A 57500-nucleotide genomic window follows, 5' to 3' on the forward strand; every position below is an offset into this window, starting at 1 on the left:
CTTGCACCAGCTACAGATAGATTTTTGCTTCCTGTTTCATCGTTATGTGTGCTTGCAAATAACGCACTTGCGTGCACCCTTGGCTTTAGTACTTGTAGGTGGTATGTAGCCAAGCTTGTAAAGCATAAAGTAGTATTGAAACGATTATAGGAAAAGCTCAATTTGTAAGGTAGTCTTGAAAAGATCGCTTTGTAAGGTCCCACACAGGAAGAGATTCAGCTAGCCTCAAAGAGTGTCCATCAGTCAGGAAGAGATTCAGCTAGCCTCAAAGAGTGTCCATCAGTCAGGAAGAGATTCAGCTAGCCTCAAAGAGTGTCCATCAGTCAGGAAGAGATTCAGCTAGCCTCAAAGAGTGTCCATCAGTCAGGAAGAGATTCAGCTAGCCTCAAAGAGTGTCCATCAGTCAGGAAAAGATTCAGGTATTCTTGAAAATATCAATGAACACCACCACCATGGAAGCCGCTAACACTGTTAATCTATGCTACTTGTATCAGATGCATCATCACTGAACGCAGAAAACGATTCATCTATGTATCATCTATATACATTAGAGATGGCAAGGGTGGGGCTCAGAGCTACACCTGGATACGCTTGCTGTATCATCCTCATAGGTGCTGTATCACTGGCATCCGACCGTTGTGTTAAGCCCTTATTGCGCCTAGCTTCACCAATGTTATGACCCTTATGTTCTTCAAACAAAAGGGTCTGAATTGCACCGACTGAGCACAGTCTTTCAACACCGTGTGGGACAGGTGTTTGAGAGCCAGAGGCACGTGTGCCACAAATGGTTGCTCACGCAGTACTAACCCAGCCAGCAGCCCTTGTCTTTCATATTCGTTATGGCAAAAGGTTCGTTCAGTTTTTGTTGGGTAGGCTGCTCCATTATGACAATCATTCTTTGTTTCAAATGTGTTCCATTTGTTTTGTATTTGTCACTTACGTCTCAATAATGGAGCAGCCTACCCGACAAACACTGAACGAACCTTTATGACATTTGTCCATTTTTCAAATTGTTTCAACAGTTCTTTTATTTTTTTTTTTTTTTTTTTTTAAGAAACATGGAGCAGCCGACCTGTAGACCACCGAACGAACCTTTTTGACATTTGTACTGGTTTTCAAAATTCTTCATTCTTTTTATTATTTACGTTTTTTGTATGTAAGAAACATGGAGCAGCCTACCTGCCGACCACCGAACGAACCTTTTGCTATAAGGCAAATGAAAAATAAATATTGAACACATTTGAAGAAAGGAAAATGTCATAATGGTTTATTCAGTGTATGTAAGGTAGGCTTCTCCATTATTGAGACGCAAATGACAAATAAAAAACAAATGGAACACATTTGAAACAAAGAAAGATTGTTATAATGGAGCAGCCTACCTGCCGAACACCGAACGAACCTTTTTGACATTTGTTGTATATCAGACATTTCATTTCTTTTTTCCTACAAAAACGTCAATGCTTTGCAACATCTCAGTATCCCTTTTATATCCCAGCATCATTAGCATCTTTAAACAAGAACAACATAATTTATGTGCATCGTCGGAGGCGTCTAAGAATGTGCAAGAAGCAGCGCGACCCCACCATGTGGTGTTGACGTTACTCAAACCAGCGTTCGTCATAAGGGACGATTTGACGCCGATCGGGCCGTTCGTTACCCAAAATATTCGTCTTTTGGGGCAATCGTTATGCGAGGTACCACTGTACACTAATGTCTTGATGCACCTTGCAATACTGTACAGAAGTAAATTTTGCAATTTTCTTATGAGGATTGGTTGATCTTGACTGATCACTACCACACAAGGGGTAATGGTGTCTACCCTTGTGGCACTTGTTGCACACATGTAAGGAGACAGTACAGTTATTGGGATCATGAGGACCCGTGCATCTGTGTAATTCTTGCAAACGATGAATTCTGGTGTTATGGTCTGGATAAGTACTACACTTATAAGATGTTCATTATTGCAAAACAAACACTTTTTCACTGTAGAAGTCGTAGGAGTGGTGCTCACTACAGGGTTTATAGGGTTCACTGTGTATGTACCGACATTTCCAGATTTCCATTTCGGAGATGATTTATTGAAATCTGGTTTTACTACAGTAGTTGCAGTACGTTGGGGTTTATGATGAGAGTTAGTAGAGAAGTTTGAAACACTCTTCCCATCTTGGTTGGCTCTTTGTCTTTCGACTAGGGTATGTAAACCTTCTGTAATTTCATTCATGGTCAGAGAGGTTTTATTGTACATAGTACACAATTTATCTAAAGTTTCTCTTGGTAATTTGCACCTTACAACTACTTTTGTCATCCATTCAGCAGTCTGAATTTGGACTTTAAGGCCTTAAGTAAAGATTATAGTTCTAGTCTGAAAGTTTGGAGAGAATCTGTTGAATTATTAGCAGATCGTAAATCCAGCAATTTTTGGACTAAGATAGTAATTGTCCTTTCCTTGTTATCGTAGTTGCTCTTATGCAATTGAACAGCTAGGTCGTAACCATCAGTGGTCAGTATTATGTTAGAGATTACCTTCAAGGCTTCATTTCGTAACAAGCCTTGTAAATAAGTGAACTTGGTTGTTTTAGGGATGTTAGTTTTAGAGTCTACTGCATCCACGAATTTACTCCAGAAATCATCCCAACTCTCATTCTCGTTACCAGAGAATGTGGGTATATTGATATGAGGTAATTTGACATCAGGATCTGGATGTGCAGTAGAGGCTGTTGTTAATTTGTTTTTAGCAATTTGCTTTTTAAAGGGTTGAAGTTTAGCTTGTACATCATTTCGTACTGGGCTAAATTATTGACAATATCCTCAAGTTCAGTTTCACCTATTGAAGTTTTGTAAAGTTCTGTCAAGTACAGATTCATATGTTACTTAATATGCTCGAATTTACCTTTTAGCAACTTGAAGCAAGTCCTCTAATTCAATGTAGTCAACAGGTGACTGTTATGACAGATTTTGACACTTGGTAATCTGTCGGGTCAAATGACCTTTCAGACCGATAAGGGTCCTTTTTATTTTGTCAGCCGCTTCCATCTTGCTGGGTAAGGGCTGGTCTGATAGTAAATAGTTGTTACTGATGTAACTGGGATACTGACTCATTCAATGGAGTTCAATATCAATATAATAGCCTAATGTATTTGAATAGACTATAGTACCTCGTTTAGAGGTTAATTTACCTACCTAACAATGAATAGCTAATACTTTGAGTAGTACTCGAATGCCACTATTGGATTTTCGTCCGGCTAGCTCATCAATTATCACCATTCGATCCAACAGTGAACATTCGGCAGTACTCAAAAAAATAATACACGAAATAATATGTTAAAAGCACAAAAAGGGTTTTGATGATCCCACCCTAAATCAGGGTCAGCACAATCTAAATAATATGTATGTACACCAGTACTGTCTAGTACAGTACTCGGTAAATAATTCCTGCCTAGGAATGACTAAATGGTTCAGGCTGCATTTGTACAAACATTAGTACAATTACAGTCTAAATATCCATCCTCATCAAAGGTTGGCATATATGCAATGATGCAGTAATATAGATATATGGTGCTATGTTTTTGGAATTTTTTGTTTTGATATATATATTTGTGCTTAGAAATACAAGTGAAAATTTATAAATATATGACACTAAGGCTACTTTATACATAAAGTATTATTAACAATGTTGATAATAATTAATGAGTTTTAGGCTGCAATATGCATCTGGGCTGTCTGCTGACAGCCGTAAATAATAAATATATTGGTAAATAGCCTAATAATGTTAACACACTAGTTGGTGTTTGTAAATAAGCAATTATGTGGGGCCAGTAATTTGGGTGAATACACTGGACCTTAAATGATTAATGGTACATGTATCCAGGTTCGAAGGACCAAAATCTTGTTTTGGGCTCTGAGAACCGGTATAGAATTTAATATTAGTTGTGACTGATCCGGTTCATTAAGGACCAAAATTTTGTGGGGGAAAGCCTGACTCCAATAACTAATAATTAAATATATACTTCTATAGCTATGAAAGACCACCACTTTTTGAGAAAAAGTGGAAAACAAATTAAGGCAATGGAAAAACTGATCCCTAGAACTTGTGTCCTATGGATCTTAGTGAAACTGTATTTCTGATATAAATGGAGTCAAATTAACTTACACAAAATTCGAGGGTTACATGCTAAAAGATTAATACATCCCTAGCATTATTCTGGTGCTGGTTCTTCACCAGAGTAAATAAAATATGAAAATAAATAAGGTTGATTATATAATATTAATTGGAGGTAAATGCTCCTCAATATACTACTGAAATGTTGAACAGTATCAGTAAATCAATGGGTTAGTATAATTGATCTCTTTTAGAAATCACTACTGTAACTACAGAGTTATTGCTACAGATAAAAAGGCACAGCTTAGCTGTAAATCTAGTGAGGTGTAATCAGTTGCTACGCTCCACCGATGACGTGCTGCATAGGGCAAATTGTTGCACAGAACAGTGGGAAGCGTAGCACCTTGGTTGGCATCGCCTGGTACTGAAAGTAAGTAAGTAATTATCAAAAGAAGGCACCAAACCGGGAAGGCTATGTAGCACCATCAAATGTGCAGAATAATCAGAGGTCACTAAATATCACCAAGGATGCCAATACGAGAACAAAAACGCATAGGGCGAACAATATTCAAAGTATCCGAGTCACCAAGAATTCTATTGAGGGACAGGTGACCGCGAGGGGCGGTCGGAAAGCAAGACACACGCTCGTCCTGGAAGTCAGGACATTCAAGAAGGACATGCACGACCGTAAGAGGGACAATGCAACTAGGACAATAAGGAGCAGGGCGGCGCTCCATCAAGTGACCATGGGTTAAGCGAGTATGGCCAATACGCAACCTCGCCAGAGCTGTTTCCCATCGCAGGTTATGGTGTTAGGAGGACGGCCATGAGGAAACACAACATTTAAGAGTACGTAGTTTGTTACCAGTAACAGACGACCAAGAAGGCTGCCAACGGGTAAGGACGGAGGAATGGATAACCGGGTAAAAGTCGGAATATGGAATACCTTTACGAGAGATGGAACAAGAGCGGACAGCTTCCTTGGCGGCAGCATCCGCACGCTCATTTAAAGACACACCAATATGGCTGGGAACCCAACAAAACTCAACCGACTTAAATTTACTGTGAACAAGAAACAGCCAATGCTGGATCTCGACAACTACTGGATGAACCGGATTAAAGGACCTGAGAGCCATGAGGACACTACGAGAGTCAACAACAACTACAAAGGAAGACTGACAACGAGAAAGCAGGAGACGAAGAGCATAGAGAATAGCATAAAGCTCCGCTGTAAAGATGCTAGTCTCCGGAGGTAAGCGACACATATAAGTGCGATCAGGAAAAACAACAGAGTAGCCAACATCGTCCGCAGACTTAGACCCAAGGGTGAAGACAGAAACGGAGCGGGAGTGAGAAGAAAAGTGCTCAAGGAAAAGGCATTTTAAAACCGTAGGAGGGGCTTTAGTGATACGGGTCAAGGAAGTACAAAACCGCGGAAGAGGGACTCTCCACGGGGGCAAAGAAGGAACAACACGAGGAGAAACATTAGAAATATGAACGGAAAGAGAATCCTGTAGGCGTGATAACCGGACAGAAAGAGGGAGGTGGTGAAGAGGAATAGGAACCGCAGGAGGGGTAAAAGTTAAAGCACGAAAGAGGCGAGAGGAAGGATGTTGTAAGGACCGCGCAAGATAGCGAAGACAGTAGCGATCACGGCGGTCTTGGAGAGACAGGAAGCCAGTGTCAACATACAAGCTAAGGACGGGAGTCGAAGGAAAGGCACCAGAACTGAGGCGCAACCCAGTATGGTGCAAAGCATCAAGACGGCGAAGAGTAGAAGGAGAAGCAGACGAGTAAGCAGGGCAACCATAATCGAGCTTAGACAGGACGAGAGAGGAATGTAAAGCAAGGAGAGTGCGCCTATCTGCCCAAGAAGTATGGGACAAGACCCGCAGGAGGGTAAGGGCCTTAGAGCACTCAACACGGAGGTAAGAGATATGGGGAAGACCAAGACAAACGAGTGTCAAGGAATAACCCCAAAAGCTTTGCGGAATCTTTGTACTCAAGGGGATGACCATAAAGTGACAAAGAGGGACGAAGAACGACCCGTTTCCGCGTAAAAGTCATGGCACAAGTCTTAGAAGTAGAGAACTTGAAGCCATGATCGGTGGCCCAAGAGGACATGACATCAATTGCAAGTTGAAGCCGGCGCTGAAGGAGAGGCGAATCATCACCCTGACAGCAAAGGGTAAGATCATCGACATAGAGAGCGGAGAAGACACCTGAAGGAAGAGAGGAAAGAAGATCATTGAGGGCAACCAGAAAAAGAGTAGTGCTCAGAACACTACCCTGGGGCACACCTTCGTATTGCTGAAAAGAGGCAGAGAGAGCGGTACCAAGGCGCACCCAAAAGGAACGACGAGAGAGGAAGCTGCGGAGAAAGAGGAGATGACCACGAAGGCCAAAAGAATGAAGTTGAGATAGAATATGACATCGCCAAGTGGTGTCGTAAGCCTTTTCCAGGTCAAAAAGGACGGCAACAACGGAGGTCTTCGCAGCAAAAGCAGTACGAATATAGACCTCCAAGTTCACCAGGACATCTGTCGTGCTGCGGCATTTGCGGAAACCAAACTTGTGAGGGCAATAGGGCAAAAGACCTTAGGGGGAAGTACCCAGAGACCCCGGTTTGCGAACAGGGAGGACAACAGCATCGAGCCAGTCCTCAGGGACTGACGACGACTCCCAGATCCGATTATACAGACTCAGTAAATACTGAGACGTGCACGGAGGGAGCGAAGCATCTCATAATGAATACCATCGGAGCCCGCCGCCATAGAACCGCAGAGGGCCAGGGCAGAACGAAGTTCAGAGAGAGAGAAGGGATCATTATAGGGAAGCTGAAGATGAGTGCAGAAATCTAAAGGACGAGACTCAAGGACAGGTTTACGAAGAAGGAAAGATTGGGGAAGATGGAGACCAGAGCTAACAGAAGAAAAGTGGGATCCCAGTTCGGAAGCGACCTGCAACGGGTCCGCCTCAAGAGTATCATGGAGGTGAAGGACCGGTGAAACATCGGGAACGAACTTACCCGCTATCTTGCAGATACGCTTTCAGATCTGGGGCAGAGGAGTTTCGGACGTAATTGTTGAGACATAAGATGCCCAACATTCACGTTTAGCCATATGGATGGCCCTACGGGCCACCGCACTCGCTTTCCGAAGAAAAGAAAAGAATCGGCCGTCTGCCGATGGCGGTGCCTCTTCCAGGCTGCACGCTTACAGCGGACAGCCCGAGCACAATCCGCATTCCACCAGGGAACGCACTTCCGCGGACCCCGAGAGGAAGAGCAAGGAAAAGAGCGGAGGGCAGCGTTGAAGACAGTGTCATGAAAAAGGAAGAGAGCGCGAGGGAGAGGCAGGAGGGAGAGGTCAGAGAGAGCAGCACTTAGGGTAAATAGGTTCCAGTCCACTTTAGCAAACTGCCACCTAGGAAAAGAGAGGGAAGGGCAAAACGAGAAAAAGGAAACAAGGATAGGGAAATGATCACTGCCATGGAGGTCATCAAGAACCTGCCACGTGAAATCTAAGTAAAGAGAAGAAGAGCAGAGAGAAAGATCAAGACAGGAAAGGGTGCGAGTCCGAGAGTCCAAATGAGTGGGCTCACCAGAATTCAGAAGCTCAAGAAGGCGACCCCGGGTATTCGTCAGAACGTCACCCCAAAGAGAATGACGACAATTGAAGTCTCCCAGGAGGAGCACAGGCTCTGGCAAGGAGTCCAAGAGGTGTTTCAAATCAGGAAGAGAAAGCGGGACACTCGGGGGGAGATAAATGGAACAAACTGTGTACCATTTCCCCACAAAGATACGAGCAGCAGAACAATGGAGAGGCGAAGGAAAAAGTAAAGGAACAAAGGGAACATCAGCTCGAATCAAGAGAGCAGACGAATTAGAAGCCCCAGCAACGGCTGGGGGGGGGGAGAGAAAGGAATAGCCACGAAAACGACCAGGACGAGCACCAAGCATCGGCTCCTGAAGACAGACACAAAGGGGCGAAAACTGCGAAATCAGAAGTTGGAGTTCAAAGAAATTGGCGTAATAACCTCGAACGTTCCATTGAAGAATAGACATCGACGAGAAGGGAAAGAACAACAACAGAGCTCAAGGAAGAAACAAAGGCGAAAGAGCAACACAGCACGTTAAAGAAAATCAGCGTCAGGATCAGGGTCAGCAAAGTCAGGGTTAGGGGGCATGGGTAAACTGAGCAAAGACGGAGGGAAGGAAGCGGGAGAACAGACGAGAGGTGGGCGGGCGGGGTCCGGAGGAGGAGGAGGAGGAGGAGGAAGAGGAGACAACGGAGAGGAGCAGTCAAGGACAGCAGCAGGAAGAGGGGGAGTAGAAAGAGTACCTCAGCAAAGCGTACCTCAGCAAGAGCAGCAACCGAAAGTGAAGCAGGGGCCAAAGAAACCTCCATAGCAGGAACAGGGGGCACAATCACTGAAATGGGAGGGGAAGGAGCAACAGAGCCAGAAGTAGGGGCTGAGGAAGAAAGTGAAGCCTTCTTACCCGCCGGGGAGGAGGAAGGAGAGGAGCCAGGCTTACGCTTCTGACTCAAAGAGACCGGTGTCCCAGCAACTACGTACTGGGCAACGGATTCCAGCGTCTCAACAGGAGAAGCTGAACGAGAGCACACACGACGGCCGTTAGGAGAGCGATAGACATCCGCCTGCACCGACAGGCGGCGGGGAGAGCCGATAGATGGAGGAAGAGGATGGGAAGGAGGATCGGAGGGAGACGAGGAAGAAGACACAGGGGACATGACAGACCGGGTAGAAAGAAGGGGAACTCCAGACAGAGGACCAGGAGGGGGACCCCTCGGGACAGAATGCAAAGGAACAGAGGGGGGGCAGTGGGTGTATCAGGGTCCAAGGCCCGGAAATGGGTGTGAGTCTGAGGAAAGAGGGAAGGACGAGGAGAGGAAGAGCGCAACACGCGAGCATAAGAGACGTTAGCATAAGACGGGAGCCTGCGAACCTGGCGCCTCGCCTCAGGAAAAGATAAACGTTCCCGTTGCTTCAAGTTGAGGACGGCTGCCTCAAGCTTGTAATGGATACAGGCACGGCAGAAGGTAGGATGGGCCTCACCGCAGTTGAGGCAGCGACCTTGGGGGAGAAGTGCACTCCGACTTAGAGTGACCCTCACCCCCACACAAAGGACAGAGAGAGATGCACCCCCACACAAAGGACAGAGAGAGACAGTCCCAGAGCAGCGGAGGGCACCATGCCCAAACCTCCAGCACTTGTTACAAAGTCGAGGAGAAGGAATATACTCCTGGACAGAGCACCTAGCACCAGCAAGAATGACAGAGGATGGAAGGGTCCTACCATCAAAGGTGATCTTCACAACACGAAGGAGTTGACGGCGACGACCACGAGGGGGACGAGTAAACGAGCCAACCTGGAGGACAGAATGGCCTAGGGCATCAAGGATATGCCAAATATCATCGTGGCAATCCTGCAGATTCCGAACACCGGTTGCAACGTGGGGTGGGAGAATAGTGCCAACATTGGCATTCATCCGAACGTTCTTGGAGATCCGAACAGGGATCTTGCCAAGGCAAGATAAGGCAGCCAAGCGGGAAGCTGCATCCTGAGGAGCAGCAACGACACGTGTACCGAGACGAGTGGGGTTGAATGTAACAGACGCATCCACGGAATCTACAAGATGCCGATGGAGGGAGAAATCGTCAGGAGGCGCAAAATCAAGAGGGAGGAGATCAAAGTATTTGGCCCATGAAGCGGGATCAAACAAGGCCTGATACGCGTCAGTACGGGAAGGAATCGAGCAAGTGCGGCCGGGACGTGAACGGCGTTGAGAACCCCCAGAGAGAGAGGGGTCAAAAGGCGCAGTAGTCACAACGAGAGACTTAGCCGCACCAGGGGACGAAGCGGTCACCACTGGGGGCTGGAGGCTCAACCCAACGACAGAGGAGGGAGGGGAGCTGGGGAAAGAAGGCAGGATGGTCAAAGGAGGAGCAAGGTCGGGGCCCAACGCAGCGGAGGCTACAGAGCCCTGTCTTCCAAGACAGGCCGACTCAGGGGCTTGGTCGCCCACCCCACGAGCCCGAGAGGGTACATCAGAAACATTCAACGACATAGGTACGAAGAGTGATAAATTCATCCACGAATGTGCCCCCATACCCACCATGGAGCCACAATTAGAGGCAGGACACCCAACAGGAAGCTATCGCCGATCATGCTGGGGGCCCCCTAGGGGTGCGTCGTGAGTATACGCCCCACAAACGTCACCTTAAGAACCGTCAGTCCGTCGAGATCGGGTTCAGCGACGAAAGAGGGATTGACAATAAAAGGTTCCCCTCGCTCGAGATGTTGGGTACTACAGTTCTACGGGTGCAAGAGTATGCCTCCTCAAGCCCGGGCGTCAAAATAGAAGAAGTCCTAAGAAATAATCCAAAACAAGCAAAAGGTTGGCAGGAAACGACAAGCAGATAGGAGAAGAGGGAGAGAAAAACGAAACATAATGAAAAGGAAAAGTGATCCGGCACAATTAGAGAAGACAGCAGCAGGAGTGCAAGGCCATAAAAGGACAGAGGACTGTCTCACGGAGCATCACACTCCGGCAGCTGTCCATGAAGCCCCTTCACGACGCCCACGGGCCGGATGGGGAGGGAGTGGTACTGAAAGGCAATTACATTGTAGAAATCTTCTACATAATAAGTAACTACAAATAAATCCTAAATCATGAGGATAACTCTAGGAAATTTCAGCCAATATCTGTGCAATTTATATTCAAGCACTGTAAATTCCTGCTAGAGAGAAATAATGAAAATAATCATCTATTTAGATTGTAAAATTACTAAAGACACGTACGGGATTTATTTATTTCTTCTACAGCCTAACGACAACTAGCCTAAATGTTAATTGTGGCCACATAATAACAAAAAGGTGAACCTAGCTGCCGAGCCGCGTGTCCGTTGATGTGGAGACTTGAGCAATTCTTCGCCCTCCAGCTGCTGCTTGAAAGGCGTTGACTTTAGAATTGCTCATATGCTAGTCGGGGACACGGCTTTTGTGCCAGATAACGATCTACTGGTCGTGGGAGCGAAATATGTAGGATCAAAACGTAGCTCTGCTACACGCTGACAATGGCGTCTGCGTCGTGTTCTCTCGTTCTCTCGTGTCAAGTGACGCTCTCCCGTCTTCCCCCTCTTCCTTATTGCGCATGCGCGGCTCTCGATAGACATCTCGAGCGTAAATGGATATGTATATATCGCAATTGACTAAGGAAGGAAGAGGTAATGACGAGTATTAATATCACATTAAATTCTTCTGTGATAAAATAGAATTTCTCGTAACATAAATTGGCTTATTAAAGTTGTGCAGCCAATCGAGGAAATTAAAGTAAAATCATTTACATTAAAGTAATTTCCTCTAGAATGTTTAATATCAACTAAATAAGGGAGTTCCAGTAAGTAGTAGTATACTACGAAATTAAACTTGTTAGTAAGTAACTATTTTTAGTAAAGGAAATGATAAGCTGGACTCTTGTTATAAATCCAACTAAATGTGGAGAGAATTCATGTTACTACCTGTCCTTCCTCACGTCGTCACTCTGACTAGGAAGAATCTGGCAATATGTCTAAATAAATCATGATAATGATCAAATCTACAAGTTAGTAATTTTAGTAACTACTTGTGGTTAATACAAAGGTTGCATAAAATACAAGGATGTATACAACTGTTGGTTATTTCCAACAGCACTTACACTAAAGCCACTAAAGGAGGGCACCAACACTGTCTACCACCACTGAGCAGCTACAATGAAGCCATTCAAGGAGGGCAGCAGCACTGTCTACCACCACTGAGCAGCTACAATGAAGCCATTCGAGGACGGCAGCAGCATTGTCTACCAACTCTGAGCAGCTACACTGAAACCACTCAAGAAAGGAACGAGCACTGTCTACCACAAATGAGCAGCTACACTGAAGCCACTCAAAAAGGGCCCCAGCACTGTCTGCCACCACTGAGCAGCAACAGTGAAGCCACTGAAGGAGAGCACCAACACTGTCTACCGCCAATGACCAGCTAAGCTGAAGCCACTCAAGGAGGGCACCAGCACTCTCTACCACCACTGAGCAGCTACACTGAAGCCACTCATAAAGGGCCCCAGCACTCTCTACCACCACTGAGCAGCTACGCTGAAGCCACTCCAGGAGGGCACCAGAACTGTCTACCACCACTGAGCAGCTACACTGATGCCACTCAAGGAGGGCACCAGCACTCTACCACCACTGAGCATCTACACTGAAGCCACTCAAGGTGGGATCCAGCACACTCTACCACCACTGAGCAGCTACACTGAAGGCGCTCAAGGATGGCACCAGCACTCTCTACCACCACTGAGCAGCTACACTGAAGCAACTCAAGGAGGGCACCAGCACTCTCTACCACCACTGAGCAGCTACACTTAAACAACTCAAGGAGAGCAACAGCACTGTCTACCACCACTGAGCAGCTACACTGAAGCCACTCATAAAGGGCCCCAGCACTCTCTACCACCACTGAGCAGCTACACTGAAGCCACTCAAGGAAAGCACCAGCACCGTCTACCACCACTGAGCAGTTACACTGATGCCACTCAAAGAGGGCACCAGCACTCTACCACCACTGAGCATCTACACTGAAGGCGCTCAAGGAGAGCAACAGCACTGTCTACCTCCACTGAGCAGCTACACTGAAGCAACTCAAGGAGGGCACAAGCACTCTCTACCACCACTGAGCAGCTACACTGAAGCAACTCAAGGAGAGCAACGGCACTGTCTACCACCACTGAGCAGTTACAATGAAGACACTCAATGATGGCACCAGCACTCACTACCACCACTGAGCAGCTACACTGAAGCAACACAAGGAGAGCAACAGCACTGTCTACCACCACTGAGCCTCTACACTGACGCCACTCAAGGAAGGAACCAGAACTGTCTACCATAACTGAGCAGCTACACTGAAGCCACTCAATAAGAGTACCAGCACTGTCTGCCACCACTGAGCAGCTACACTGAAGCCACTCAATGAGAGCAGCAGCACTGTCTACCACCACTGAGCAGCTACACTGAAGCCACTCAATGAGAGCACCAGCATTGTCTAACACCACTGAGCAGCTACACTGAAGCCACTGAAGGAGGGCACCTGCACTGTCTACCACAACTGAGCAGCTACACTGAAGCCACTCAAGGAGAGCATCATCACTGTCTACCACTGAGCCTCACACTGAAGCCACTCAAGGAGGGCACCAGAACTGTTTATGACAACTGAGCAGCTACACTGAAGCCACTCAAGGAGGGCTCCAACATTGTCTACCACCACTGAGAAGCTACAATGATGTCAATGAAGGAGGGCACTAGCAATGTCTACCACCACGGAGCAGCTACACTGAAGCCACTCAAGGAGGGCACTAGCAATGTCTGCCACCAATGAGCAGCTACACTGAAGTCGCTAAAGGAGAGCACCCACACTGTCTACCACCACTGAGCAGCTACACTGAAGCCACTCAAGGAGGGCACCAGCACTGTATACCACCACTGAGCAGCTACACTGAAGCCACTCAAGGAGGGCACCAGCACTGTCTACCAACACTGAGCAGCTACACTGAAGCCACTCAAGGAGGGCACCAGCACTGTCTACCAACACTGAGCAGCTACACTGAAGCCACTCAAAGAGGGCACCAGCACTTTCTACCACCAATGAGCAGCTACACTGAAGGCACTGAAGGAGGGAACCAACATTGTCAACCACCACTGAGCCTCTACACTGAAGCCACTCAAGGAGAGCACCTGCACTGTCTACCACCACTGAGCCTCTACACTGAAGCCACTCAAAGAGGACAGCTGAATTGTCTACCACAACTGAGCAGCTTCACCGAAGCCACTCAAGGAGGGCACCAGCACAGTCCACCACCGCTGAGCAGCTACACTGATGCCACTCAAGGAGGGCACCAGCACTGTCTACCACCACTGAGCAGCTACACTGAAGCCACTCAAGGAGAGCAACAGCACTGTCTACCACCACTGAATAGCTACATTGAAGCCACTCAAGGATGGCACCACCACTGTCTACCACTACTGAGCAGCTACACTGAAGCAACACAAGGAGAGCAACAGCACTGTCTACCACCACTGAGCAGTTACACTGAAGACACTCAATGATGGCACCAGCACTGTCTACCACCACTGAGCAGCTACACTGAAGCAACTCAAGGAGAGCAACGGCACTGTCTACCACCACTGAGCAGTTACACTGAAGACACTCAATGATGGCACCAGCACTGTCTACCACCACTGAGCCTCTACACTGACGCCACTCAAGGAAGGAACCAGAACTGTCTACCATACCTGAGCAGCTACACTGAAGCCACTCAATAAGAGTACCAGCACTGTCTGCCACCACTGAGCAGCTACACTGAAGCCACTCAATCAGAGCAGCAGCACTGTCTACCACCACTGAGCAGCTACACTGAAGCCACTCAATGAGAGCACCAGCATTGTCTAACACCACTGAGCAGCTACACTGAAGCCACTGAAGGAGGGCACCTGCACTGTCTACCACAACTGAGCAGCTACACTGAAACAGCTCAAAAAGGGCACCAGCACTCTCTACCACCACTGAGCAGCTACACTGAAGCAACTCAAGGAGAGCAACGGCACTGTCTACCACCACTGAGCAGTTACACTGAAGACAATCAATGATGGCACCAGCACTGTCTACCACCACTGAGCAGCTACACTGAAGCAACTCAAGGAGAGCACCAGCACTCTCTACCACCACTGAGCAGCTACACTGAAGCAACACAAGGAGAGCAACAGCACTGTCTACCACCACTGAGCCTCTACACTGAAGCCACTCAAGGAGGGCACCAGAACTGTTTACGACAACTGAGCAGCAACACTGAAGCCACTCAAGGAGGGCTCCAACATTGTCTACCACCACTGAGCAGCTACACTGATGTCAATGAAGGAGAGCACCAGCGCTGTCTACCACCACTGAGCAGCTACACTGAAGCCACTCAAGGAGGGCACTAGCAATGTCTGCCACCACTGAGCAGCTACACTGAAATCGCTAAAGGAGAGCACCCACACTGTCTACCACCACTGAGCAGCTACACTGAAGAGCCTCAAGGAGAGCACCAGCACTATCTACCACCACTGAGCAGCTACACTGAAGCTACTCAAGGAGGGCACCAGCACTGTCTACCACCACTGAGCAGCTACACTGAAGCCACTCAAGGAGGGCACCAGCACTGTCTACCAACACTGAGCAGCTACACTGAAGCCACTCAAAGAGGGCACCAGCACTTTCTACCACCAATGAGCAGCTACACTGAGGGCACTGAAGGAGGGAACCAACATTGTCAACCACCACTGAGCAGCTACACTGAAGCCACTCAAGGAGAGCACCAGGACTGTCTAACACCACTGAGCCTCTACACTGAAGCCACTCAAGGAGAGCACCTGCACTGTCTACCACCACTGAGCCTCTACACTGAAGCCACTCAAAGAGGACAGCTGAATTGTCTACCACAACTGAGCAGCTACACTGAAGCCACTCAAGGAGGGCACCAGCACTGTCTACCACCACTGAGCAGCTTCACTGAAGCCACTCAAGGAGGGCACCAGCACAGTCCACCACCGCTGAGCAGCTACACTGATGCCACTCAAGGAGGGCACCAGCACTGTCTACCACCACTGAGCAGCTACACTGAAGCCACTCAAGGAGAGCAACAGCACTGTCTACCACCACTGAATAGCTACATTGAAGCCACTCAAGGAGGGCACCACCACTGTCTAGCACTACTGAAGAGCTACACTGAAGCCACTCAAGGAGGGCACCAGCACTGTCTACCACCACTGAACAGCTATACTGAATCTATTCAAGGAGGGCACCAGCACAGTCCACCACTACTGAGGAGCTTCACTGAAGCCACTCAAGGAGGGCACCAGCACAGTCTACCACCACTGAGCAGATACACTGAAGCCACTCACGGAGAGCACCAGCACTGTCTACCACCACTGAGCAGCTACACTGAAGCCGCTCAAAAAAAGCACCAGCACTGTCTACCACCACTGAGCAGCTACACTGAAGCCACTCAAGGTGGGAACCAGCACTGTCTTCCACCACTGAGCAGCTACACTGTGTAACAAACTAGGCTTGTTGTAAGAATTATCCAGAAGGTTCCAGAAGTCGTGTAGGGACCTGACCTCACAAACGCGCATTCCTCTGGGGATTAGCAAGCCTGAGTCACAAAATAATTGACGTCTTTGTTCATAGTTTTGTATAATGAACCATTCTATAGTATTCACTTATTAAGAGAAATTAGCCTTTTTTCATCTTGCATTCAAATTGTATTGTATAATATTCCTGGTTATAGTATCAAGAGTATTCTAATTATTAGGAGACTTGAGTTAAGTCACCATCAGTGACGTCACGAAGCCAGGACTAGGCAGTAGCGCGGAATTGACCTCAGCGACCTGGCGGTCATAGGTCAGAGTTTCCATATTCAGTAATTTATCAAAGGTCAAATAGCCATTTTGGGATCGGGAATAGCTCTTCCTTAAGATGCTTGTGTAATTTAACCTCAGTTAAAATAATTCAACCAATCTGGATCATTCAGTGCAAAACAGATGTTAATTGTTAAACTTAAGCCTTGCTAGTAACTTGGTAAAACTTAGACTATGCGGAAGGATACAATGCTCTAGTCTGGGGAAGACCAGACGAGGAGAGATCAGTGTGGGATCCGGATCAACTGGGGGAGGTCAACCATCTCACCTCTCCCCCAAGACCAGCACTCCACCCAAGCTGGTAAACATAGAGGTATAGTTGCTATGAGTTCTGATGGGGATAGTCAATTCATTGCCGATCTGGTCAATTAGGGAGTGTTCAAGTAGGGAGTGCCAACTATTTAGATTTTGCTTAATTTTGAATAAATTAATTAGTTAATAATCTGCATTTTCATTATTTCCATGTGTATGTTATATTTATGTGGACTTGTCCTTGTCACATGGTCCCCACGTGGCCGAGTTGAATTGGGCGCCGAATCTAACACCAAATTGGAAGTCATCTTTACCGTTGATTGTGAATTAATTCCACACTTATGATCCAAGGTTATATGTTACTAGTGGGGATCAAGCCCCAAGGTTGATTAATTAGCATGATCGATCCAGACCTCGATCATTGCTCAGTGTTACTAGTCTGGTGGTGGCGGCAGAGGCGACTCTAGGGCTTTGCTCAAAGCATATGTCACGTCATACGGGTTGTAGAATCTTAAGTCGGTAAATCGTCTTAGGACCACGTGGGGTGGAGTCGGCTTTAGTAAAAGTTTGGAGTCCCAGTGTATAGAGAACTAAAGTAAGAATACGGGCAGAGGGAGAGTAAACGGGTAAAAAGATCATTCGAGAACCCCGCCCCGTGTTACAACTAAAACCACTCAAGGAGAGCACCAACACTGTCTACCGCCACTGACCAGCTAAGCTCAAGCCACTCAAGGAGGGCACCAGCACTATCTACCACCAGTGAGCAGATACACTGAAGCTACTCATGGAGAGCACCAGCACTGTCTACCACCACTGAGCAGCTACACTGAAGCCACTCATAAGGGCCCAAGCACTCTCTACCACCACTGAGCAGCTACACTGAAGCCATTCACGGAGGGCACCAGCACTATCTACCACCACAGACAGCTACACTGAAGCCACTCAACGAGTGCAGCAGCACTGTCTACCACGACTGAGCAGGTACGCTGAAGCCACTCCAGGAGGGCACCAGAACTGTCTACCACCACTGAGCATCTACACTGAAGCCACTCAAGGAAAGCACCAGCACTGTCTACCACCACTGAGCAGTTACACTGATGCCACTCAAGGAGGACACCAGAACTCTCTACCACCACTGAGCAGCTACACTGAAGGCGCTCAAGGATGGCACCAGCACTCTCTACCACCACTGAGCAGCTACACTGAAGCAACTCAAGGAGGGCACCAGCACTCTCTACCACCACTGAGCAGCTACACTGAAGCAACTCAAGGAGAGCAACAACACTGTCTACCACCACTGAGCAGCTACACTGAAGACACTCAAGGAGGGCACCAGCACTCTACCACCACTGAGCAGCTACACTGAAGCAACTCAAGGAGGGCACCAGCACTCTCTACTACCACTGAGCAGCTACACTGAAGCAACACAAGGAGAGCAAACAGCACTGTCTACCACCACTGAGCAGTTACACTGAAGACACTCAATGATGGCACCAGCACTGTCTACCACCACTGAGCAGCTACACTGAAGCAACTCAAGGAGAGCAACGGCACTGTCTACCACCACTGAGCAGTTACACTGAAGACACTCAATGATGGCACCAGCACTGTCTACGACAACTGAGCAGCTACACTGAAGCCACTCAAGGAGAGCACCAGCACTGTCTACCACCACTGACCAACTACACTGAAGCCACTCAAGGAGTGCACCAGCACTCCTACCACCACTGAGCAGCTACACTGATGTCAATGAAGGAGCGCACTAGCAATGTCTACCACCACGGAGCAGCTACACTGAAGCAACTCAAGGAGGGAACCAGCACACTCTACCACCACTGAGCAGCTACACTGAAGCCACTCAAGGAGGGCACCAACACTGTCTACCACACTGAGCAGCTACACTGTTGCCACTCAAGAATGGCACCACCACTGTCTACCACCACTGAACAGCTACACTGAAGCAACTCAAGGAAGGCACCAGCACTGTCAACCACCACTGAACAGCTATACTGAAACTATTCAAGGAGGGCACCAGCACTATCTACCACCACTGAGCAGATACACTGAAGCCACTCATGGAGAGCACCAGCACTGTCTACCACCATTGAGCAACTACACTGAAGCCGCTCAAAAAAAGCACCAGCACTATCTACCACCACTGAGCAATTACACTGATGCCACTCAAGGAGGGCTCCAGCACTCTACCACCACTGAGCAGCTACACTGAAGGCACTCAAGGAAAGCACCAGCACTGTCTACCACCACTGAGCAGTTACACTGATGCCACTCAAGGAGGGCACCAGCACTCTACCACCACTGAGCAGCTACACTGAAGGCACTCAATTATGGCACCAGCACTCTCTACCACCACTGAGCAGCTACACTGAAGTAACTCAAGAAGAGCAACAGCACTGTTTACCACCTCTGAGCAGCTACACTGAAGGCGCTCAAGGATGGCACCAGCACTCTCAACCACCACTGAGCAGCTACACTGAAGCCACTCAAGGAAAGCACCAGCACTGTCTACCACCACCACTGATCAGCTACACTGAAGCCACTCAAGGAGTGCACCAGCACTATCTACCACCACTGAGCAGATACACTGAAGCCACTCTAGGAGGGCACCAGCACTGTCTACCACCACTGAGCAACTACACTGAAGCCACTCAAGGAGGGCACTTGCACTGTCTACCACCACTGAGCAGCTACACTGAAGCCACTCAAGGAGGGCTCCATCATTGTTAACCACCACTTACCAGCTACACTGAAGCCACTCAATAAGAGTCCCAGCACTGTCTACCACTACTCAGCAGCTACAATGAAGCCACTCAAGAAAGGAACCAGCACTGTCTACCACCAATGAGAAGCTACACTGAAGCCACTGAAGGAGGGCACCTGCACTGTCTACCACCACTGAGCAGCTACACTGAAGCCACTCAAGGAGGGCACCTGCACTGTCTACCACCACTGAGCAGCTACACTGAAACCACTCAAGGAGGGCACCTGCACTGTCTACCATCACTGAGCAGCTACACTGAAGCCACTCAAGTAGGGCTCCATCATTGTTTACCACCACTTACCAGCTACACTGAAGCCACTTAAGGAGGGCACCAGCACTATCTACACCACTGAGCCTCTACACTAAAGCCACTCAAGGAGGGCTCCAGAACTGTCTACGACAACTGAGCAGCTACACTGAAGCCACTCAAGGAGGGCTCCAACATTGTCTACCATTACTGTGCAGCTACACTGAAGCCACTCAATGAGGGCACCTTCACTGTCTACCACCACTGAGCACCTACACTGAAGCCACTCAAGGAAAGCACCAGCACTCTCTACCACCACTGAGCAGTTACACTGAAGCCACTCAAGGAGGACACCATCATTGTCAACCACCACTAAGCAGCTACACTGAAGGCACTCAAGGATGGCACCAGCACTGTCTACCACCACTGAGCAACTACACTGAAGCCACTCAAGGAGGGCACCTGCACTGTCTACCACCACTGAGCAACTACACTGAAGCCACTCAAGGAGGGCACCTGCACTGTCTACCACCACTGAGCAACTACACTGAAGCCACTCAAGGAGGGCACCTGCACTGTCTACCACCACTGAGCAGCTACACTGAAGCCACTCAAGGAGGGCACCTGCACTGTCTACCACCACTGAGCAGCTACACTGAAGCCACTCAAGGATGGCACCAGCACTGTCTACCACCACTGAGCAACTACACTGAAGCCACTCAAGGAGGGCACCCGCACTGTCTACCACCACTGAGCAGCTACACTGAAGCCACTCAAGGAGGGCACCAGCACTGTCTACCACCACTGAGCAACTACACTGAAGCCACTCAAGGATGGCACCAGCACTGTCTACCACCACTGAGCAACTACACTGAAGCCACTCAAGGAGGGCACCTGCACTGTCTACCACCACTGAGCAGCTACACTGAAGGCATTCAAGGAGAGCACCAGCACAGTCCACAACCACTGAGCAGCTATCTTGAGGTTATCTTGAGACGATTTCGGGGTTTTTAGTGTCCCCGCGGCCCAGTCCTCGACCAGGCCTCCACCCCCAAGAAGCAGCCTGTGACAGCTGACTAACACCCAGGTACCTATTTTACAGCTAGGTAACAGGGGCATAGGGTGAAAGAAACTCTGCCAATTGTTTCTTGCAGGCGCCCGGGATCGAACCCGGGACCACAGGTTCACAAGTCCAGCGTGCTGTCCGCTCGGCTCCCTATATCAGCTACATTTAGCTACACTGAATCCACTTAAGGAGAGCACCTGCACTGTCTACCACCACTGAGCAGCTACACTGAAATCACTCAAGAAGAGAACCTTTAATGTCTAACACCGCTGAGCAGCTACACTGAAGCCACTTAAGGAGAGCAACAGCACTGTCTACCAACACTGAGCACTTACTGGTAGGGGGTTGGTGCTGGACCTGTAGCTCCAGCCCTCTCTCTATTGGCAGGGGGGTGGGGTCGTTGCTGAACCTGTAGCTCCAGCCCCCTTCTACTGGCAGGAGGTTGGTGCTGGTCCTGTAGGTCCAGTTGCCCTCTACTGGCAGGGGGTTGGTGCTGGACCAGTAGCTCCAGTCCCCTCTCTAATGGCAGGGGGGTTGGTGTTGGACCTGTAGCTCCAGCCCCCCTCTACTGGCAGGGGGTTGGTGCTGGACCTGTAGCTCCAGCCCCCCCCCCCTCTACTGGCAGGGGGTTGGTGCCTACACTGGTGTTGGTGCCTACACATGTAGCTCCAGCCCACCCCCTCTCTACTGGCAGAGGGTGTGTGCTTGACCTGCAGCTCCAGCCCCCCCCCCTCTACTGGCAGGGGGTTGGTGTTGGACTTGTAGCTCCAGCCCACCCCCACTCTACTGGCAGGGGGTTGGTGCTGGACCTGTAGCTCCAGCCCCCCCTCTACTGGCAAGAGGTTGGTGCTGGACCTGTAGCTCCAGCCCACCTCTACTGGCAAGGGGTTGGTGCTCAACCTATAGCTCCAGAACACCTCTACTGGCTGGGGGTTGGTGCTGGACCTGTAGCTACAGCCCCCCTCTACTGGCAGGGGGTTGGTGTTGGACTTGTAGGTCCAGCCCATCCCCCTCTTTACTGGAAGGGGGTTGGTGCTGCACCTGTGGCTCCAGAACCCCCTCTACTAGCAGGGGTTGGTGTTGGACCTGTAGATCCAGTCCCCTCTCTACTGGCAGGGGATTGGTGTTGGATCTGTAGCTCCAGCCTCCATCTACTGGCAGGGGGGTAGTACTGGACCTGTAGCTCGAGCCTCCCTCTGCTGGCAGGGGTTTGGTGTTGGACCTGTAGCTCCAGACCCCCCCCCCTCTACTGGGAGGGGGAAGGTGTTGGATCTGTAGCTCCAGCCCCCCTCTACTGGCAGGGGGTTAGAGCTGGACCTGTAGCTCCAGTTCTCCTCTACTGGCAGGGGGTTGGTGCTGGACCTGTAGCTCCAGCTCTCCTCTACTGGCAGGGGGTTGGTGCTGGACCTGTTGCTCCAGCTCTCCTCTACTGGCAGGGGGTTGGTGTTGGACCTGTAGCTCTAGCCTCCCCCCCTCCCCCTCTACTGGCAGGGGGGTTGGTGCTGGACCTGTAGCTCCAGTCCCCCTCTACTGGCAGGGGGTTGGTGCTGGACCTGTTGCTCCAGCTCTCCTCTACTGGCAGGGGGTTGGTGTTGGACCTGTAGCTCCAGCCCCCAGTCTACTGGCAGGGGGTTGGTTTTGGACCTGTAGCTCCAGACCCCCTCTACTGGCAAGGAGTTGGTGCTGGACCTGTAGCTCCTGGGCCCCCTCTACTGGCAGGGGGTGTGTGCTGGACTTGTATCTCCAGCCCCCACTTTACTGGCAGGGATGGGGGAAGGGGGGGTGTGCTGGACCTGTAGCTCCAGCCTCGCCTCTACTGGCAGGGGGTTGATGCTGGACCTGTAGCTCCAGCCTCCCTCTACTGGCAGGGGGTTGGTGCTGGACCTGTAGCTCCAGGCCCTGTCTACTGGCAGGGGGTATGGTGCTGGACCTGTAGCTCCAGCTCACCCCACCTCTACTGGCAGGGGATGGTGTTGGACTTGTAGCGCCAGACCTCCTCTACTGGCAGGGGGGTTGGTGTTGGCACTGTTTGAGAGTTTGTTGGCAGTTTCAAAGGAGTCATTTTCTTCGAACCCAGCAGTGGTCCGTTTTGGTTTGCTGTCTTTCCCGGTAGTTTGGTAGAATGTCTCCGTCACTCTGCGCCTCTGTGAGGGTGCCAGGATCCCGGGTTCAATAGGGGATCACAGGTTCAGTCACCGGACAGAACAGAAATCGTTCACATGTTTCTTTCATCTGTTGCCGCTGTTCTCCTAGCAGTAAATTTTTATCCAGAAGTTAGGCAACTATTGTGGACTGTATGTTAAGGAAAGTCAGAAGTTGACCTTGGGGAACCTCAATAAACCTAAGAACCGGCTTCCTGTCCTCAAAACAGTACTCGATATCTTGTGATATGACCTATGAGAGAAAATAAAAAACTTACTGTTAATTGCTTGTGGGGGATTTCTCTAGCGAGTTCCTGAACTTTATTCATGATACTGGAGACTGAGTCTCCCAGGTGTACGGGGTCAGCTGTGGCACCTGTCTCCGTGGTCATCATCTCCAGGACCTCCCTGATGGTCTCCTGCACCTGTCATTACCAACACAAACATTAATGGTGGAACCTGGACTATAATGAAGCATCAGGCACTGAGTAAAGTAGCTGGACTATAATGAAGCATCAGGCTCAGAGTAAAGTAACTGGACTACAATGAAGCATCAGGCTCTGAGTAAAGTAACTGGACTATAATGAAGCATCAGGCTCTGAGTAAAGTAACTGGACTATAATGAAGCATCAGGCTCTGAGTAAAGTAACTGGACTATAATGAAGCATCAGGCCCTGAGTAAAGTAACTGGACTATAATGAAGCATCGGGCCCTGAGTAAAATAACTGGACTATAATGAAGCATCAGGCTCTGAGTAAAGTAACTGGACTATAATGAAGCATCAGGCTCTGGGTAAAGTAACTGGACTACAATGAAGCATCAGGCTCTGAGTAAAGTAACTGGACTATAATGAAGCATCAGGCTCTGAGTAAAGTAACTGGACTATAATGAAGCATCAGGCCCTGAGTAAAGTAACTGGACTATAATGAAGCATCAGGCTCTGAGTAAAGTAACTGGACTATAATGAAGCATCAGGCTCTGAGTAAAGTAACTGGACTATAATGAAGCATCATGCTCTGAGTAAAGTAACTGGACTATAATGAAGCATCAGGCTCTGGGTAAAGTAACTGGACTATAATGAAGCATCAGGCTCTGAGTAAAGTAACTGGACTATAATGAAGCATCAGGCCCTGAGTAAAGTAACTGGACTACAATGAAGCACCAGGGTCTGAAATAGAGTAACTGGACTATAATGAAGCATCAGGCCCTGAGTAAAGTAACTGGACTACAATGAAGCATCAGGGTCTGAAATAGAGTAATTGGACTATAATGAAGCATCAGACTCTGAGTAGAGTAATTGGATTATAATGAAGCATCAGGCTCTGAGTAAAGTAATTTGACAATATATGTAATGTTTTTGTACACTGACCACAGTGTAGAGAAACACCAAGATGACAGTTGACATGGGTGTAGTGAGCACTGAGTACTGACCACAGTGTAGAGAAACACCAAGATGACAGTTGACATGGGTGTAGTGAGCACTGAGTACTGACCACAGTGTAGAGAAACACCAAGATGACAGTTGACATGGGTGTAGTGAACCCTGAGTGCTGACCACAGTGTAGAGAAAACACCAAGATGACAGTTGACTTTATTAATAAAAATGTTTTAGGTGTTAGAGCAAAAAGTTTCCTATATATAAAGTCTACTCTCATCTTGATGTGTCTCCATGTTAAAAGTGTTTATATAGAGGCAATACTACATTCAGTTGGGTGAGAACAATGTGACCTTCAGCAGTGTACCTTCACTGAGGTGTCTACAGTCTTGACATCTGGGAAGAGTTCCTGGCACTTCTGAAGCCAATTTTCAACCTCCATGTTGCATTGGTCAACTTCATTGATGGTCATGAATACTTCCTGTGCTGTGTTGACTGTGTCGAGGGTCCCCAACATGGCCTGCAGCTGAGTCTTCCCTTCCTCTCCTTGTGTTGTCATATCTACCACACTGGTATCCTTCAATTCCAAGAGCTTCACTGCTGACTTGTCCTGCTCTACCAGACCATAGAGTCTGTCCTGGAGCTGGAGGTGGTGAGTCTTCCAGTCCCCCAGCTGCCCCTCGTACTCCTTCAGCTGGGCCATTACCTCTTCACAGCTAGTAATGAGGCAGTTGATGATGTTCTTCTGCTCCTGCACCAGGGAACGTAATTTCTTACTGATGCCTCTGGCGGGACCTTCATAAGGTTTTGCTGGCACTACTTCCTCAGTTGTTTGCTGGATATTTTTGAGTTTCCTAACTAAAGCCTCCACAGCATAGCTAATTGGGAACTGAGTAGCAACTGTGGCAGCATGCTGGGCATGACAGCTGGGGCAGGTCAGCTGACCATTCTTGATAGCATTGTCAATACACTGGGAGCAGAATGTGTGGCCGCATGGCAGTGTGCGAGGCCGTAGCTGATTGTCATCATAATCGTTAAAACACAATAAACATTCCTCTGGCTTGTTATCCTGTGGAAAAGAATATTTGGTTAGGCTAGATGTATTTACTACAATAAGTAATATTTTTATAATATTAATAATAACCAGTAATAGTAACCAGTACTGCACCATATTTACCAATACAAATTACATAATATTTTCATAATTTTTTTGTACAGAGGAACCTCGGTATTTGCACTGCTCTCAATTCGCACTGCTCCCTGGCCACTGAGCAAAGCCAACTGAAGGGGTCGGCGTCGACAGGAAGTTGGACTCTCCCTGGATGTGAACTGCACAGAGAGCCAAACCCCTAGAATCCAGGAGACAAGTCACTCAAAGCAATCAGCCCTAAAGAGCCAAGGACTGAACCCCTGCGGTTCAAACAAGGAACCACCTGAGAGCAGTACAAATGGAGCCGGATCGCTGAACCCTTAGCGACCCAAACCCTCTGAAATGACTGTCAAACTGCCACAAACTCCCGCACTGTAAAGTGAGCCCAACGGAAGGGTGGAGCCCAATGCCTCTGGTTGTGATAGTGAGCCCCAGTCTTAAATTCCCAGCCGAGAGATGAGGCATCCATGAACACATCGAGCGAGGGCGCAAGCAGGCGCCAAGGCACTGAACCCTGAAAAACTCTTAGAGGAAGCCGGCAACACAGCAATCAACGCAAGGCCCCCAGAAGACGAACCCAGCAGTTGCGAGAGAGGCGGAAGGAACGTTCCTAAAGGAACGAGAACAGACTCCGAAGCCAGACCCGACCCAGAGGGTAAACTAGCACTGCGAAGTTTAGAACCCGCACAGCTGCTCGAGCAGCCGCCTAGTTTCCCATGAATCATCCAGAAATAGTTGAAGGAAGGACCACAGCCGCAGCAATGGCACCAGAGGGAGAGACATGGAAGTGGTCCGAGAGTCCCACACGAGGCCCAGACAGGTCCGAACCTGAGATGGAACCAAATGGGACTTCCTCTAGTTAACCAGGAACCCAAACCCGACGAGCTGGGAAAGAACCACACTCCTGGCGAGTAGACAAGCAGACCAGCTGGGAGCCCACACCAACCAGTCGTCGAGGTAGGCCAGGACTCGAACCCCTAGCAAACAAAGACTGCTAGGGGTGAGTGTGGGTGTGTGTGTGCCTCACCACGACACGGGTAAGATGCGTGGAAATGCGAGGTGTCAGATTCAAGCATAAAGGAAAGCAACAAAAGTGGTAAGCTTGCTGCACAATTACCAGTGTATATTTGTTAATTACACATGACTGACAAATCATGTGTAGCTAGTTGGTCACTCCATGACCGACATGCTACAGAACCCCATTATAAAAACATATGTATCTTCACTTGAGCTTTAAATACAGTGGTACCTTCGTTTATGAATTTAATACGTTCCCAGAGATGGTTCATAACCAAAATGAATTTTCCCATAAGAAATAATGAAAATTTAATTAATCTGTTCTACACACCCAAAAAAATCAGTGTTGAATGTAATGAAACGCCATTTTCTGGGTGAAACCTGGAGGCTCCCCGAGGCTATCCAGGCTGATATGTATCTATTAGTTTTCTGACATCGGTCAAAGTGCATAGAGTTCTTGCCTACAGGGGAACATGAGCCAGGACCTGGCCCCTCCTCAGAGAGGCACGAGAAGCAATGGCTTGTAGAAACCCCCCGTGTGGTAGGGAGCATTTTTATGTCTGCCATCGACCGGGTCTGGCACCCAGAAAGGTAGGCGCCCCAAAACAAACCCCTATTCTGGTGAAAATATTGCTACCGAAAGCTGAACGAGTGGACAGAATTCCCCAAATGAAAATTAGCAAATGAGCATGACGTCATCACAATGCCACGCCACTGTCTGTGCAACCCGTACCCCCCCCATCCCTTCCCCAGGAAGGGAAAGGGGGATCTTCTTGAGGTTATCTTGAGATGATTTCGGGGCTTTAGTGTCCCCGCGGCCCGGTCCTCGACCAGGCCTCCACCCCCAGGAAGCAGCCCGTGACAGCTGACTAACACCCAGGTACCTATTTACTGCTAGGTAACAGGGGCATAGGGTGAAAGAGACTCTGCCCATTGTTTCTCGCTGGCGCCCAGGATCGAACCCGGGACCACAGAATCACAATCCAGCGTGCTGTCCGCTCGGCCGACCGGCTCCCTCTGGGAGGGTCTGGGATCCCCAGACCCTCGTGCTGGCAATCCAACCAACAGTTATTAGGCTGGATGTCAAAAACATGTGAAAAACATTACCGATCAGAGGGGAGGGAGGGATGGTGTGGAGCCTCCAGGTCTCACCCAGAAAATGGTGTTTCATTACATTCAACGCTGATTTTCTGGGGGAAGCACTGTCGGCTCCCCGGAGCTAACTACCTGGAGACCAGGAAAAATATAAGAGACTTTCCCAGGAGGCGGTCAGTCCTGATTCCTCAACATGAAGTCGAGACAACTGGCTGCAACCGCCGATCCAATGCAACGCAGGCCCATCCAGTTCCAGGGACATTGACAAAGTAGCGAGCGGCCAGGACCTCTGTAAGACCTCCAAAAACCCTTTGCTCGAATGTCAACCCAAGACATGTTGCCAAAGACGGCACCCAAAGCAGCAAACTTATGAACGTCGTGGGGCACGAGGATAGACCGCAGGCTGGCTAAACTTAAAACCCTGTGGACGACCTGAGAGACCCGAGCCCGGGAAAAGGGAAGGAGGGATACCGGGTAAATCTAAAGCGCATCCCTGGCCCCTGAAGCCGTTGTGTGCAAATAATGGTGGAGAGGGACAACCAGAGAAGACACATGATGCACCCCAGCATGACCAACCAAGCACCAATGACCCAAGGACCCCTCTGGAAAGCAGCAGTCTCATTCTTCGCCAGAAAACAAGGAGATGGCTGCAACTGAATAAACCTACCACCAGGACCAAAGGAGCAGAAACCCCTGCACCGAAGGAGAGCATGAAGTTCCCCGACCAGACCCCCAGAGGCCAATGGCAACAGGTAAAGAGCCTTAGAAAAACAATCCTGAACCGAGGGGCCACTACAAACCGAGGAGAAAAGAGCAACCGGTCCAAAGACCAGGATGGCTCAGAAGGCGCATGAGCAGGTTGGAGGTGAAACAATGCATGAGACAGCTTGCAGAACGAGGCAGAAGTAACATCAATACCGAATTCAAGCTGGAGCGGCTCCGCCAAAGCCGCATGATATGAGGCGACAATTTTCGGCATAAGATGACAGTCCTGGAACAACCACGAAAGGAAGGACATGACAACCCTATCAGAGACCGAAGTACATCTATGCAGTGATAGGAAAAACCAGAAGGACTGCCAGGAAACTTCATACTGCCACCAAGACAAAGCACGCAAGTGGGAGACCAACAACAAAGCCACCTGCGCCCCATACAAGTACTTACCTAATTGTGCTTGTGGGGGTTGAGCTCTGGCTCTTTGGTCCCGCCTCTCAACTGTCAATCAACAGGTGTACAGGTTCCTGAGCCTACTGGGCTCTATAATATCTACACTTGAAGCTGTGTATGGAGTCAGCCTCGACCACATCACTTCCCAATGCATTCCATTTGTCTACTACTCTGACACTGAACAAAATTCTTTCTAACGTCTCTATGGCTCATTTAAGCACTCAATTTCCACTTGTGTCCCCTAGTGCGTGTGCCCCTTGTGTTAAAAAGTCTGTCTTTATCTACCCTATCAATTCCTCTAAGAATCTTGTATGTGGTGATCATGTCCCCTCTAACTCTTCTGTCTCCCAGTAACGTGAGGTTTAATTCCCGTAATCTCTCCTCGTAGCTCATACCCTTCAGTTCTGGTACTAGTCTGGTGACAAACCTTTGAACCTTTTCCAGTTTAGTCTTATGCTTGACTACATATGGACTCCATGCTGGAGCCGCATGCTTGGATTGGCATATAGGATTGGTCTAACATATGTGGTATATAATGTTCTGAAAGATTCCTTACACAAGTTTCTAAAGGTCATTCTTATGTTAGCCAACCTGGCATATGCCGTTGATGTTATCCTCCTGATATGAGCTTCAGGGGACAGGTCTGGCGTGATATCAACCCTCAGGTCTTTCTCTCTCTCTGACTCTTGCAGGATTTCATCTCCCAAATGATACCTTGTATCTGGTCTCTTGCTCCCTACACCAATCTTCATTACATTACATTTGCTTGGGTTAAACTCTAACAACCATTTGTTCGACCATTCCTACAGCTTGTCCAGGTCTTCTTGAAGCCTCAAGCTGTCCTCCTCTGTCGTAATCCTTCTCATAATTTTGACGTCGTCAGCAAACATTGAGAGGAATGAGTCTATACCCTCTGGGAGATCATTTACGTATATCAGAAACAGGATAGATCCGAGTACAGAGCCCTGTGGGACCTCCACTGGTGACTTCACGCCAATCTGAGGTTTCACCCCTCACTATAACTCTCTGCTTAGGTACTCCCTTATAAACTGGAGCGCCCTACCAGTTACTCCTGCCTGTTTCTCCAGCTTATGCATCAGCCTTTTATGGGTACTGTGTCAAAGGCTTTCCGACAGTCTAAAAAAATGCAGCCCGCCCATCCTTCTCTTTCTTGCTAAATCTTTGTCACCTGATCGTAGAATTCTATTAAGCCTGTAAGGCAAGATTTACCCTCCCTGAACCCATGTTGATGGTTGTCACGAAGTCTCTTCTCTCCAGATGTGTTACTAGGTTTTTTCTCACGATCTTCTCCATAACCTTACATGGTATACAAATTAAGGACACTGGCCTGTAGGTTCAGTGCCTCTTGTCTGTCGCCCTTTTTGTATATTGGGACTACATTGGCCGTCTTCCATATTTCTGGTAGGTCTCCCGTCTCCAGTGACCACTATACACCATGGAGAGCAGCAAACAAAGTGCTCCTGCACACTCTTTCAATACCCATGGTGAGATTCCGTCCGGCTCAACTCATCTGCCACCCACCACCTTAGTCTACCATCAGCCACATTCCACATTAGTCTACCATCAGCCATCCACCACCTTAGTCTACCATCTGCCACCCACTTCCTAAGTCTTTCATCTGCCACCCACCTCTTTAGTCTACCATCTGCCACCCACCACCTTAGTCTAACATCAACCACCCACCACCTAGTTTACCATCTGCTACCCACCTCCTTGGTCTACCATCAGCCACCCACCTCCTTAGTTTACCTTCAGCCACCAAACTCCATATTCTACCATTATCAAACCCAAATCCATAGTCTACCATCTGCCACCCACCACCTTAGTCTGCCATCACCCACCTCCTTAGTCTACCTTCAGCCACCCAACACCTTAAACTACCATCTGCCACCCACCAGCTTAGTCTACCATCACCCACCTACCACCTCAATCTGCTATCAGCCACCTACCACCTTAGTCTTCAATCACCCACCTATTTAGTCTACAATCAGCCACCCACCTCTTTAGTCTACCATCAGCCACCCCACCTCATTAGTCTACCATCACCCACCTCCTCAGTCTACCATTTGCCACCCACCAACTTAGTCTACCGTCAGTCACCCACCTCATTAGTCTACCATCACCCACTTCCTCAGTCTACCATTTGACACCCACCAACTTAGTCTACCATCTGCCACCCACCACATTCGTCTACCATCAGTTAACCACCTCCTTAGTCTACCATCAGGCACCTACCTCCTTAGTCTACCATCAGCCATCCACCACCTTAGTCTACTATCAGCCATCCACCTCCTTAGTCTACCATCAGCCACCCACCTCCTTAGTCTACTATCAGCCATCCACCTCCTTAGTCTACCATCAGCCACACACCTCCTTAGTCTACCATCAGCCACCTACCACCTTAGTCCACTATCACCCACCTACTTATTCTACTATAAGCCACCCACCTCCTTATTCTACCATCAGCCACCCACCTCCTTAGTCTACCATCTGCCACCCCACCACCTTAGTCTACCATCAGAAACATACCACATTAGTCTACCATCAACCACCTACCACCTAAGTCTACAATCTGCCTCCTACCTCCTTAGTCTACCTTCAACCACCAAACTCCTTAGTCTACCATTAGCCACCCACCTCTATAATCTACCATCTGCCACTCACCACCTTAGTCTACCATCACCAACCTCCTTAATCTACTATCTGCCTCCCACCTCCTTAGACTACCATCTGCCACTACCAACTTAGTCTACCATCAGCCACTTACCACCTTAGTCTACCTTCACCCACCTACCTAGTCTACAATCACCCACCCACTTCTTAAGTCTACCAGAAGCCACCCTCCACCTTAGTCTACCATCAGCCATCCACCTCCTTAGTCTACCATCAGCCACCCACCTCCTCACACTACCATCTGCCACACACCAACTTAGTCTACCATCAGCCAACCACCTCCTTAGTCTACCATCAGCCACCCACCACATTAATCTAATATCAGTATCCCACAACCTTAGTCTACCATCTGCCACCTACCTCATTTGTCCTACCATCAATCACCTCCTTAGTGTACCAACAGCCATCAGCCACCTTACTCTCCACTCTGCCACCCACCACCTTAGTTTTCCATCAGCCACCCACCACCTTAATCTACCATTAGCCACCCACCACCTTAGTCTACCATCTGCCACCCACCTCCCTAGTCTACCATCAGCCAACTCCTCCTTTTTTATATTATCAGCCACCCACCTCCTTATTCTACCATCTGCCACCCACCTCAATAGTCTACCATCAGCCACCCACATCCAGTCTATCATCTGGCAACCCACCTCCTTAGTCTACCATCAGCCACCCACCTCCTTAGTGTACCATCAGCCACCCACATCCTTAATCTACCATCTGCCACCCACCTCCTTACTCTACCATCTGCCACACACATCCTTAGTCTACCATCAGCCCCTCACCCTCTTAGTCTCCTATCAGCACCCACCTCCTTAGTCTACCATCAGCCACCCACTACTTTAGTCTACCATCTGCCACATAACTTATTAATCTACCATCACTAACCTCCTTAGTCCACCATCTGACACCCACCACCTTGGTCTACCATCTGCCACCTTCCTCCTTAGTCTACATTAATCACCTCCTTTGTCTACCAAACGGCCATCAGCCACCTTAGTCTACAATTTGCCCTCCACCACCTTAGTCTACCATCAGCTGCAAACCACCTTAGTCAACCATCTGCCACCCACCTCCTTACTCTACCATCAGTCACCCACCTCCTTAGTCAACCATCAGCCACCCACCTCCTTAGTCTACCATCAGCTACCCACCTCCTTAGTTTACCATCAGCCACCCACATCCTTAGTCTACCGTCAGCCACCCTCCACTTTAGTCAACCATCAGCCACCCACCACCTTAGTCTACCATCAGCCACCCTCCACCTTAGTCTACCATCAGCCACCCACCACCTTAGTCTACCATCAGCCACCCACCACCTTAGTCTACCCTGAGCCACCCACCTCCTTTGTCTACCGTCAGCCACCCCTCCACTTTTGTCTACCATCTGTCACCCACCACCTTAGTCTACCATCAGCTACCTTGCACGGTAGTCTACCGTCAACCACCACCACCTTAGTCTACCATTAGCAACCCACTTCCAAAGTCTACCATCTGCCACCCTCCTGCTTAGTATACCATCAGCCACCCACCACCATAGTCTACCATGTGCCACCTACTACCTTACTCTACCATCAGCCACCCACCTTCTTAATTTACCATAAGCCACCCACCTCATTATTCTACCATCAGCCACCCCACTACCTTAGTCTACCCTCAGCCACCCACCTCCTTAGTCTACCATCAGCCACCCACCACCTTAGTGTACCATCTACCACCTACCTCCTAAGTCTACCATCACTCACCTCTTAGTCTACCATTAGCCATCCCACTACATTAGTCTACAATCACCCTGGTGATACCTGGTTAATGAGGTTCTGGGAGTTCTTCTACTCCCCAAGCCCGGCCCGAGGCCAGGCTTGACTTGTGATAGTTTGGGTCCTCTAGGGCTGTTGCTTGGAGCAGCCCGCAGGCACACATACTCACCACAGCCCGGTTGGTCCGTCACTCCTTGGAGGAATAAATCTAGTTTCCTCTTGAAGATGTCCACGGGTTGTTCCGGCAATATTTCTCTGGGAAGATGTTGAACAACCGTGGACCTCTGATGTTTATAGTGTTCTCTGTGCCTATGGCACACCTGGTCTTCACTGGTTCTATTCTGCATTTTCTTCCATATCGTTCACTCAGTACGTGTTATTTTACTGTGTAGATCTGGTACTTGGCCCTCCCAGTATCTTACAGTTGTATATTATTTGATATCTCTCTCATCTTCTTTCTAGCGAGTACATTTGGAGGGCTTTGAGACGATCCCAATAATTTAGGTGCTTTATCGCGTCTATGCGTGCCGTATATGTTCTCTGTATTCCCTCTATTTCAGCAACCTCTTCTGCACTGAAGGGGGAAGTGAGTACTGAGCAGTAAGTAAGTAATTATCATTAGAAGATACCAAACCGGGAAGGCTATGTAGCACCATCAAATGTGCGGGATAATCAGAGGGCGCTAAATATCACCAAGGATGCCAATACGAGAACAAAAATGCATAAGGCGAACGATATCAAAAGTATCTGAGTTGCCAAGAATTCTATCGAGGGACAGGCGACCGCGGGGGACGGTCGGAAAACAAGACACACGCTCGTCCTGGAAGTCAGGACATTCAACAAGGATATGTATGACCATAAGAGGGACAACGCAATTTGGACAATAAGGAGCAGGGTGGCGCTGCATTAAGTGACCGTGAGTTAAATGGGTGTGGCCAATACATAACCTAGCCATAGCCGTTTCCCACTGCTGGTTACGGTGGTAGAAGGAAGGCCACTGGGACACATGACTCTTAAGAGTACCCAGTTTGTTACCAATAACAGAAGACCAACAACTCTGCCATCGGGCAAGGATGGAGGCATGAATAACTGGGTAAAAGTCTGAATAAGGAACACCTTTATGGGAGATGGGACAAGTGCGGATAGCGTCCCGGGGCTCACAAGGCCCCTATATGGTGCCCTTCAGCACGTACACCACCCAAAGAGGGGGCAGAGGCAACCCACACCGGTCCCAGGAAGGTGTACGTGAGCCCCTCACCACGGCAAGGAGGCACCACGGAGGGGTCATTTCGTAAGTATAAGTATGGATGCAACACCTGTGACAGGTAAACTATGCTTTTCTTGAAAAACAGTGCCATCTGTTGCATGTAAGAACAACACTCATGCTATACTAGATATGTTACAATTTCTTTTCAATGTTTCTAACTACATTGATAAATTGAATTTTCATAGATTTTGATATATTTTCAATGTGATATATATATAATATATATATATATATATATATATATATATATATATATATATATATATATATATATATATATATATGTCGTACCTAATAGCCAGAACGCACTTCTCAGCCTACTATTCAAGGCCCGATTTGCCTAATATGCCAAGTTTTCATGAATTAATGTTTTTTCGTCTACCTAACCTAACCTAGCTTTTTTGGCTACCTAACCTAACCTTACCTATAAATATAGGTTAGGTAGGGTTGGTTAGGTTCGGGTCATATATCTACGTTAATTTTAACTCCAATAAAAAAAAATTGACCTCATACATAGAGAAAAGGGTTGCTTTATCATTTCATAAGAAAAAAATTATAGTAAATATATTAATTCAGGAAAACTAGGCTTATTAGGCAAATCGGGCCTTGAATAGTAGGCTGAGAAGTGAGTTCTGGCTACTAGGTACGACATATATATATATATAATATATATATATATATATATATATTATATATATATATATATATATATATATATATATATATATATAATACTATATATATATATATTATATATATATATATATATATATATACTGTAACCCCGCGATTATCCGGGATTCAACACATCCGGAAAACCGCCCTTATACAGCCAAAATCGTGATCGGATAAAGTTATCACAATATCCGGCCAAAATGGCCACAGGAACCGGATAAAAGCTGGTTTGGCCGGATGAAAATACGGCCATACCGTACTAATCCCGGTCTCTGTGGCTCTAGACGCATGGTGGAAGGAGGGGGGTTGGGTGGGTGGGTGGTGTTGGTGAGGGTGGGAGGGGTGCGTCAGGAGGGACCACCTGGGTACAGGAATTACCATTAATTTTAATACAATTATCATAGCCAAAAACAAATGAAATAAGTACTTGTAATTATGTAATAACAAATAAATAAGTTTCCTAAAAGCATTGTGCACAGGCTGAAGTTTCCTTCAAAAATATTGGAATTTTTTTCCTCCTGGCGGCCTACGTAACGCGCTATAGCTGCCCCACCCCAAGTGGACCCGTCTAACACTGGTCAACCCATGTGCGTCCGTCCCTCGTGTTATACACAGTGCTGCGCCATTAGTGAAATATTTTTTTAAATAACTTTTTTATTTTCATAGTAACTTTGAACATTTTGGCCAAGACTATGTCTGGTAGCAGCATCAATCGTTCTGGAGGTGTTAAGAGGAAGAAAGTTGTCCTAACAATTAAAGACAAGTCACTGTTATACACCTCAACCAGTGCGGCCTCACAGTGTTGCGCCATTAGTGAAATATTTTTTTAAATAACTTTCTTAATTTTCATAGTAATTTTGAACATTTTTGGCCAAGAATATGTCTGGTAGCAGCATCAATCGTTCTGGAAGTGTTAAGAGGAAGAAGATTGTCCTAGCAATTAAAGACAAGTTACGTGTTGTTCAACCAGTGAGGCGTCACAGGCAGCCAAGCGCCTTCAACAAGTGAGGCGCCACAGGCAAGCCAAGCTCCTTCAACAAGTGAGGCATTACAGGCAAGCCAAGCGCTTTCAAAAAGTGACGCGCCACAGGCAAGCCAAGTGCCTTCAACAAGTGAGGCGCAAGCAAGCGCCCTTAACAAGTGAGGCGTCACAGGCAAGCCAAGCGCCTTCAACAAGTGAGGACATGCAAGCGCTTCAACAAGTGAGGTGCAAGCAAGCGCATTCAACAACCGAGGCCTCACAGGCAACCCAAATGCCCTCAACCAGTGAGGCTTCAGCAGCTGGCAGTCAAAACTAACTTAGCTTATGAACTGAACAGTAATTTTAAGTGTTAATTTTAGTGTTGTGTTAGTATAGGTTACGTAAATTGTTAAGAATTTTTAACTTCAAGATGTGTGGCATCAATCAGGAAGACGAATACCAACAAGGTAAGTTGAGGTTTCTAGTGAATAGTTTAATAATTGTATGTGGCAAGGCAATTCAAATTATGTTGTTTGTGTTATGAAAATAGTTGGAAATGGTCACTTTTTGACTCGTAGGTGAAAAGTACCATTATCCGATTATCTGAAAAATGTGATAATCCGGCTGGGGGTCCTTCCCATATAGTCCGGATGATCGAGTGGAGACAGTATGTATGTATGTATGTATGTATGTATGTATGTATGTATGTATGTATGTATATATATATATATATATATATATATATATATATATATATATATATATATATATATATATGTCGTACCTAGTAGCCAGAACTCACTTATTCAGCCTACTATGCAAGGCCCAATTTGACTAATAAGCCAAGTTTTCATGAAATAATTGTTTTTCGACTACCTAACCTACCTAACCTAACCTAACCTAACTTTTTGGGTTACCTAACCTAACCTAACCTATAAAGATAGGTTAGGTTAGGTTAGGTAGGGTTGGTTTGGTTTGTCATATATCTACGTTAATTTAAACTCCAATAAAAAAAAATTGACCTCATACATAATGAAATGGGTAGATTTATCATTTCATAAGAAAAAAATTAGAGAAAATATATTATTTCAGGAAACTTGGCTTATTAGGCAAATCGGGCCTTGCATAGTAGGCTGACAAGTGCATTCTGGCTATTAGGTACGACATATATATATATATATATATATATATATATATATATATATATATATATATATATATTACAATGTCAGACCACGGAGGAAAATGAAACAGGAATTTCATTAAGTACTTTCGTATATTAAATACATCTTCAGAAGGAATCATTCCTTCTGAAGATGTATTTAATATACGAAGGTACTTAAGGAAATTCCTGTTTCATTTTCCTCCGTGGTCTGACATTGTCACATTCTTAATCACGTGTTTATTTTCGTGATATACACACATATATATATATGTATGTATATATATATATATAACCTAGTAGCCAGAACGCACTTCTCAGCCTACTATGCAAGGCCCGATTTGCCTAATAAGCCAAGTTTTCATGAATTAATTGTTTTTTTGACTACCTAACCTAACCTAACCTAATTTTTTCGGCTACCTAACCTAACCTAACCTAATTTTTTCGGCTACCTAACCTAACCTAACCTATAAAGATAGGTTAGGTTAGGTAGGGTTGGTTAGGTTCGGTCATATATCTACGTTAATTTTAACTCTAATAAAAAAAAATTGACCTCATACATAATGAAATGGGTAACTTTATCATTTCATAAGAAAAAAAATTAGAGAAAATATATTAATTCAGGAAAACTTGGCTTATTAGGCAAATTGGGCCTTGCATAGTAGGCCGAGAAGTGCATTCTGGCTATTAGGTACGACATATATATATATATATATATATATATATATATATATATATATATATATATATATATATATATATATATATATATATATATATATATATGTATATATTATATATATAATGGTAATAATAGGACACATTGGGTAGAATTACTGTGAAGTGAATTTTGTCAACAAAACAGAATAACTGCAGAATTCACTTAATTATAAATTCTGCAGATATCTACACCTAGGGCTGCCAAAGCACTATACAACTCTGGCTCTGACTGAAGGTCAGGAACAGATGAAACTGCATGTGACAAACTTTCATCTTGAGAGGTAAACTCGTTGACATCTAGCCAATGGACATGTGGTGAGTGCACGGTTGAAACAAATGGCCTAGATCTAAGATTATAGGTGCTAGTATGGGGTGGCTGTACATCAAGTGGTCTGTCAACCACAGTAGGTGGTGTCCCAATAGAAGAATCTGTCTGGGTAAGTTCATTGTCATCTTCTTCTGTCTCGTCAACAGTCATTTTGACTAGCTTCATGTGGTCTAAATGTTCATTTATATACTCTCCTGTTAACAAATTCTTAAGTCTGTACTTGTTAACTTTGATAAGCTCGATTACCTTATATGGACTCAAAAATTTCTTAGTTGACTGTAACATAGGACCAGACCTGTGTTGGTTAAGTACCATTACTATAGATCCAAGAGTAATCTTTAGCTCTTGATACCTGGTTGATACCTGATTGATGGGGTTCTGGGAGTTCTTCTACTCCCCAAGCCCGGCCCGAGGCCAGGCTTGACTTGTGAGAGTTTGGTCCACTAGGCTGTTGCTTGGAGCGACCCGCAGGCTCACATACCCACCACAGCCCGGTTGGTCCGGCACTCCTTGGAAGAATAGATCTAGTTTCCTTTGAAGATGTCCACGGTTGTTCCAGCAATATTTGCATTCCTCGCTCGAGTGAACTCGGCTGTAGCCTTTGACAAGTGTTCTCTTATTTTCTTGAATTAATTAAAGTCCCAAATGCAATCATTTTGGCCATGGCCGGGGGGGTCAATGTCTTGTCGGGATCAACCCATGAGGAACTAAGCATGGCAGTCTCCAAGGCATACAGATACTGATCTAGACGGTGTCAGGGGTGGTTGCGTGTGGCGTCTCTCTCTCTCTAACCGATCACCACCAAGCATTAGTAGTGGTTATCATTACTTACTGTAGCCCCATGGGTCTTCACTCAATCTTCACGGTGCCACTGTTTCACCAGAAGAGTCTCTCAGTCTGCCTCCGGCCGGCCTTGTAGCCTAAAGATGAGTGAGAACACGATCACCTCCCTTGATCGTGTACCCGCCCTGACAGAGGGCTCTACCATTCACTAAAGGTCGCCAACTGGTGTTTACCGTGTCCAGTAACACCTCAGTGGAATAGTAATTACCTAAGTGTAGTTACAGGATGAGAGCTAAGCTCGTGGTGTCCCGTCTTCCCAGCACTCTTTGTCATATAACGCTTTGAAACTACTGACGGTCTTGGCCTCCACCACCTTCTCACTTAACTTGTTCCAACCGTCTACCACTCTATTTGCGAAGGTGAATTTTCTTATATTTCTTCGGCATCTGTGTTTAGCTAGTTTAAATCTATGACCTCTTGTTCTTGAAGTGCCAGGTCTCAGGAAATCTTCCCTGTCGATTTTATCAATTCCTGTTACTATTTTGTATGTAGTGATCATATCACCTCTTTTTCTTCTGTCTTCTAGTTTTATCATGTTTAATGCTTCTAACCTCTCCTCGTAGCTCTTACCCTTCAGTTCTGGGAGCCACTTAGTAGCATGTCTTTGCACCTTTTCCAGTTTGTTGATGTGCTTCTTAAGATATGGGCACCACACAACAGCTGCATATTCTAGCTTTGGCCTAACAAAAGTCATGAACAACTTCTTTAGTATATCGCCATCCATGTATTTAAATGCAATTCTGAAGTTAGAAAGCATAGCATAGGCTCCTTGCACAATATTCTTTATGTGGTCCTCAGGTGATAGCTTTCTATCTAGAACCACCCCTAGATCTCTTTCTTTATCAGAATTCTTTAAAGATTTCTCACATAATATATAGGTTGTGTGGGGTCTATGTTCTCCTATTCCCCATTCCGTAACATGACATTTATTAACATTAAATTCCATTTGCCAAGTGGTGCTCCATCTACTTATTTTGTCCAGGTCTTCTTGAAGGGCATGACAATCATCTAAATTTCTTATCCATCCTATTATCTTAGCATCATCAGCAAACATGTTCATATAATTCTGTATACCAACTGGTAGATCATTTATGTAGACAATAAACATCACTGGTGCAAGAACTGAACCCTGTGGTACTCCACTTGTGACATCTCTCCATTCCGATACATTGCCTCTGATTACTGCCCTCATTTTTCTATCAGTCAGAAAACTTTTCATCCATGATAGAAGCTTACCTGTCACCCCTCCAATATTTTCCAGTTTCCAGAACAACCTCTTATGTGGAACTCTGTCGAAAGCCTTTTTTAGGTCCAGATAGATGCAGTCAACCCACCATCTCTTTCCTGTAATATCTCTGTGGCTCGATCATAGAAACTGAGTAAATTCGATACACAGGATCTTCTAGATCGAAAACCATACTGTCTGTCTGATATTATATCATTTCTCTCTAGGTGTTCTACCCATTTAGTTTTGATTAGTTTTTCCAATACTTTCACTATTACACTTGTCAATGATACAGGTCTATAATTGAGGGGGTCTTCCCTGCTGCCACTTTTGTAGATTGGAACTATGTTAGCCTGTTTCCACACGTCTGCTACGATTCCTGTACACAGGGATGCCTGAAAGATCAGGTGAAGTGGAATGCTGAGCTCAGATGCACATTCTCTCAGAACCCATGGTGAAATGCCATCTGGGCCAGCTGCTTTGTTCTTACCGAGCTCCTTGAGCATTTTTTCCACTTCGTCTCTAGACACCTCTATGTGCTCTATGTTGTTCCCTAAAGATTTTATTTTGTACAAACACACTTTGGAACTTTTCGTTTAGTGTTTCACACATTTCCTTTTCATCTTCCGTGAATCTATTTCCCATTTTCAACCTCTGAATATCCTTTACCTGCAATTTTTTGTTTATGAATTTATAGAATAGACCTGGTTCTGTTTTACATTTGTCTGCAATCCCTTTTTCAAAATTTCTTTCTGCGTCTCTCCTCACTGCCGTGTAGTTGTTTCTCGCATCTTTGTATCGCTGGTATGTTTGGGGGTTCGGCCTCTTCCTGTATTGATTCCATTTTTGTGTCTTTTGGTCTCTAGCCCTCTCGCAATTTCTATTGAACCAATCCTGTTTCCTAGTTCTGCATCTCTGTTTTGGTATAATTTTTTTTGTGCCTTTATCATATATTTCACATAACTTGACATACATCTCATTCACTTCCTTGCCTAGCATCAAGTCTGTCCAATTATACTCACTAAAAAAATTTCTAAGGTCACCATAATGTCCTCTTCCTGAAGTCTGGTTTTTCAACTGCTTCAACCTCCTTATTTTTCTTCCAGCTTATAATGCATTGCATACTTTATTCCCAAAAAAACATGGTCACTTTTACCCAAGGGAGGAAGGTACTGAATGTCAAATATCTCTTCCTCCTTCCTGGTAAATATCAAATCTAGCATGGAGGGAACGTCCCCTTCCCTTATCCTCGTAGCTTGTTTAACATGTTGATACAAGAATGTTTCCAGGATGAGGTCTACAAATTTACAGGTCCAAAAATCTTCTGTTTTAGCTTCATATGCTTCCCAGTCTATGGATTTCAAGTTGAAGTCACCGACTATCAACAATCGTGATCTATCGTTATCCGCTCTCGCTATAATCTCTCTCATTATTGTTATAAGACCTTCACGTTACTATCTAGCTCCTCCTTTGACCATGTGCTGCTTGGCGGTGGCCTATATGCATTTATTATCATTAGTTTATCATCCTCATGGCAGATCTCTAGTGCTATTATGTCAACTTCTGTGGATTGGCAGTCATTATTTCGTTCACCTTTAGGTGTTCTTTTACCAGCACAGCACGCCACCGCCTTTCCTAATTTTTCTGTCGCGTCTCCAAATTGAGTAGCCCCTTGGGAATATGACCTCATTTAAAAATTACATCTTCAAGTTTTGTCTCCGTGAGTGCAACAATGTCTGGTGTCTGCAGCTGTATTACATCACTTAACTCCAGTATCTTCGATCTCACTCCATCTATGTTGGTGTATGCAATCTTCAGGAACTTGTTCCCCCTCTCCTTATTCTTCACTCCCCCTCTCTCTATTGATTTTGTTGGTTTGCCTTTATGTACCACTTTACTGGTTTGCCTACCCCTATCTCTTTGTAGAAAAAAGAATTTATTTCTTCTTCATTCCTGCTCTCATTTAAATGTTTTGCCTTGGCGAGGTTCAGTTTCAGCTTCTCCCTATCTTCTTTTGAAAGATCTCGTCTTAACGACCACCCTTTCCCATCCTCATCACTTTGCAATTTTCTAGCATTCCTTGGTACTTCTTCCATCTGTTTGGCACCGTTTAGGGTGATCCTCAAGGTCGATCTTTCCCTTTTACGTACCTGCCTATTCTCCTGTAGTCGCACACATTCTCTATGGTTGTAAGACCTTCCACGAGGCCAACAATTTTATCTACTACTTTAGCTTCTTCTACAGCTCTTTCTGACTAGATGTTATCGCGTTTTCTTTGCAGCCAAAAATGATCAGGGACTTACTCTGATCAACTGTGTTTTGCACCAACTTTGGGTTAGATGCCAATTCTTTCCTCACTTCTAGCCTAATGTTTGTTTTATCTTGGTTGCTGCAGTGTTTGACTTCCTTTACTGCTTCTTCTATTTTTTCCTTCTCCTTGGCCACTTGTGCATAAGTGAGTTGCATATCTTCCTGCACTGTTCTATTCCCTGTGTAACTTCCTCCATCTGTGCTGACAAAAGCTGTTTCTCCTGTTGAATTTCCTTACCTAACCTATTATAGTCATTTATGTTTAAATTTACTTTAACTTCTTCCAAAGCTATTTTTAAGAGTTATTTTCTTCTTCCATGGCTTTGCAATTTGTTTCCAATTGATTTCTTATCCTTACACAAGTCTTTCACTGCACCCTCAGACATAAAACTTTGCTATTCAAATGGTCATTACTTTCTTTCAATTTACTAATTATTTCTACATGAGAGTTCACTATAGTATCTAAATTTACCAACTTGTTATGTAGACTGCTAATATCAATGCTTTCTTCATTGAATCCCTCAAAATCAAGCTCTGTTTTGTTTTTTACTTGCCAGTGGCCATCTTGAATGTTCTTCTCTGCACTGTAAACACTAGGGCAACTTTTTCTCATCCGATTTTTCACTTCCCTTAGCACTTTCCTGTTATCTCACCTATTTTTCAAGAGCACTATACCTTTATGTTCTCTGGGACACCACTCACTAGATACCATCAACCTGTACTACAATACTTAGGATTGTTGAAATATGCTTGAGCTCCTCTGCTGCAAGTGTTGACCCTAGGGTGTCACCTTTTTCACTAGTGACTATATATAGTGGTATAGTGGTAATATAGTAGTGGTAGTGGCCCAAGGGAACACTAATGAATTTGGTAACAGGTAAGTATATGCTTAAACCACTCTCAGTAGGCAACAAGGATATGGAGGGTTGACACAAACACGGCAGTGTTTTGTAGTTTACTTAAAAGATTAAAGAATCACAACTCTGCATCAACAACATGTCAAAGGAATAAATGAGTAGTCTTCTCTCCACCCTCTTCACAATTCTGAAACCTCCGTGGATGGCAACACCCCAGTTGACGAGCGTTCCCATGCTCCACATGCAGTGTTATCGAACGTTTGGCAACTCGCGAGATGCCACGCCCACTCACTATCCTCACGGTCCTCACACTACTCACTATCCTCACTGTGCTTACACTATCGGCGTGAGGCACCTATTATTCTCTCGTATTCACAGTATATCACTACACTGGTGTAATCACAGTTAACCACTATACATATGAATATACTATTTAATAACTCCAGTAATAAATAGTTCACTTCATCAATGTTTATAAGTAATCTAATAAGGTCTAGGCACACAGCCTTACACTACTAAATCGTACATTTATTTATATATATATATATATATATATATTATATATATATATATATATACTATATATATAGTATATATATATATATATATATATATATAGATATATATGATATATATACAGTGGAACCTCTATTAACGAGTTTAATCCGTTCTGGCACCGAGCTCGTTACCTGGAAAACTCGTCTTAAGAAAACAAATTTCCCCATTTAAAATAAAGGAAATAAATTTAATCCGTTCCACTCTCAAAAACATCCATACTTGTATGACTTTTTTTTATGTAAGATATAATACTGCACATGTAAATATAAATATTTTGTTGTAGTGTTTTAATATTTACTTTACCTTATGAAGAGTAGTTGCTGCTTGAGGGAGACGATGGAGAGGTGGGGAAGGAGGAGAGGGGTTATGGTGTGGAAGGAGAATCCACCTCTGAGTCAGGCGGACTCTCTCTTCTTGGGAATTTCACCCAAATTTCATTTCAAATGTCACACAAGGATGCGTTAGACAGCACCAAATAAAAAACTACGTCGATTACACTCGTTGTGTCACAATATAATAGTCTTACCACGAAGCTACAATGCAATTGCCGTTTTCTCAAATAGGCAATGTGGTTATTAAAGAAAACGGAAATTTCATGGCAATCATGTATACAATCCCCAAGACGATCTGATAAAAATTAGATTTTATAGAAATATTTGCTCAAATGACGCTTGAGCGCGGTGTTTGGGTGCATTCAAGAGAAAAAGTGTGTCACGTTCAAGCGACATATACCTGCGAAAGTGATACACTTTCACAAAGTGTTATCACAAAGTGATATATTAATTAACCATTTTCACACACCGGGTTGTCACTGCTTTATCAGGGCAGCTTTTCCAAGAATGCGTTCACCTTTCAAACATTCCAAACACTTCCCTGAATTCAGTGGAAGAGGCAGCATCCTCCCTTACCTCCTCATTCCCTTACTAATGGCGTAAATTGTTGATGAGACCTGCCATACTTGTGAGATCAGTCACACAGACACCACACTCATGCTTTGCTATAATTTCCTTCTTCAAATCCCTTACCTCCTCATTCCCTTACTAATGGTGTAAATTGTTGATGAGACCTGCCATACTTGTGAGATCAGTCACACAGACACCACACTCATGCTTTGCTATAATTTCCTTCTTCAAATCCACAGTAATTGTGTCTTTCTTCCTCTTGACAACACTATCTTAGCAAGCAGCTTCTTTGGAGACATCATGTGTTACAAATTGTAGTTGCAAAACCACTAAAAACCCAAAGAAAAGCTCAAATATATCCAGAGGGATGCTTGTCGTGTGCGATACAACAACAACACTGGTGTCGGAGGCGTCCGAGAATTTGCGAGAACCCGCGAGATGCTAGGAAACACCATGTGGTTTTGCTCGTTAATAGAGGCGAGCTTGTCAATAGAGACAAATTTGCTGCGAGTGGCTTGCTCGTTACTGGAAAACTCGTTAATAGAGCCACTCGTTAATCGAGGTTCCACTGTATATATATATATATATATATATATATATATATATATATATATATATATATATATATATATATTATTAAATATGACCGAAAAAAGTAAGATTAATAATTCTAACACGAATTTTCTCAATCTTTCGTACATTACGCTTCACTGTTGGAGGTAAATCAAAAATCACTTCTCCAAAATTCATTTTTATTTCTAGTCTGACGCGACACGGGCGCGTTCGTAAAACTTATTACATTTTCAAAGACTTCACAAATACACAACTGATTAGAACTTACGTATCTCTGATTTTATATCTACATTTGAGTGAGGTGGGAGGGGTGATGTGGCATTAACACAAGACAGAACAAGAGGGGATATTTATAGGGTATTAAAAGTATCAACACAAGACAGAACAGAAACAATGGGTATTGAATATAGTGTTTGTAGAAAGCCTATTGGTCCATATTTCTTGATGCTTCTATATTGGAGCAGAGTCTTGAGGTGGGTAGAATATAGTTGTGCAATAATTGGCTGTTGATTGCTGGTGTTGACTTCTTGATGTGTAGTGCCTCGCAAACGTCAAGCCGCCTGCTATCGCTGTATCTATCGATGATTTCTGTGTTGTTTACTAGGATTTCTCTGGCGATGGTTTGGCTATGGGAAGAGATTATATGTTCCTTAATGGAGCCCTGTTGCTTATGCATCGTTAAACGCCTAGAAAGAGATGTTGTTGTCTTGCCTATATACTGGGTTTTTTGAGCTTACAGTCCCCAAGTGGGCATTTGAAGGCATAGACGACGTTAGTCTCTTTTAAAGCGTTCTGTTTTGTGTCTGGAGAGTTTCTCATGAGTAGGCTGGCCGTTTTTCTGGTTTATAGTAAATCGTCAGTTGTATCCTCTGATTTTTGTCTGTAGGGATAACGTTTTCTATTAACAATATCTTTCAGATATATATATATTAGGCAAATCGGGCTGGGCATAGTAGGCTGAGAAGTGCGTTCTGGCTACTAGGTACGACATATATATATATATATATATATATAAATATATATATATATATATAAATATATATATATATATATATAAATATATATATAAATATATAAATATATATATAAATATATATATAAATATATAAATATATATATAAATATATATATAAATATATAAATATATATATATATATATATATATATATATATATATAATATATATATATATATATATATATATATATATATCAAACCGCTTTCACGTGTGCATGTGTCACGATATATATATATATAGACCGTAGCAGTCGGTCGTGCAGGGGGGTTGGGTCCCACATTTGTGCCCATTCAACAAGGATAACAGTGCCTGAGGAAGTCAGAATCGACTCATGTCTGTGTTAATACCTGCTGAAGACTCTTAGAGGGTCGAGGAAGCCTACCTCTCCAGCAGTGCAACAGAATCATCTGTAAAAGGTGTGTTGTCCTGGCGGGAGGCGTGCTAGGGAAGGGAAGGACACAGTCCTGGCTGAGGGTTATCTCAGTGCCTCCATAAACAACAGCCTCCAGGCGGGGAGGAGGCCCATGTGGAGGGGGGGGGGGAGTGAAGGGGAGGCTCACAAACCTGCTTGTATTCCAGCAGACTTATAAGTGAATGTGTGCGTCTTTTCAGATGAACGGTGAGTTTGTAGTGATAAACATAATGCACCTGTGAAACTTTGTGTTAATTGTGTGTGACCGGGACACCTTCTCCCCCCCCTCTCCCTAGCCTCCCACAGGCCTCGCCAGCCCACCCAGCTACCCTCTCGCGGCGGCTGACCCGACGACCATCGTCCACCCCACGACCACCGTCACCCCACGCAACCCTACGCCCACCGCCACCCCAAGCAACCATACGCCCACCGCCACCCCCCACCCAACCCTACGCCCACCGCCACTCCACGCCCACCGTCAGCCCACGCCCACACACGTCACCACGCCCTACGGCTCCCTCACCAGGAAAGGGTGGAAGGACACATGTGGTGGGGTCAAGAGACTGGGACACCAGTGTGCCAATAAGTGCTTGAAAAAGATAAGTTGAGTCCAGTCCTGTGGTGACTGGACCATTGTGAGTATCGTGTTGAGTGCACCACACGCAGTAAGCCAGGACACATTCACCAGTGTTTAGTGACAAAAGAAATTACCCAAGTGTTACGTGCCACATCAACCCTCCCCCCACCCCCTGAGTGTAGTGCCTCCCCCCCCCCCAGTGAGTGTAGTGTCTCCCGCCCGCCCACTCCACTTGTGTAGTGTCTCCCCCCCCCCCCCCTCCGTGTGGTGCAGTGTCTTCCGCTCCCCCGCCCCCACCTCCCACGATCAGGTGGTCGCGCCTTCCCCTCCGCGGCCCCCCTCCCAGACCGGGCCAGCGCAGCCTCCCAACCCCCACCCACCACCTCCACGAGCCCACCCACCCCAGACATCTGCCCAGACATGGCGCATAGTATAGGGGACAACCTCGTTCCCCCCAGCCAGGAGGGAGAGACAAATACTCCAGTGCAAGGTGACATTCACTTTACCTAAGGGACTGGCAGAAGAAGCCGCTACCAGCCAGCTCACCCCTCCCGAAGCCAATCAAAGGAGAGGCACATGCAGTGGTTGTGGGAACAACGTCAGCATCAACTCTGTCTCCAGAGTCATACGCCAGCATGGTGACTGTCCTGGGTCAGGGAGGCCTCCCGTGGGAGGAGGCAGCACTCAGGAGCCTGTTGCACCAGTACAAATCGCAACAGATTACATTGCAACAGACGACCTGCTAGAGGCAATTAAAGCAACGTCAACCAGGACACTCACCCACATCCCAAAGGCCTCTCGCCCTTTTGCTGCAGGGAAATACACGGACCTCATCGCAAAAGTCAACAGAGGGTCGAATAACCTTGATGCACCTGATACCATCAAAGCCTGGCACAATCTGTTACTTTTTGGCAATGCATGCTTAGGTGTACCAGACAGAGGAGGCAAGACACTGGCCTCATCCGTCAATAAAGCAATTAGGGATTTTCCTAGGGCTGACAACCTAGTCCGCCTCCCCAAACACACCAAACACCGCCGAGGCAGACCAAGTACGACAATCAGCGACAACAGAAAATTAGGTACCCAAGTCAGCAAGAAAATTGAAGAGGGCAATACAGTCGGGGCACTCAGGTTGATCACAAGTGAGGACAAAATTTTGCCCAGGGATGAAACCACAGCCCAAGCACTGAGAGAAAAACACCCCCTCAGGGCCGTAGGTGAACCTCCCCCACAGGTCAGGCTCGCCCCTAACCAGGAACCTCTCGTCCTCCGGGAGTCAGAGGTTTATAAAGCTATCGTTTCATTTCCCCCGGGCTCCTCAGGAGGCTACACAGGGGTAAGACCTCAACATGTGAAGGAAATGGTGAACCCTGTTCTTGGCCCAGCTGCAGAAGCGCTCCTGACAGAAATCACATCGTTTGTCAACAACTGCCTCGCCGGGTTAATCCCTGATGAAATCAAACCATTCTTCTTTGGTGCTTCCCTATGTGCCCTTAAAAAGAAAGGGGGAGGGATCAGACCCATTGCCGTTGGTAATACCCTTCGCCGCCTAGTTGCAAGGGCTGCTGTCAGAAGTATCCGAACGGAAGCAGCCACCATGCTGCAACCCAACCAGCTGGGGTTTGGAGTCCCCCAAGGCTGTGAAGCAGCGGCTCATGCTGCACGAGCCTACATTAGCTCTCTTACTGAAGACCAGGCAGTAGTAAAATTAGATTTTAAAAACGCTTTCAACTCGGTCAAAAGGGAAGCAATCCTCACTGCAGTCCAGGAACATTGCCCAAGCATTCTCCCGTTTGTGTCAGCAGGCTACAGCAAAGACTCAACCCTCCTGTTTGGCAAACATGAAGTCACCTCAGCAGAGGGAATTCAACAGGATGACCCACTTGCACCGTTCCTCTTTTGCATAGCGGTTCGAGAAATTACAACCAGACTGTCCAGCGAGCTCAACATCTGGTTCCTGGATGATGGCACTCTGGCTGGCACACAAGATTCCCTGCTAGAAGACCTACAGCTGGTGTAGACACGGGGGGAGTCCATGGGTCTCGTTCTTAACCCCTCCAAGTGCGAAATTATTGCATCTAGTGAAGTAATCATTAGAGCAGTGAAATCAGTTTTACCAGAAGCCTCAGTCGTTAAACCTACCGACAGCACACTACTCGGAGCACCTCTGGGCCACAATGCCATTGCTGCAGTCCTTGACGAAAAGTTTAGAGACCTAAAGAGGATGGAAGAGAGAATTGGGGACTTGGACTCCCACGATGCCCTCTACCTTCTCACAAAGTGCCTTACCTTGCCCAGGCTAACATACTTCTTAAGGTGTGCACCAACTTTTGGCAACCCACTTCTAAATCAATATGATGAGCTCCTCAGGTCAATATTCAGGAAGGCGCTCAACCTAGATTTAGATGACAGTCAGTGGGACCAAGCAACACTACCAGTGAGATTTGGAGGGATAGGCATACGAAAGGCAACTGAGGTAGCACTTCCAGCATTCTTATCCTCATGTACAGCAGCCAACGAATTGGTAGGGCAGATCCTACCAGAGCGTATGAGAGAGACAGCGGGAACTCATGATCAAACGTTCATCGGAGCAGCCAGACAATGGGACACCATTGCACACCCTCAACCCCGACCACAAGTCCCAAAAGACCACAAGCAGGCCCACTGGGATAGCCCCATAATGGAAAAGACTGTCACAGCAATGATTGACAACGCTGATGCTGAAAACAAAGCCCGCCTCCTAGCGGTAACAGCACCCCACGCCGGGGATTTTTTATTTGCTGTGCCCAATGCAGCCCTGGGAACTCGCCTCAGTCATGACGCTCTCCGCATTTGAGTTGCCCTTCTCCTTGCCGCCCCGATCCTCACCGAACATAGGTCGCATCTGCGGAACTGTGATGGCAGACCAATATGGTCGTCATGGTCTGGTATGTCGTAAATCACAGGGTACAATCGCAAGACATGAAGAAGTCAACGACATCATCAAAAGGAGCCTCGCCACAGCCCGCTGCCCGGCACAAAGAGAACCACACTTATCCAGACCTAACGACCCTCAGAACCGCCCTGATGGGGTCACCTTGCTACCTTGGAAGGATGGTAAGCAAGTGGTATGGGACTACACGTGCGCTGCCACACTGGCCAGTACCTACCTCCACTACAGCACACGTGAAAGCGGTGGTGCTGCTTCTTTCAGGGAATCGCAGAAAATTATTAAATACAGAGGTCTAGCACACTGCTACAGCTTTGTTCCGATCGGCTCGGAGACCCTCGGTTCGTGGGGAAAATGTGCATTGAAGTTCCTGAAGAAATTGGGGGACAAATTGATCAGCGCTACAAAAGACCAGAGAGCAAAAAGTTTCTTGTTCCGGTGTTGTAATCCACAAGTTAGTAGGAATTATTAGCTAGAGGATCATTACTACAACACTTAACGAATGATGATTGGAAGTACATGTAAGTAGACAGACTATGGATCACATATCTAAGAAAGGTCAATGGATTAAGACCGAAGCTGTTTAGCCAAATTAATAATTCCGGGAAAGAGGAATTATTCTTCGTCAGGCTTCTAGGAACAAGGTTACCGCTCTAGGGATAAGGTTAATCGGATTATACCTTCCTCAAGAGGCGTGGTGAAATGATTGAGGCCATGGTTGGCTGGAGTCAGTCTGATTGTGGAAGTTGAACGAGGAAGTCCTCCGAGGTCTCCGTTTGTGGCAGCAGCGAAGTGTAGCAGACAGCTATGCGAGAGCCTGTTGTGATCTTAGTGACCAAGTTAAGTCTGCAGTATGTGAGTATTGAATGTAAGACTAACCGGGTGTGGAGCGTTGTAGTAATCATTCCGTATTAGGGACTTAGGTGGAAGTTACGAGTGTGTGTGGGGATCGCGGAGGTCAAGTGGTCTATAGGTATTGGAAGTGAATTGACCTAATAGAGTATGTTAATATATTATTGTTTGTCAGAGTCTATTCTTTGTAATTAAATTAAATGACAAAACACGACGGCCTTTAAATACCTTCCATGTGTTCACTCATTGTGTTCCAGTACAAACCTAGTGGTACGCCTCAAGGGTCTGGTGTGTGTAGGAGTACACGGTGGTAGTAACGGTTGCTGAGGCAAGGTGTTATGTGTTGTGTAATCGCTGTGTTCGGAATGAACCGGGGTTCAGCGTCACGACATATTTGGTGGCAGCGCAAACAGGTTTGGAACACTTTGAGAGATGAAGGAAGTGTGTTACTAGTTTAATTGGTGAGGGAATGTTCGGGAATTGGTAGACGTCGGGTTGTGTTCAGGACGGTGGATATTGGAGTGAGGAAGGGAAGGTGTGTGGGCCAGTGAGTGGCCATAGTGGGGTGTGGGGCCAAGGTGTGTGGCCAAGTGGAGTGGCCACGTTGTGCAGCAGGGAAAGGTCTCCTAAGGGGTGGAAAGAGTAGTGTAGGGAACTGATAAGTGACGTTGTTAATGGTGGCTTAAAATTATAAGTGATTCTAGTGAGATTAAGGGAATAAGGCCAAGTAAGGTTACTGTACGGTAAAGCGTCAAGCTGGTTCATACACGAGCACATAAGGGGCGAGTAGCCATGACGGGTACGGGTAGTAATAGGGGCGCCAGTGGCCAGGCCACGAGTAATGTCGGTCAGGGTGAGAGTGGTGTTGTAATCCACAAGTTAGTAGGAATTATTAGCTAGAGGATCATTACTACAACACTTAACGAATGATGATTGAAAGTACATGTAAGTAAACAGACTATGGATCACATATCTAAGAAAGGTCAATGGATTAAGACCGAAGCTGTTTAGCCAAATTAATAATTCCGGGAAAGAGGAATTATTCTTCGTCAGGCTTCTAGGAACAAGGTTACCGCTCTAGGGATAAGGTTAATCGGATTATACCTTCCTCAAGAGGCGTGGTGAAATGATTGAGGCCATGGTTGGCTGGAGTCAGTCTGATTGTGGGAGTGGAACTGGGAAGTCCTCCGCATCTCCGTTTGTGGCAGCAGCGAAGTGTAGCAGACAGCTATGCGAGAGCCTGTTGTGATCTTAGTGACCAAGTTAAGTCTGCAGTATGTGAGTATTGAATGTAAGACTAACCGGGTGTGGAGCGTTGTAGTAATCATTCCGTATTAGGGACTTAGGCGGAAGTTACGAGTGTGTGTGGGGATCGCGGAGGTCAAGTGGTCTATAGGTATTGGAAGTGTATTGACCTAATAGAGTATGTTAATATATTATTGTTTGTCAGAGTCTATTCTTTGTAATTAAATTAAATGACAAAACACGACGGCCTTTAAATACCTTCCATGTGTTCACTCATTGTGTTCCAGTACAAACCTAGTGGTACGCCTCAAGGGTCTGGTGTGTGTAGGAGTACACGGTGGTAGTAACGGTTGCTGAGGCAAGGTGTTATGTGTTGTGTAATCGCTGTGTTCGGAATGAACCGGGGTTCAGCGTCACGACATATTTGGTGGCAGCGCAAACAGGTTTGGAACACTTTGAGAGATGAAGGAAGTGTGTTACTAGTTTAATTGGTGAGGGAATGTTCGGGAATTGGTAGACGTCGGGTTGTGTTCAGGACGGTGGATATTGGAGTGAGGAAGGGAAGGTGTGTGGGCCAGTGAGTGGCCATAGTGGGGTGTGGGGCCAAGGTGTGTGGCCAAGTGGAGTGGCCACGTTGTGCAGCAGGGAAAGGTCTCCTAAGGGGTGGAAAGAGTAGTGTAGGGAACTGATAAGTGACGTTGTTAATGGTGGCTTAAAATTATAAGTGATTCTAGTGAGATTAAGGGAATAAGGCCAAGTAAGGTTACTGTACGGTAAAGCGTCAAGCTGGTTCATACACGAGCACATAAGGGGCGAGTAGCCATGACGGGTACGGGTAGTAATAGGGGCGCCAGTGGCCAGGCCACGAGTAATGTCGGTCAGGGTGAGAGTGGTGTTGTAATCCACAAGTTAGTAGGAATTATTAGCTAGAGGATCATTACTACAACACTTAACGAATGATGATTGAAAGTACATGTAAGTAAACAGACTATGGATCACATATCTAAGAAAGGTCAATGGATTAAGACCGAAGCTGTTTAGCCAAATTAATAATTCCGGGAAAGAGGAATTATTCTTCGTCAGGCTTCTAGGAACAAGGTTACCGCTCTAGGGATAAGGTTAATCGGATTATACCTTCCTCAAGAGGCGTGGTGAAATGATTGAGGCCATGGTTGGCTGGAGTCAGTCTGATTGTGGGAGTGGAACTGGGAAGTCCTCCGCATCTCCGTTTGTGGCAGCAGCGAAGTGTAGCAGACAGCTATGCGAGATCCTGTTGTGATTTTAGTGACCAAGTTAAGTCTGCAGTATGTGAGTATTGAATGTAAGACTAACCGGGTGTGGAGCGTTGTAGTAATCATTCCGTATTAGGGACTTAGGCGGAAGTTACGAGTGTGTGTGGGGATCGCGGAGGTCAAGTGGTCTATAGGTATTGGAAGTGTATTGACCTAATAGAGTATGTTAATATATTATTGTTTGTCAGAGTCTATTCTTTGTAATTAAATTAAATGACAAAACACGACGGCCTTTAAATACCTTCCATGTGTTCACTCATTGTGTTCCAGTACAAACCTAGTGGTACGCCTCAAGGGTCTGGTGTGTGTAGGAGTACACGGTGGTAGTAACGGTTGCTGAGGCAAGGTGTTATGTGTTGTGTAATCGCTGTGTTCGGAATGAACCGGGGTTCAGCGTCACGACATATTTGGTGGCAGCGCAAACAGGTTTGGAACACTTTGAGAGATGAAGGAAGTGTGTTACTAGTTTAATTGGTGAGGGAATGTTCGGGAATTGGCAGACGTCGGGTTGTGTTCAGGACGGTGGATATTGGAGTGAGGAAGGAAGGTGTGTGGGCCAGTGAGTGGCCATAGTGGGGTGTGGGGCCAAGGTGTGTGGCCAAGTGGAGTGGCCACGTTGTGCAGCAGGGAAAGGTCTCCTAAGGGGTGGAAAGAGTAGTGTAGGGAACTGATAAGTGACGTTGTTAATGGTGGCTTAAAATTATAAGTGATTCTAGTGAGATTAAGGGAATAAGGCCAAGTAAGGTTACTGTACGGTAAAGCGTCAAGCTGGTTCATACACGAGCACATAAGGGGCGAGTAGCCATGACGGGTACGGGTAGTAATAGGGGCGCCAGTGGCCAGGCCACGAGTAATGTCGGTCAGGGTGAGAGTGGTGTTGTAATCCACAAGTTAGTAGGAATTATTAGCTAGAGGATCATTACTACAACACTTAACGAATGATGATTGAAAGTACATGTAAGTAAACAGACTATGGATCACATATCTAAGAAAGGTCAATGGATTAAGACCGAAGCTGTTTAGCCAAATTAATAATTCCGGGAAAGAGGAATTATTCTTCGTCAGGCTTCTAGGAACAAGGTTACCGCTCTAGGGATAAGGTTAATCGGATTATACCTTCCTCAAGAGGCGTGGTGAAATGATTGAGGCCATGGTTGGCTGGAGTCAGTCTGATTGTGGGAGTGGAACTGGGAAGTCCTCCGCATCTCCGTTTGTGGCAGCAGCGAAGTGTAGCAGACAGCTATGCGAGATCCTGTTGTGATTTTAGTGACCAAGTTAAGTCTGCAGTATGTGAGTATTGAATGTAAGACTAACCGGGTGTGGAGCGTTGTAGTAATCATTCCGTATTAGGGACTTAGGTGGAAGTTACGAGTGTGTGTGGGGATCGCGGAGGTCAAGTGGTCTATAGGTATTGGAAGTGAATTGACCTAATAGAGTATGTTAATATATTATTGTTTGTCAGAGTCTATTCTTTGTAATTAAATTAAATGACAAAACACGACGGCCTTTAAATACCTTCCATGTGTTCACTCATTGTGTTCCAGTACAAACCTAGTGGTACGCCTCAAGGGTCTGGTGTGTGTAGGAGTACACGGTGGTAGTAACGGTTGCTGAGGCAAGGTGTTATGTGTTGTGTAATCGCTGTGTTCGGAATGAACCGGGGTTCAGCGTCACGACATATTTGGTGGCAGCGCAAACAGGTTTGGAACACTTTGAGAGATGAAGGAAGTGTGTTACTAGTTTAATTGGTGAGGGAATGTTCGGGAATTGGTAGACGTCGGGTTGTGTTCAGGACGGTGGATATTGGAGTGAGGAAGGGAAGGTGTGTGGGCCAGTGAGTGGCCATAGTGGGGTGTGGGGCCAAGGTGTGTGGCCAAGTGGAGTGGCCACGTTGTGCAGCAGGGAAAGGTCTCCTAAGGGGTGGAAAGAGTAGTGTAGGGAACTGATAAGTGACGTTGTTAATGGTGGCTTAAAATTATAAGTGATTCTAGTGAGATTAAGGGAATAAGGCCAAGTAAGGTTACTGTACGGTAAAGCGTCAAGCTGGTTCATACACGAGCACATAAGGGGCGAGTAGCCATGACGGGTACGGGTAGTAATAGGGGCGCCAGTGGCCAGGCCACGAGTAATGTCGGTCAGGGTGAGAGTGGTGTTGTAATCCACAAGTTAGTAGGAATTATTAGCTAGAGGATCATTACTACAACACTTAACGAATGATGATTGAAAGTACATGTAAGTAAACAGACTATGGATCACATATCTAAGAAAGGTCAATGGATTAAGACCGAAGCTGTTTAGCCAAATTAATAATTCCGGGAAAGAGGAATTATTCTTCGTCAGGCTTCTAGGAACAAGGTTACCGCTCTAGGGATAAGGTTAATCGGATTATACCTTCCTCAAGAGGCGTGGTGAAATGATTGAGGCCATGGTTGGCTGGAGTCAGTCTGATTGTGGGAGTGGAACTGGGAAGTCCTCCGCATCTCCGTTTGTGGCAGCAGCGAAGTGTAGCAGACAGCTATGCGAGAGCCTGTTGTGATCTTAGTGACCAAGTTAAGTCTGCAGTATGTGAGTATTGAATGTAAGACTAACCGGGTGTGGAGCGTTGTAGTAATCATTCCGTATTAGGGACTTAGGCGGAAGTTACGAGTGTGGGTGGTGATCGCGGAGGTCAAGTGGTCTATGGGTATTGGAAGTGTATTGACCTAATAGAGTATGTTAATATATTATTGTTTGTCAGAGTCTATTCTTTGTAATTAAATTAAATGACAAAACACGACGGCCTTTAAATACCTTCCATGTGTTCACTCATTGTGTTCCAGTACAAACCTAGTGGTACGCCTCAAGGGTCTGGTGTGTGTAGGAGTACACGGTGGTAGTAACGGTTGCTGAGGCAAGGTGTTATGTGTTGTGTAATCGCTGTGTTCGGAATGAACCGGGGTTCAGCGTCACGACATATTTGGTGGCAGCGCAAACAGGTTTGGAACACTTTGAGAGATGAAGGAAGTGTGTTACTAGTTTAATTGGTGAGGGAATGTTCGGGAATTGGTAGACGTCGGGTTGTGTTCAGGACGGTGGATATTGGAGTGAGGAAGGGAAGGTGTGTGGGCCAGTGAGTGGCCATAGTGGGGTGTGGGGCCAAGGTGTGTGGCCAAGTGGAGTGGCCACGTTGTGCAGCAGGGAAAGGTCTCCTAAGGGGTGGAAAGAGTAGTGTAGGGAACTGATAAGTGACGTTGTTAATGGTGGCTTAAAATTATAAGTGATTCTAGTGAGATTAAGGGAATAAGGCCAAGTAAGGTTACTGTACGGTAAAGCGTCAAGCTGGTTCATACACGAGCACATAAGGGGCGAGTAGCCATGACGGGTACGGGTAGTAATAGGGGCGCCAGTGGCCAGGCCACGAGTAATGTCGGTCAGGGTGAGAGTGGTGTTGTAATCCACAAGTT

General features: G+C 46.4%; 1 protein-coding gene across 1 annotated transcript; it reads right to left on the bottom strand.

Annotated features, from left to right (window-relative positions):
- Positions 1-22965: 22965 nt before the first annotated feature.
- Positions 22966-50623, bottom strand: LOC123774142 (tripartite motif-containing protein 59-like). The gene is made up of 3 exons (XM_069300578.1): positions 50549-50623; positions 24836-25537; positions 22966-23518 (listed from the first exon to the last, which is right to left on the bottom strand). The coding sequence occupies exons 1-3, from the start codon at positions 50621-50623 to the stop codon at positions 23315-23317; spliced, it is 981 nt and encodes a 326-aa protein (XP_069156679.1). The 3' UTR covers positions 22966-23314.
- Positions 50624-57500: the final 6877 nt, after the last annotated feature.

Source organism: Procambarus clarkii, chromosome 44 (genome assembly GCF_040958095.1).
Source record: "Procambarus clarkii isolate CNS0578487 chromosome 44, FALCON_Pclarkii_2.0, whole genome shotgun sequence".
NCBI lineage: Eukaryota > Metazoa > Arthropoda > Malacostraca > Decapoda > Cambaridae > Procambarus > Procambarus clarkii.

Coding starts and splice junctions, on each gene's coding strand:
- LOC123774142 (XM_069300578.1), bottom strand. CDS start 50,623: ATGCGACCTATGTTCGGTGAGGATCGGGGCGGCAAGGAGAAGGGCAAC. Junction 25,538..50,548: donor CGGAGAGCGTCATGACTGAG/GCGAGTTCCCAG, acceptor TCTTTTCCACAG/GATAACAAGCCAGAGGAATG. Junction 23,519..24,835: donor CTGTAGACACCTCAGTGAAG/GTACACTGCTGA, acceptor TGGTAATGACAG/GTGCAGGAGACCATCAGGGA.